Below are 68,740 nucleotides of genomic sequence, written 5' to 3' on the forward strand. Positions count from 1 at the left end.
CCCACCAGTCTCTACAAAGCTGTCCTTGCCAAGGGCAACACCTCTGTCATATTGGATGCCATCCCCTCCTGTCTTCTCCAGCAAATTGAATCCTCAACCCCCCCCCCCATTTCCATCATCAGCCTCCTCCTTTCAATTGGTGTAGCTATACATTGATAAATTTAATTAAAAGTCTCAATCCTCAATCTTTAGTAATCTGGCTTTCCACCTCAACTCATACTCTACTAGCTGAAGTTACTGTCAAATTTGATGACCTTTTCTCAGTCATAATCCTTCTCTTAATCCATCAATTGCCTTTGAATTGGTTAATCAACTTATGGAAACTCCATTTCCTTTTCTGTTTAACCTCCTTCCTGACTCTCCTTGGCTATTTCTTCATCCTAACAAATGTGCTATCCCACATCTCAAAGTGTGGATTTTCCCAAATTCTGTTGTGGGTCCTGAGGCAGCTGGTAGCATAGTGGCTAGAGCTCTGGGTCTAGAATCAGTAAGACCTGAGTTCACATTTGGCTTCAGACACTGACTAGCTATAAGACCAGGACAAGTGACTCGTTTGCTTCAATTTTGTAAAGTGGGGATAATAGCATCTACCTCCCAGGATCAGATGAGATCTTTGAAATGCATTCAGCACAGTGTCTGACACAGAGTTGACCCAATATGAATGCTTATCTCCTTCTCTCTTCTCTCAACTGGGGGTTCTTAACCTTTTTTTGTGACATGGACTCCTTTGTAAATATGTTGAAGATGATGGCTCCTCCTCAGAATCCCATAAGCCTTTCCTGAGCTTTGTGACAGCTAGTGCTCTCCCTTCTAAACCAGCTAGTGAAGTTCTTTGTACATGTATTTGACCTGTCTTTATTTTTATATGTACTTCTCTTTCCCAATAGAGTATAAGCTCCTACCCCATCAGAGCAGTGATTATTTCACACTTTGTGCTTGTTTTCCCAATACCTTGTGAAGTTTCTGAAATGTTGATTTTTAATAAAAACCTAATGATTGGGGTAGCTAGGTGGAGCAATGGATAGAGCACCAGCCCTGGAGTCAGGAGGACCTGAGTTCAAATTTGACCTCAGACACATAATAATTGCCTAGATGTGTGACCCTGGGCAGGTCACTTAACCCTATTGCCTTAAATAAACAAAAATTTAAAAAATAAAAAATAACCTGATGATTGAGTGAAAAAATGGAAAACAGTAAGAATAAGGAAAATGAACTAGAAAGCGAGAGAGGGAGGGAGGGATTGGAGGGAAGCAATTATTCCTACCTGGGCTATCAGAGAGAGTAGAACAAACCCTTTTTATTTTATTTATTCATTCATTCATTGAACATGTTCCAGATACTAAAGGGATGACCTTTAATGCTGGGATAGAGCAGTGCAAAGAAGACAATCCAAAGAGTGTTCATATGCACAAATAAACACAAAATCTCTGCAAAGCAGTCACAATGTAATTTCTGAGAGCGTGGGGCTGGGAGGACATGCAACTTCTCTTTTAGGTAGGAGGTAGTTCTTGAACTGACCTTTGAGGAAAGGGAAGAAACCTGAGCCAGATACAGGGAAAGAGGGTGTCCCACATTTTATGAACAGCCTGAACATGCCCGAAGGCAAGAGTAAGAAGCAGGACAGTTAGTTCACTTCGAGTTTGGCTGTCTTTTAGCATGGGTCTCATTTACATTGGGGTGGCTAGTTGCTACAGTAAACAGAGTACCTTAGACTAGAGTCAGGGAGACCCAAGTTCAAATCCAGTCTTGGATACTTTTGGATTATGTGACCCCAGGCAAGTAGCTTTATGCTGTTTGCTTCAGTTTCTTCATCTGTAAAATAAGCTGGAAAAGGATATGACAAACCACTCCTTCAAGAAAACACCAAATGGGGTCATAAAGAGTTGGATATGATAATATTTTCACTTAATGATTTGGATCTCCCCAAAACTCTGAGCTCACATAATCTGGGCTCAGGCTGGACTCTGACTCCAAAAGGGTTATTATTTCTCTTTGGTTCATTAATGACCTCTATGTACTTCAAGAAAATCATATGGTCCAGGAGAGTTTACGCCTCTAGAGTTAGGAAATGTGGTTGTTGGCTCCTGAGGAAACCTCAAAATAACATGGACCTCAGCTTTGGGATAGACTTTATTTCACCCCCATCAAAAATGCAGACCACTGGGGGTGGCTAGGTGGTGCAGTGGATAGAGCACCAGCCCTGGAGTCAGGAGTACCAGAGTTCAAATCTGGCCTCAGACACTTAATAATTGCCTAGCTGTGTGGCCTTGGGCAAACTACTTGACCCGATTGCCTTGCAAAAAAAAAAAGAAAAACCTTAAAAAAAATGCAGACCCCCTAAAGAATCTATAGACCTAGGGAACAAGCAAAGCAATCAGACCACCTGCCCACTCCTCTTGGATGGAAACCATTGGAGCAACTTTTGACCTTCATTCCCATAGAGGTTTACATAGAGTCCCAAAGGAAACATACTTTGGGGGCTTTTAAACAAGCAGTCCTCTTGCCATCAGACATGCCCAGCCCACATGATTCACAGTAATAGTGGGGAGTGGGTTATGGTGAGGTTCAGATCTCTTCTTCCAAATTATGGCCTTATTCCTTCCATTGTGGGAGGTATTTTGATGGTTCTGTCCCTTCTGCAGCTGAGATCCTGCTTGGCTTTTAAAGTCCTGGGTCACCAAGCCCCTTTTCCCTTTCCAGACTTCCTAACCTTCCACACATTCTTCATCTGACCGTCATCCTCCTACACAGCGCTCCCAACATCTCCCAACTGGCTGGCTGTCCCTTCTCAGTCTGCTTCCTGGATTCCTTCAAGCATCAGCTAAAATACCAACTTCTGACGTCCGAGAGGAAAGAGTGGATGCCATCAAGCCAGGCCAGAGCCACCGCTGTCGCCATGACCCACGGTAACCAGCCTGCCAGAAGAACATGAAGAAGCAGAGCGACTCGGGCAAGGGGAAGCGCCGGGATGACGGGCTTTCTGCCACTGCCTGAAAGCAGAGGGACTCAGAGATCATGCAACAGAAGCAGAAAAAGGCCAATGAGAAGAAAGAAGAGCCCAAGTAACTCTATGGCTCATGCCCGTCGACAGTGTGCCCGGAGCCAGTCCCATCACGCTCTCCCCTCCTCCTGTAGTGCTCACAGGTCCCAGAACTGATGGCATTCCCTTCGCCCTGTGTCTGCAGTGGCTTCCCTCTGTGCATCCTTCCCCCCTAGGCAGCCTTGCTCTCCTCCAGGGCATTCCTGGGGGTGAGGGGGCTACCCTCTCCCAGTGTTTTTTATTCCTATGGGGCTTACCCCAGAGTATTAAAAGTAGCTTTGTAATTCCAAAATAAAAAAAAAAACTTCTGCAAGTCTTTCTCAGTCCCTTGGCACTTACCTCCAATCTATCCCATCTATAGCTCATCTGTGCAGTTGCTTCCATGTTGTTTCTCCCAGTAGACGAAGCTCCTCGAGGGCAGAGGATGTCTTTTGTCTTTGTATCCCCAGAGCTAAGCACAGGCCCTTAAGTGCTTGTGGCTTGACTTGGCCTCTCCAAGGGGTATATGGTAAGGAAATCTCCCTCTAGTTAGGGGCTCTTTCCCTATAGACCCCACCCTCCTAGGGGTTTATGGATAGATTTCTGGTGGATTTTGTGAATTTGTGTTTCTAATATATTGATACCTGAATTTTAGTATAATTGGTTTCCTTTGTAATTCAAGGCATTTTGTTTCATTCACTCCTGTCATTCTGAGAGGGGTCAGTGGGTTTCATCAGACACTATCAAAAGTCCATAACAGAAAGAAAAGCCAAGAGCCCCAGTTCTGAAGCTCTGGTGGCTAATTTCTCAAACTTAGGACTTATTGAGTCTGGAAATCTCAAAGGTGGGGTACCTATGGCCCAAGCCCCAGGGCCAAGCAGGACCACTTGTCAATGCTTCTCCAAGAGATCTCTCAGAGACCTGGCTGTACTATCTCTAGAGCTGGGAAAGCATCCTTTCAGAATGCTTGGGCAAGAACATGCCAGTCTTCTGGGTTGAGGCCCCCACCTCAGTCATTTTCAGTTGGGAGGGGAAGGGAAATTCTGTCCCCTTTGCCTCCAGAATGTCAGCCCATTCAATTGATTACTATTGTGTCTTCTGAAACTGGTCTATCAGTTCACTTTTATAAACCAGAAAGGGGAGTCTTCACAAATCCCTGAAAGACAATTATCTTGGAGACAGTTCAGGTCTCTGAAACCCAATGAATGATTCTGAATGTTTTCTCAGCAAGCTATGCTGACATTCCATGGGAGGGACCCCTCAGACAGCACAGCTGCTGCTCCATCTTCTTTCTGACATAGACCCTTTGGACAGTCTAAGGAAGTCTATGGACCTCTTTTCAAAATGTTTTTAAATGCATAAAAATATATAGGATTACGGAGATCAATTATGATGAAATAAAATTATCAAAAAATTTTAAACCACATAAATTTATAGATTCCTACACTAAACACTTATCCTGTAATTTCATTGAATTAACTGGGAAAATTCAGCAGACTGAACATTGATTCCTCAGATAAATTCATATATATATATATATCAATGTGGTCATCCTCTTATTTATTTTTTGGCATCATTTCATATAAGTTTTCCTAGGTTTTTCTGAATCTATCACAATCATTATTTCTACTATGCAAAAAAAATTCCAGTATATCAAAATCCTATAACAAATAGTAAATGCAACATGGGGCCTTGCCCTTAATTGCCCTTGTGTACAATTCCCCAAATGATAGGCAGCTACTTTGTTTCTAGCTTTTTACTATCACAAAAAGAAAAAAATGTAAGGAATTTATAATCTACTGGAGGACTCACTGTGGACACAGGAAAGTCATCATGGGAACATTTGCAAAGGGGGAGAAAAATCAGGGTAGACTCCCCGAAGGAGGGACATCAAGTCTACACCTGGAGACAAAGATTCTGAAATGGATGGTGAGGGAGGTGTATGCATGTTTAGGAGATGGAGAGATGAATTCAGAGAAAAGCTAGATGAATCTGGATATGTAAACCTATAAAGGACAGAAACATGAAAAGATGAGACAGGGTCAACCTGGAGAGGGCCCTACACATCGCAATTGCCATTTCTGTTTTTCTTAGCAGCAATAGGGAGCCAGTGAATAATTTTGAGGGATAGAATGATAGTCATAAATATGTCTGAGGTGTTCATTCGGATGGTCGACAGTATTTCTGAAGCACTTAACCTATGTGGCAGCTAGGTGACGCCACAGTTGGGCCTGGAGTCTGGAAGACTTAAGACACTTTTCAGCTATATGACCCTGATCATTTTGAACTGAATTCAGCACTGTATGCAAATATTTTTCTGAGCCATTTCTGAGCAAAAATAACTTAACCAGTCTGCCTCAGTTTCCTCAGCTTTAAAATGGGGGTGATAATACTAGCACCTGCCTTACAGGGCTGTTGTAAGAATCAGATAATATACATAAAGTGTTTTACAAATCTTTTTTTTTGTTTGTTTTTGTTTTTTTTTTAGTTTTTTGCAAGGCAATGGGGCTTGCCCAAGGTCACACAGCTAGGCAATTATTAAATGTGAGGTCACATTTGAACTCAGGTACTCCTGACTCCAAGGACAGTGCTCTATCAACTGCGCCATCTAGCTGCCCCGTGTTTTACAAATCTTAAAAGTATATAAATTATTAGAACCAGGCCTGTGTGGGAGGCAGCTGCATGGAGGATAGAGGCCAAAAGAACTAATCTTTTTCTTGGTTCCTTTTTTCTTTTGGTTTGTAATGAGAATAATTTTTGCTGAATATTTTGTCTCTTCCCCTCCTGAGAACCATCCCCTACCTCTCTCATCCTCCAATCCATCTGTTGTCCAGCCAGGCTATGCTTCTTGGTTCCACCTCCACTCCACATCCAGGACTGGGCTGTGAAGAATCCACTTGTGGTGCCTGCCCTTCACTGTCTACAATTCATGGAGAAAAGAGTTTTTGCACAAAGCTAAAGATCTTTTCCCTCTTTTCATCCATTCATTGTCTTCCTCCCAGTTTTATCTCTATATAGCCTAGGAATGACTTTGCCCAGTTGAGTCTCTTGTTAAATTTTTGGTACCTTGTTTTCCTACTACTTTTGCTGTTTTAGGTAGTCAGACCATTGGAATTATGGTATAAATCGGAACAGCTCTTGGCCTTCACATTTCTCTGGCAACATGGCATTTGTTTACCAGGACGACATCTAGTTCTTTTGGTCCCTTTGATATGGCAGTTGTTTTCTATCAGTCAAAGGTCCATTTGGGCAAAGGACAGCCTTAATGCAGACATGAAAGAAGAAACAGACTTTCCCAAAGGATGCCCTGCAACAGGCCATATCATATGACAGACACAGAGAAAAGCTCCCATGATGCATAGTTTCTTAAATCTAAAAGAGGATTTGAATTGAGCCAGATGCTGCTTTCTTGATGCTTTACCCACAGTCTCCTGACATATGTCAAAACCCTTAAGAGTTGTAATGATAGGGATAATTTTGGTTGATGAACCTTCCAAATTTAGCATCAAGCAAAACAAGGCAGGGAGATGGGTCACACTTGCCAGAGGCATCGGCCACTGTCCTGGAGTGGGGAGCCAGTCAGCTGTTGGTCAGTCAACAAATAAACCCTTCCCACGCGTCAGGCCCAGCATCCCCTTGAGATGGCGAGGGATTCCAGACTTAGCTGTGTTCGAGAATAACACTGGGCGAATTGGGGGAAGGGGAAAGGAATGGAATAAGAATCTACCTATTGCCCACCATGTACCCAGGCTCTTCCTAAGAGCTTTTTACAAAATCGTCTCATTTCATTCCCCACAACAACCCTGCCGGGTAGGTACTGTTATTACTTCCATTTTACAGGTGAGGAAACTGAAACTGAGACAGACATTGGTTAATGGGAAGTTTCAAGGATTGGATTTAAATTCAGGTCAAGCCCTTTATCCACTGCACACCTGACTGCCTCAGTTGCATCAAGGAGAGTCTGGTTTAACTAATCATGTTGAAAAAGCTTAGAGGATGAAGAAATGCCTTTGTTTTTTGGATTTTTTTTTTGAATGCCCAGAATTTAGGGCAAAGTTTGCTACTTTGTCCAGACTATTATATGTAATCAGATGGGTAAGTCATGAAACTAGTGAGCACATGTAAATGAAAATATATAATATACATATTTATACAGTACACGTGTATATTCAGCTTTATAAATAGAGTAGACTCCCCGAAGGAGGGACATCAAGTCTATACTTGGAGACAAAGATTCTGAAATGGATGGTGAGATGTTTAGGAGATGGAGAGATGAATTCAGAGAAGAACTAGGAGATGAATCTGGATATGTAAGCCTATAAAGATCAGAAACATGAAAAGACAAGAAGGGGTCAATCTGGAGAGGACCCTAAACATTGGAATTGCCATTTCTGTTTTTCTTAGCAGCAATAAGGAGCCAGTGAATATTTTTGAGGGATAGAATGGTAAGTCATAAATATGTCTGAAGTGGTCATACCAGTAGTGAACAGTATTAAAGAGGTAAATGGCTACCCATGTAAATACAAACCTGTACACACACACACACACACACACACACCTGTATAGATAATGTTTAAATTTATATGCAAAACCAATCCTTTTTCCTCTCTGGACCCTGTGTCTTCCTCATATACCTGGTTGGTAAAGATTCTCTTGTTGAGTGTGATAACTGAAATTATAAGAACTAATGGGTGTATAGAGACAGTGTAGACAACAGAGGTTTCATATTTGTCCTTCATTCTGGATGGTGATCAGCAGGGTGATGCCATGTTATGCCTAGGAATTGCATTTGAGTGAGGGGGACTGTGCTAAGTCACCAGCTTCACTTTCTCCTCCCAAGTCACCTGGGTCCAGTGGCCAGATATGAATTAAGAAGCTTGGAGATGGCCCTGGAGTCGAAGCAGTCAGGGTTAGGTGACTGGCCCAGGGTCCCACACCTAGTGTCTAGGCTGGATTTGAACTCAGATCTTCCTGACTTCAGGATTGGCACTCCACTCACTGTGCCATCTAACTGCCCATAGCAGAAGACTTCATCCCCAGCAGGGTAAAGGGATGAGACTCAAAGGACCTTGGAGATCCCTTCCAGCTCCCGATCCCATGACTTGCCCGAGGTCATTCAGCTAGTAAACAATAGGGTTCTGACTTTTGAATGCCATTTCAATGCTTTTCAGCTAGTTGGCACAGAGGAGTCAGGAGAACAGGACTTTGAACGTGGCCTCAGACATCTGACTCCTACTAGCCATATATGACTTTTTACTCTCTGGACCCTGGGCCTCAAATCTGTGACCATCTCCAGTCATCCTGATTTGTATCTTTCCACTGGACCCAGATGGCACTGGAGGGGAAAGTGAGGCTGGTGACTTAGCATATACCCCCACCCCCCAACTCAAATCCAGTTTATGTGCTTGTCAGGGCATCACCTCCCTGATGTCAGGGTCTTCAAAAATGATGGATAAAATAAATAACAGCCCGGCTCTAGCCCTTCTCTCAGAGAGCATTTGCCTCTTTCATCCAGCCTTGCCATACAGAATTAACGATCTCGTCTTCTTTCTGCTACCCAGAAGCCAGGTCAACTTCACCTTTTTTTGGCAAGGCCATGGGGTTCAATGACTTGCCCAAGGTCACACAGCTGAGCCAGTATTAGGTGTTTGGGTGATTCCCGGGCTGGTGCTCTGCCCAGCTGGGCAGCACCACCCTCCCGACTCCCCAGGTGAGAGAGCTTGGGTCCAACATCTGACCCCTCTGGTTCCGTTCGCTGCGTCCTCTGGGCCACGGAGTTGGCTGTGTGCTTGCAGCCCTGGGTGGCAGAGCCGCGGCGGCGGCTGTGCTTGCCTCCCCCGGCGGGTGCCCGGGCCCCTCAGAAGCACCATCTTCTTTCGCACTCGGGCCCTGCCGGCTCCCCTGGGCAGCTTCCCGGGGTCCCCGGCCTTGCTGCGGCGCTCTTCCCGGGAAGCCACGGAGCCCAGCTCACAGACGCGGGGCGCCGGGATCCAGGGAGGGGAAAGGCCTTGCCCAAGGCCCCCCGACTGGAAACCTCGGCCCCAGCATCACAGCTCCGGGGCCGGAGGGGCCCCTCGAAGGCCGCCCCGAAGGCTCGCTTTGGAGGCGCAGGGCAGGCAGGGGTGGCCCGGGGCAGGCAGGGTGGCCAAGGGCCCGCCTGGCGCCCGGCTCTCCGCGGCTCCGGGCTGCAGCGGGGCCCCGGCCTCGGACCCCGAACGTCACCGGAAGGCCTCCCCCTGGCGCGGGCAGGGAGGGGTCGGGGGGCTCCTCCGCCCGGGGCCGAGCCCCTCGGAGGCCCGGGAGCACCAGGAGGGCCAAGCGGACCAGCGGCTGCGGGCCGAGCCTCCGGGCGCTGCCGAGGCCCACAACACCCAATCTCGCGATCTTTCACCCTCTTCCCATTCCGGCCGGGCATGGAATCCGTCCTCTTCCTTTGGCCTCCTGGGAAATGTAGTTCTCGTCTCGGTTTTCCCGGAAGAAACCGAGCGCCCCCCGCCGAAAGTCCGGAGAGGGAACGGCGCAGCTCCTTCCGGGCCCGCTGCATGCCGGGAAGGGCCCGTTTCCGTTGGTTGCCCCAGGATCCCGCGCGCGACGCGCTCCCCCACGTGAAGCCCCGCGCGCCCGGGCCTCCTCTGGCCCCCTCTCCCTCCCTGCTCGGACCGGAACCGCCCCCGGGAGAGGCGGAGAACCGGAAGTAGAGGCCGCGGCCGCGGAAGCCGAGCCCGGCGGGAAGGGAGCCCCAGCGCGGCGGCGGCGGCGCCATGTCGCTCATCTGCTCCAGTGAGTAGCGGCCCCGGGGGGCGGGGGCCGGGGGGCCCCGAGGAGCGCGGGGGGAGGGTCTGCCCAGGCGCCGCTGTCAGCGGGGCCCCGGGCCCTCCCCCTCGGGAAGGGGGAGCCCGGGGCACCCCCAGACACCAGAGCTGGGGAGCCCCCGGGGCGGGGGGTTTGGTTTTAACGGGGCCCTCGGGACCAAGTGACTTGGCCAAGGTCACGCGGCTGCCTCGACCTCGGGTCCGGGGTGTCAGGCCCAGCGGGCCCCGCAGCCGGGGCCCCTTCCCCCCAGACGCCCCTCAGCCCCGTCTCCCCACAGTCTCCAACGAGGTGCCGGAGCACCCCTGCGTGTCGCCCGTCTCCAACCACGTGTACGAGCGCAGACTGATCGAGAAGTACATCGCGGAGAACGGCACCGACCCCATCAACAACCAGCCCCTGTCTGAGGAGCAGCTCATTGACATCAAAGGTGCGTCCCGGGGTCCGGGGTCTGGGGGGCCCGGGCACGAGAGGGAGGGGCTCTGAGGAGGGAGAGGGAAACCCCAGGGGGAGGCCAGGAGGCTCCCCCGGACTCCTCAAAACCTCTGTCTGCCTCTCCGCTAGTTGCCCACCCCATCCGGCCCAAGCCTCCGTCTGCCACCAGCATCCCGGCTATCCTGAAAGCCTTGCAAGATGAATGGGTGAGAGCAGCAGGGGAAAACCTCCAGGGTAGTGGGTGCCAGTTGTGTGCGGGCCGGGGGCGCAAGGGGGCCCGGGGCGGCTGCTCTATCTGGAGGAGCCCGCTTTGTCCTTTTCCAAATGCATAGATGGGACCGGGAGAGAGGAGTTGGGTGTTAAAAGTCACCTCACCGGCTCGCTCCAGCTCCATCCCTTGGTACAGAGGGACTCTGTGGAAAAGTGGCTTCTTGGGTGCCCACCAACTGGCATGGGTGGGAGCATCTTATCCCTTTGAGGGAGATGAAGCAGCAGATGGGCTCCTCAAGGCCCGCGTGGCCGTGCTACGGGATCACCGATGGTGGACTTCCCCCTCTGACTGATCTCCCTGTTGGCTGGACCGTGCTCTGAAGGAGGGTTGTGGGAAGGACCCTGTAGGCCCATGAACTCGAGATTGTGCCCATGACTCTGTCAGCTTCCCTCCCGTCTCATTAGTCATCCTCGAGCTCTCTCCCGGTGCGGCGTTAGCCCCAGACCTGTCTCGGCCTGGCATCGGACCGCCTTCTGACCTCACGTGGGCCCTTTTTCCCCAAGGATGCGGTCATGCTCCATAGCTTTACCCTGCGCCAGCAACTGCAGACCACCCGCCAGGAGTTGTCCCACGCGTTGTACCAGCACGATGCCGCCTGCCGTGTCATTGCCCGTCTCACAAAGGAGGTCACTGCTGCCCGAGAAGCTCTGGCCACACTGAAGCCCCAGGCTGGTCTTATTGTCCCCCAGGCTGTGCCAAGCTCCCAGCCCAGTGTTGTGGTGAGTGCCCACAGTGGAGTCCCAGTGAACCTCCTGCCTATCCAGGCCATCCTTTGGGCCTCCTCTCAGCCTCCCTCTTCTTTCCTTTAGGGTGCTGGTGAGCCAATGGATCTGGGAGAGCTGGTTGGAATGACCCCTGAGATTATCCAGAAGGTAGATACCTTGATTCCCCATTTTAAACTTGGCAGAGTTCCTGAGTCTTCAGCCTTCATCTCCCTTCCCCCATCCCTCCTGGCTGCCTGGGTAAAGCCAGTATTGTGTCCTTCCCATGAAATTCAGACTGAGTCCCAGCTCCCATTATGGTCTCCTGGTCTGGAAAAGGAAGTGGGTGGTGACCTCGGTGCTGATGGCACCTGTGGCTTCTGCGTGGGGTCTCTAGCCTGGGCTTCATGGTCCTTTGCTCTCCTCTCCAGCTGCAAGACAAAGCGACAGTGCTCACCACGGAACGTAAAAAGGTGAGTCCTGCCCACTGGTGATGGGCACCTTGGAGAATTGGGGCAAGACCTTGAAGGGAGGGGCTTAGGAGGGATCTTGTTCTCCACTCACGAGGGTGACCCTGGAACTGTTCTTTTGTCAGAGGGGGAAGACAGTGCCGGAGGAGCTGGTGAAGCCAGAGGAGCTCAGCAAATACCGGCAGGTGGCATCCCATGTGGTGAGTGGCATGTCTTGAAGATGGATCCCAGGGCCCTATGGGGATATTTCTTGTGACCCCTGGAAACAGAATCTTCTCTCCGCTTCTGTCTTGACTCCAGTCCTCCAGAGGAAGGACCTCTTTCCTGTTCATCTCTCCTTTTGGGGAAATGGAATATCCCTGGTCCCTGGGCCTCCTGTTTGGGGGCATCGAGAGATCAGGGTGGGAGGAGGGATTGTCTTTCAGAAGCGTGGTTTGGACACCCCCCTTTCCCTATCCAATTGAGACCTCCTCTCCCACTTGGGGAGGGCCTTGCCAAGCAGAATGAGAAATTCCTTGCTTTTCATCATGGAGAGCATTTGGAGGGAGATAAGTGAGTGCTGGCTCTAGCTCCAGGGACTCCCTCAGTTAAAATCGGGGTGGTGAGCTGCACTTCTCTATGTAAAGGGGCTGCACAGTGCCAGTATTCCAGGAATCCTTGCCTTGGATCTCTGCCCCTCGGACACCAACAAGATTCTCACAGGTAAGTGGCAAGATAGGGTGTGACCTAGCTGGTAGGAGAGTCCTGCAGGGGTCTGGGGCCTCACCTTCATTTTCTTCCTGGGGCTCTGGAGGGTGGGCCCCCGGGCATTATCCAGTGGAGGGGGGGGCATCCTAGGGCCCTTCTTCCCAGCTCTTTAATGGGCATCCTTCTCAGGAGGGGCGGATAAAAACGTTGTCGTCTTTGACAAGAGTTCAGAGCAGATCCTGGCCACGCTCAAAGGTCACGCCAAGAAGGTCACCAGCGTGGTGTTCCACCCATCCCAGGTAAGGCTGTTGCATTTTGAACCTCTCTTGGGAGCAGTTTTGTAGGCCTGAGTCCTTGGGAATGACTTCCACAGGCCTCTGGTCCCCAGAACAGGACTCTGGCTTGTGCTTTGTTTGGTGTTGCTGGGAAAGTCAGGTCAAAGTGGTTGCTCTTGATGACCCTTCACTGGCCTGGGTTTTACTTGGAGAATTCCAGCTCTTGGACCTGGAGGGACCTTCAGAGGTCATTAATCCAGCTGTCTCATTTGACAAATGGGAAAACTGAGTCTGAGTTGGGAGGTTGGAATTCCCCATTCCCCATTGCCCCAGTGCTGGCTGCGTTCCCTCGGGACTCTTAAAGTCTAGGAAGCCAGGGTTACCGAGAAATGACCTTAACCTGTCCCATGTAATCTCAGCAAAAAATAGCAGTCCTGTTCTTTCTGCTGGGCTGCCTTTGTGACAATGGAGAAAGAGCCGGTGGTCATTCTAGGTGGCCTCAATGCTGCCTCTGTGGACGTGTGTGTGTGTGGGGGGGGAGAAAAGCAGCCAAATGCTAGGGAGCATCTGTTGTGGTCTGGTTTGGCTGCCCTCCTCTCTATCAGTGGCTGATTGGTGAACATTGGGTCAGGAGGTCTGCTCAGGAAGAGCTCTGGCTAGCTGGTCAAGGCCTGGGTTCAAATTCTACCTCTTCCTCTGGCTTCCTGGGTTAGTTTGGGCAAGTCATCCCCTCTTGGCTTTCATTTCCTCATAAGTAAAATTGAGGGGATTGGTTGAACTTTAGTTGGAGGATCCCATGGGCAGTGTCAAGATTGGGCTGGTGTGGAGGCTTGCCTCTAGTTCTTTGAGTTACCCAATGACTTGTCTCAGGTGACAAGCTGGTATGGGGATTTGAGCCCTTGAAGGTAGGAGCAGGGGTGGGGGGATGACTGAGTGGCCCCTCCCGGAGTTCTCATACCCATCACCAGGAAAGATCCTTAAGGACCTTTCCTCCCAGTGTTTCTTGGAAAACTTTGGGAAAGCCAGTTTCCTCTGTTCCCTACTTCTGCCGCTAGGTGGCAGTGCGGCATTGTCTGCCAGATGAGCCGCTGATTCCATTGTGGTCCACCACCACCCAACCTCGGGCTCTGGTTTTGGCTGCCTCTTGATGCGCAGAGGGCCAGGCCCGGGCCTGGGGGACAGGGAGGGCCAGCTCCAGCCTCACCGAGACAGTGCACACGAGGAGCCCAACCAAAAGACATGAGCTGGGGAGGGCTAGGAAATAGTGGGTGGCGGGCATCCCCTGCTGGGGTCTGAGTGGACAAGCGATAGGGTGAAGGCAGCTGCATGAAGACAAGAAAGGTTGCCCAGGGCCTCACTTCCAATCTGCGCAAAGACAAGGGCCTTACCCCCTCCCCTTAAAGTTATATATTTTGTTTCCCAGTTACATACAATGGTAGTTTTCTACCAGTCTTTGTGTGGTTTTGAGTTTCACAATTCTCCTCCCCCCTCCCCTCCCCCCAGCAGAAGACACTCTGATCCAGGCTTCACATTTGCATCCATGATAAGCATAGATCAGAATTGAATTGTGAGAGAAGAATCAGATCGGGAAGGAAGAAAGAAAGCATTAGGGATAACAAATGACATAATACATAAGGACAGCTTTCAAAATTGAAGATCTGGATACATGTGGGATTCTCCATCACAGATACCCCCAAATTGTCCCTGATTGTTGCACTGATGGAATGAGCAAGTCCACCAAGGTTGATCCTCACCCCCATGTTGCTGTTGTGTGCAATGTTCTGGTTCTGCTCGTCTTGCTCAGCATTAATTCATGCAAATCCCTCCAGGCTTCCCTGAATTCCCATCCCTCCTGGTTTCTAATAGAACAATAGAGTTCCATGACATACATAGACCACAGTTTGTTCATACATTCCCCAGTGGATGGACATTCCCTCAGTTTCCAGTTCTTTGCCACCACAAACGGGGCTGCTATGAATATCTTTGTACAAGTGATGTTTTTACCCTTTTTTCATCTCTTCATGGTATAGACCCAGTAGTGTGGGTCAAAGGGTATGCATGTTTTTGTTGCTCTTTGGGCATAATTCCAGATTGTTCTCCAGAAAGGTTAGAGTTCACAGCTCCACCAACAATGCATTAGTGTCCCAGATTTCCTTCATCCCTTCCAACACTGATCATTATCACAAGGGCCCTTTTTTAAGGGAGTGAGCCATTGGACAAAGTTAACCATGGTGAAGACAGCCTAGCTTTGTGGCCATCCTGGTGTCCATTCATAATAGTCTTATGTTCTCCCTGTCTTATTTGCTTCTAATTTCTTGTCTTTTTTTCTTCCTCCCCAGGATCTAGTGTTTTCTGCATCCCCAGATGCCACCATCCGCATTTGGTCGGTCCCCAATGCTTCTTGTGTGCAAGTTGTCCGGGCACATGAGAGCGCTGTCACTGGCCTCAGTCTTCATGCCACGGGTGATTACCTCCTGAGCTCTTCTGATGATCAGGTGAGTTCTTCTTCAGGGACTTCATTAGGGAGAGAACCCTGGGATCAGTAGCAGTGGTGAAAGCCCTGCCTTTTGGGGTGACGCTGAGTCTTCGAACCCCCTCTCCAAGGGTAGCTGTGTCTCTATACTCATCTCTGCTTTGTTGTCTCTGCTTGTCTATAGTACTGGGCCTTCTCGGACATCCAGACGGGAAGAGTGCTTACCAAGGTCACCGACGAGACTTCAGGCTGCGGTGAGTGGCCGAGGTGGCCATGGCTGCATGTTTCTCTCCTTTCTTCGTGGAGGTCAGGGACTCTGACTCAGCTTGTTTTCCTCTGCAGCTCTCACTTGTGCACAGTTCCATCCTGATGGGCTCATTTTTGGGACAGGGACCATGGACTCGCAGATCAAGATTTGGGACCTGAAGGTAGGTGGGAGGCCTGGAGTCGGCCATTTCATCAGCCTGCCAGCCGCTGCCGGGGGTTGATGGGGACAAGGTGGCAGTGATCCTTCTGCTCCAGAGGGGGTCCACCCTGTGTGGCCTCACTGTCTGTCCCTCGTCGCCTGTGGTCAGACCCCCGAGAGGTACCTCTGACTATCTTCTTTACTCTGACCACAGGAGCGCACCAATGTGGCCAATTTCCCTGGACACTCTGGGCCCATCACCAGCATCGCCTTCTCAGAGAATGGGTATTATTTGGCTACTGCAGCTGACGATTCATCTGTCAAACTCTGGGATCTTCGCAAACTCAAGAATTTCAAGACATTGCAGCTGGATAACAACTTTGAGGTGGGTGTTCATCCCCTTCTCAAACCAGACCCCTCCATCCTCCCTCTGTCCGTCTCCCAGCTCTGGCCCCAGTTCCCAGCCCCCCAAGCTTGATTGTCTCCCTAACTCTCGATGGCAGGTGAAGTCACTGATCTTTGACCAGAGTGGCACATACTTGGCTCTTGGGGGCACCGATGTTCAGATCTACATCTGCAAACAGTGGACAGAAATTCTCCACTTTACAGGTAGGAAGTTCCTCAGTGTGGAAGATGGGCTAGAGGGAGGGGACCCCCGTCTGTGAGAGGTGTCCCCTGAGGATGCAGAGCAGTGATGCAACCCTCAGGAGAGAGATAGATAGCCTGTCTCCTGAGGCTCGGTGACCATTTCCACCACCCCCCGACCTCCCAAAGCCTCCCCCACAAGCTACTGGGTTGTTCCCTGGAAGGGTGGGCTTCTGGATTCTGCCTCTGAGCCTGTGGGGGCGGAGGATCTCTGGGTCAGAGCACATTGAGATCATTCCAAAGTACTTTTCAGAAGTTAGGCCAACTCCTCCTAGTTGCCCCTCGTGAGCTCCCAGTGGGCAGGGTCTGGTTTTGCTTTTCTATGTATTCTCAGTGCTTATCATCTAATAAGTGTTGTGGACAGTTCTCAGCTCCACCAACAGTACAGGAGTGGGTCTGCCTCTCCCCACTTCCTCCATCCCAGACCACTTCTTCCATCTAAAGTCCCTGTGTGCTGGGGTGAGGCTGGGGTGAAGTGACAGCCCAGGGACGTTTGAGCTGCCACCTTCTCCCACCCCTCATCCACAGGGAACGGCTTTCCGTCTTAACTCTGTTGAGCTGGTTTCCTCAGGGCTTGGATAGCCCCATTATTGGGATCATTAGATGCAAAGACTTTTCTCCCTCAAACTGGTGGAGATCAGAGTTCACAGGGCACAGTGAGGTCATGGTGGCCTCCGCTATTGTGGAGTCTTCCAGAGCTGGAAGGGTGAACTCTGGGGTTGATTTTCCCCAAGGAGCCCCTTGAGGGGAAGACTGTCCATGTCAATTCTGTCAGTGCTAATTGGCCCCTTCTCTTCCCTCAGAGCACAGTGGTCTGACCACAGGGGTGGCCTTTGGGCACCACGCCAAGTTCATCGCTTCGACTGGCATGGACAGGAGCCTCAAGTTCTACAGCCTCTAGGCCCTATCCCCCCCAGAACAATTGAGGCCTTGTCTCGGTAGTGGGTAGTGTTAGGGGTGGGGGGGTGGGAAGGGGACAGAGACTGAGGGGAGGGGGGAGGAGTTTGGGAAGGGACACTCACATCATTTCATTCTGATCTGAATGGTGGCCTCAGCCAGTGTCCTAGAGCGTGGGTCCCAGAGGTGTGTCACTTTTCCCCGGCCTGCCACCTCTGTGCACCCAAGAGCCAGCGCCCTCGGTGACAGTGGATGGGGTTACTGAGCCATTGCACTGCAGAAGGGTTGGGGACCCAGAGCTCCCCTCTTAATTAGAAACGATTTGGGGCTCTCGGTCTGTCCCTGTCCAGGTTGCTTTGGCTTCTGGGGGCGGGGGAGGGCACAGGAACATATGCAGGTTTTTGTAAGCAGTGATCTAGTTTCATTAAAAAAAAATAAATGAATGTTTGTGTGTCTGTAGCTGAGAGCTAGGAGCAGCAGAAGGGCTGAGTTTGTCTGGGTCCTGGGAAGCAGGTCCTGGGGCAGCGAGGGGTGGCTTACAGACAGATACTAAACCTTGAGGGCAAGTCCCCCAGTCCTGGGCCTGCCTTTGGCCCCTGTGTGTTCAGAGAATCTGAGGCCTGGGTGGGTGGACCTCGCTGACCAGATCAGAGGGAGTCCACTGTAGCTTCATCTGAGAACTGTCCAACTCTGCATGAAGGCTTCCCAAGGAGAGAACACCTCCTTTCTCTTCTCTCCCCCCAACATGATAGTACGATATCTGAAGACAGCTCTTGAGTTTTCCCAAAGAGCCCAGGCCTGGCTTGTAGATGACCAAGCTAACTATCATGGGCAAGAACTACCTCCCCACTCTTAATGGCTGGCGCCTCAGGAGGACTTTGGTGGAAAGGAGACGCCTTTCCCAAGAGGACCTGAGACATCTGTCTTGGGGAGCTTTGAGAAGAAATCTCCCATTCAATCCTTGGTCCCATTCCTGGGAAATGGAATCTGGAATGACTTGGCTGGGCTCACACAGCTGGTCTGTTAGAGATGGCATTCAAAGGCGGGGGCCCTCCTGATGTGGTCCTGGCCTCTGCAGGCGCCTTCCTGACAATTCCTGGGACTGATGAAACAAGCCAGCTGGTGTGAGATCCAAGACCTGGATGTTTGTGCTTTGTGATCAAGCCATGATGGAGCCGCCCCCTCCGTCCCTGCACAGCCTGGGGATCTTCCCATACTGGGCCACCCAAAAAAGTAAACACATTTATCCAGTGCCTCCCAGGGCCCCCAAGAACCCCTGGAGACCTTGGTCCTATAATTAGCCCACTTGGCAGAGGAGGAAACAGTGACTCCTCCACTAAGGGCCAGTCTTCCTGACTCCCAGGCCAGCGCCCTCTCTGCTAAACCCCACGGATGTCTTACAACAGCCGCCATTTACGGCATGCTCGCCGGGATTTCAAACGTATTCTCGTTGGATCCTGAGGGGCAGGTGTGGTGATTCTCAGCTGAGACTGAGACAAAATGACTGGAGGGTGTCGGGCAGGATCTGAACTCGAGTCTTCTTGATCCCCTGCGTCTTATCCTCCACCCAGCTGCCCAGTGAATCACCACCACCAATCTCTCTGGCGGGACTTTGGGTCTTAGATCCTGACCATCCCTGTGTACTGACTGAGCTTTTGGGACATGTCAGGGTTTCACCTTGGCCCTTTGTACTGAAGGGGATGGATATCCCCAGACCCAAGAATCGGTGCTAGCTCTTGAGAGCCTTGGGTGGTTGAGGATGAAGCTTCATCATGGGACCATTGGCTCCTCCCCCTTCCAGGAGCTCATCCTTTGCTCCTTCTAGGGCCTGTATGGCTTCCTATTCTAAGCCAGGATGGAGGCCACAATACTAGGGGTTAGATCCCAAAATGTCCACAAGAGGGTGATAGGCATACACTGAAATGGAGCCGGGGCTGGTCCTCCACCCTAAGCCAGGATGGCTGACTGGTGCAGAGGAGTCGAGAAGACAGACAGGAGTTCGAATCCAGCCTCAGACACTTGACACTTGACACTAGCTGTGTGACTGCCTCGCATCCTGGGCCGTCTCCAGTCTTGATTCACATCCCCCGAACCCAGATGGCTCTGGAGGAGAAACTGAGACAGGTGACTTAGCATAGTCCCCCTCACTCAAATCCAATTCATGTGCTTGTCGTGGCATCACCTCCCTGATGTTGAAGTCTTCCTCAAGAAGGACAAACAGCAGCTGTACGTCCCTCAGTGGGATCTGCATCAGGGTTGATTCAAAGGCTGCCCCCAACAAAGCTTTGTTGGGGTTTTTTTCTTTTTTTTTTTTTGCAAGACAATGGATTAAGTGACTTGCCCAAGGTCACATAGCTGAATTAATATTCCTTGTCTGAGGCTGGATTTGAACTCTGATTTCAGGGCTAGTGCCCTGTCCACTAGCTGCCCCCCAGTGCATGTGGAACCCGGACCAGCCTTTCCCACCCCGACCCCTGGGGCCCAGAGCTGAAGGCAGTCACTGTCCTGCTTGCCACTTATCTGGTGCTGAGTGGGTCACTGCTTTCTGGGCGTCCCCTGTCACAGCAGGTACTTCTGAGGGCCTTTCCTGCCCTCATATCTAGGCTTCCCTGAGTTAAAGACCCCCACTCCATCTTTTCATCTTTGGACAGCATGGCCCTGGGCCCTTTGCTGTGGCCTCCGACACAGCCCAGTTTGCATAACATCCAAAAATGGACCTGAGTGATGGACTGTCCAGCAGGAGAGCCACTCCTCATCTCTCCCTAGGTGACGCAGTGGCCATAATGCCAAACCTGGAGTCAGGAAGATGTGCCTTCAAATCTGGCTTCAGATGGTTACTAGCTGTGTGACCCTGGGCAAGTCACTTAACCTTTTTATCATTGAAGCTATTGCCTCAGAAAAGTGTTTATTGACACTATTAAACTAGCCTTCAGGCACTAGGTGGCACAGTGGATGGGGCACCAGACCCAGAGTCTGGTTCATCTTCCCAGTTCCACTTCCTAGCTATATGACCCTGAGCAAGTCACTTAACCTTGGTTGCCTCAGTTTCCTCATCTGTAAAAGGGGCTGGAGAAGGAATGGTAAACCATTGCCAAAGAGACTGAGCAACAATTACTACTACGCAGCTTGCGTATTCCATCACCTGGTTGGCTCTGAACTTGCAGTCCACCGAATCCCACAGATTGTCTTTGGAGAAACTGTTCAAGAATCCTGTGTTCTTGGTGCGGGTCCCCCCAAAATCAACTTCCCCGGGGCAGGTTTTGTAAACATTTTACATTTTCCACAATGGAAGGTGAACTGAGGCCTTCAACTTGTTTCCCACCTATTGACTTAATGACACCTTTGTATCACTAAGTATCTCCTCTTTTTCTTCCCTTCCTGTGCCTGTTCCCCCCACCCACCCGTCCACCCACCCATCCACAGGCATCATTTCATTCCTGTTTGGCCAAAAAGAAATATTATTTGTAGCTTTATTATTCTATTTACTGATAGATTTAGAGCTGAGGGATCATTTCATCTAACTACATGTTACACACAAAACAGGCCGAGGGAGGTGACTTTGCAACAGGGTCCATAGTGAGAGGGAGGGGATAGTATTAAGGACCTACTAAAGGTCCTATTGCTTTACAAATAGGATCTCATTCCATCACATAAAGGAGAGGCGGGGACCTGAGTTCAAATCCCGTTTCTGATGCTTCCTCTCATGTCATCTTGGGTAAATCATGAGCTTCCTGGGCCTCAGTTTCCCCATCTGTAAAGTGATGGAGCTTATACAAAGAAAATTCCAGGGAACAAATAGCAGGGGTGGTGATGGGATAGCCCCTCCAAGACCATCCCCCTGCTACTCTCCCCAGAAGCATCTTTATAGGCTAAAGCTAGGACAGGCTCTTTTCCACCAGGGCATCCAAATAGAAGATGCCCTGACCTTGGTCTGGTATCTGTAAAAAGTGGGGTTTGCAGTACAGCAGAGGTGTGGGGAGCTGCCCCCCCCCGACAGGCCTTGTCCCACATAGGCCAGGACTGAGGTTGTTGGGAGGCTGGAGAAAAGGGAGGAGGGGGTTTCCTCCAGGTGCCCAAGAAAAGAGAGCAAAGGAAAGTGCTCAGCCCCGCCCCCCGTGGAGAGGCCCTTGTGTTTTTTTTCCCCCTTTATCTCGGCAAAGATTATCACCCCCATCTCCCCTGACTTGGCTGTTTTCTTTTTTCTGTGGTGACTGGTCACACAAGGTGTGGAGCAACGTAGCTGGGGGCAGGGACAGGATGCTTATGAACGCTACCCTCACTGTACCTAGGGCAGGGTGAACAGGCTGGTGCCCTAGGGCGCTGCCATTCTGAGGCACCCATGTGCTCTCCTGTGGCTGGTTCTTAGGGCCTCCCTCTTGGGTTCTAGTATGAGTACCAGCTCTTCTCAGAGTAGGCTACCTTGTTTCTTGACATCAGTGTATCTGTAGGATCACCCTCTGGCATGAGCCCCTGCTTCTGTCCCCCCTGTGTGTGTGTGTGTGTGTGTGTGTGTGTGTGTGTGTCCATTATCACAGTCCTGGCCCCAATGCCTTCCCTTATCAACTGGCTGTGCACATGAGGCTTCCCACCCCCAGGGGCAGTCCCAGACCTCTTAGAAGGGAGCAGCCAGATTACTCTTTCTCCCAGCTTCATTCATTCAAATTTCATTTATTTTGTACCTTACTGCATAGGCAGAAAGGAAATAATCCCAGAGAAGAAGACACTCCAATCTGTCCACCAAGCTATCTGGCAGAGACCACCAACCTCAGAGTCAGGACTCCTGCCTCCTACCACTACATTCTCAGTAAACTAACCCTCAAGGACTGACAAAGCATAATATCCAATTTAATCCTCAGAACAACTCGGGGGGGGGGGGGGGATGGGGAGGTACCACAATGATCCCCATTTTTCAGATGAGGAAACTGAGGCAGACAGAGGTGTAATGACTTGCTCGGAATCCCAGCCAGCAAGCATCTGAGGCCAGACTTGAACTCTCATCTTCCTGACTCCAGTCCCATTCCCTATGCCATCCACCTGCCCCTCGATGCTGTCCACTAATTAGTCAAAAGCTAGCAAGGTCAGGCTGTTTATCCTTACAAAGAATATAGGAAGTTTTCCAGGAAAGCTAGAGGAGGGGTTCACCCCATTACACACCCAGTTCCATAAACTGGGGCTCATTTCCTGAGTGTCCACACACCCCCAAACAGCCCTGGAAACTAGAAAATCCGGATAGAGTTTTGGTTTTATAGATAAGAAACCACAAGTCAGATGAAAGGATATACCAGCCATCTTGGCACTTCCAGAACAATGCTTCTACTAACTAATCAGTGAAAGTAACACAGCTTTGGTAAACTGAGGACTTGTGTCCTTAAACTGCATTTTTATTTGGAAAGATTAATTGGAGCACCTGCACCTGATCATACTTCCCATCAGCACAAAGTTTCAGGACAGTCTTTATGCTTCCAATGACCTGTAGGTTTGCTTGGGAACTAAGCTAGAGGATGATGGCCAGAGGAAAGTCACTTCTCCCAGATAGAGGTAGAGCAGGGTCTGCATGAAGCCCACATCCTGTACCCACCCAACAACTCTGCATAAAGGAGGATGGTGGAGTTAGAGGTGGTGGCTCACAATGGAGTCAGAAGACAGGTAGAGCCAGTTGCTCCCCCATGGTCTGTTCAGGGGATACCCCACTGGGATCATGAGCAAGGTGTAGCCTCATCCCTATTTCTGCCAACCCCATATGTGGCTGCAGCTCAGTTTTGGCTATAAGAAAAGCCTGCTGGGGGCAGCTAGGTGGCACAGGGGATAGAGCATCAGTCCCTAGAATCAGAGTTCAAATCCAACCTCAGACATTTAATAATTGCCTAGCTATATGACCTTGGGCAAGTCACTTAACCCCATTGCCTTGCAAAAACCAAACCACAAACACAAGAAAATTCTGCTTCTTTTTGGTTGGGGTGGGTGGGTCTCAATCATTGGCAGCCCCAGGGACCATTTCATTTTGCATTATGAGAGACTCAGCACATACATCTTTTGAGGTCTATGCTCTAGTGGTCTCAAGACTGGCCTTGGTTCAAGCAAACTCTTGGCCAGAACAACTCCAATCCTTGGGGTAGGGGTTGGAGAAGATAAACTTTAGGGGAAGTTAGAGGCAGTTTCTTTTTGAAAAACCCAAATTGACATTCAGGGAAAAACCACAACTATTTTAGTAAAGATAGAGAGGAAAGACTAGCAAGCAGCATGTCTCACAATAGAGAGGAGCACTAGACTGGAACTGAGGACCCTGAACAAATGTGATGCCTCGAAAGGCATCACAGGCCTAGAATTCCTCTAAGATCAGAAGCCTTGTGGGGTCTTGGCAAACTGTAGGTTTAAGAGCCCTACCCCAAATAAGAGGAGGACACTGTTAGTGCAAAACATCAACATTCTGATTTATTGACTTTGTTCACATTTCCTGCTCTGCTCTTGAAGCTTCTGGTTCCTTCCAAGGAGGGCGACCACCACCAGGAAGATGGTGATGACCCCCAGGGAGAGGCTCACCCACAACAAAGATTTTAGTGTCATGCTCCAGGAGGATCCTTTCCAAAGAAGGGGCTCTGAGATGTTGGGTCGTAAGACAGTAGATCCTTCCTCTGAGTCAGGGTCCGTGGGGGGTGAAGCTATAGCATTTACAAACAAGTCCCAGTGAAGATTCAACAGTCCTTAGATTTTACCCCAAGAACAACCTGGATAGGCCACAGTTGTCAAATGTAAACTAGGGTCATGGGCAAGTTGTAACCTCCTTACCTGAGGGGACTGCCAAGGTCACACTTGACACAAAGGGGATATCCATGTCTACATACCTACCCCCCACACCAACACACACCTTTATTCTGTAAGTCAATCTTCTTTTCAAATCCCACCGGTCCTGGAGAACCCACAATGTCCTGGGCTCCTTCCACATAATTGTGACCATCTACGAAGCGCCGCTGTTCTATTCGAAGAGAAGTCAGAGGTCAGTATGTTGTACCCTGCCCCTATATTGCTGAGATAATTGGGATAGCATTCTAGCTTGGCAGTCTTGCCAAGGAAGGGACACACATGCAAACTGGGTGATCTGGCACTCACGGCCAACTCCTCTCCCCACAAAACCCCAAATCTAAACTCACTTGTAGCTCCCAGGTGACACGCAGCCCTACAAGTCTCTTTCTCAGAGGGATAGCAAACAGAGGCACTACAGAAGAAGTAAACCTGGGACAAGGGAGAAATGGGTGGGTGTGGGACAAAAAAAAAAAAAACAACCAAGTGTCTTTTCAAGTTAGTATACCACGATTGGTAGTTACTAGTGGTATCAACATCCTTCAATCTCAGCAGAGTTGAGAGGTCCTGCAGGGGCCACTTCTATGTGAATTCTTGGATCATCTTCTAGAGGCCAATAGCCAAAGATGGCAGTCCAAGAAGGAGGTTTGATTCACCTCTTAGGGAAGCAACATGGTATCTGTTCCTGAACTCGTGCCCCTTATAGGACCCAGTTAGATCAACCCCTTCCCTTGAGTGCCCTGGCTCTGTGAAGCTACCACAAGTGAATCTTTTTACTGAAGTCTATTTGGAAGTCAACTCATAAGAGCAAAATTTGAAGTTTGAGGCAGACTACTAGAACAAATAGTCCCTGGAACTGTCATTGACATCACTGGGGAATGTTTGTTCTGGTGAAGAGTAGCAAGGGATTCGGTGGGCCCAAAGCTTCAGTAGAACCAGTCACCCATGGGGCTTCAGCAGAGCGAAGTGAGGTACACCAACACATCTTCTAGTTCTCAGGAACATGCTTTCAAGTCTTGTCCTTTTCTCTCTACAATCTCTCTTGCTGGTCTCCTTACTCATAAATCTGACACCCTAAAATGGGCCCTCACTGTCTTTTAACTATTGCCATGACCTCCTAATGGGTCTCCCTGTCTCACTATAGTCCATTCTCCATAAGACTGACAGAGGGGATTCCCAAAGTACAGGTCTGATCACATCACCCTATCCTGTTTGGTAGATTCTAGTGATTCCCAATACTTCTATAATACAGACTCCTGTTTGGCATTTAAAACCCTTCCCAGCCTACTTCTCTCTGCCTTTGCAGTCTTCATACACCTTTCCCTTCTTGCTCTCCACAATCCAGCCAAACTGAACATTCTGTCTCCTATCTCTGTCCCTTTGTTCCTGAAGGCAGTCTTTCCTCATCTCTGTTCAGAGCCCCTGTCATGGTCCTTACCGATCCGCCGAGAGCCCTCTTGGAGACAGAGTCAACAAAGGTAAAGGTGGCTACACTGAAACGCTGATAATGAGTTGGGAAAGGGGCCTCTGATGCACCCTCATTGGGTGCCAGCTGGGTCTTGTAGCCATCTCCAACAAATGGGCATCTAGGAAAGATATCAATGAGGTCTTAGCTGAGATTGGCTGAGAAGTTAGACCCTGCCAGGCTCCCATATACCACTCACCCATTATATAGAAGAGGCCATTGAGGTTCCTTGAAGGGGTTGGTGCTAGGGGTAGCCCAGCAGTGATGCAGAACCAGCACCAGGTTGGGGTCTGTCCTCCTGAGGAGTCGTACTTCTATATATAGGGGGTCCCGGAGCATCATGAAGAGAGGAAAGTCCTCCTTGTAGTAGTAGGAACTGTAGTCCTTATCTATAGTTGGAGACGGGGAGGTTCCATGAGCCTTCTGACAAACACTAGTTAAAAGGGTCTGGTGATGACAGTACAGAGTTCTCTTTACCTCTAGCAATTCGAAGCTCAAGATGCAAGGGGCCAGATCTGAGCACAGGAGCAGGTGGCGATGGAAAGAAGACCTCTTTCTGGAGTGGCAAGAAGTCACTGGCATTGTAGATACAGCGTACCTGGAGGCTGTAGCGGGGTGAGAAGATGGACACTTGGTTAGCTGACAGAAGACACAGCCTAGGGATGGTTGGACACCTTTTACAAGGCAAGGCTGAATCCAAATCATCCCAAGGAGCTGGGACATTGCCAATGGACCTGAACCATCTGGTTGAAAAATGGAAGGTAGGAAGCTAGATCTCACCAAGGAAGCAGCCAGTCCTTACCTAGTAGGGAAGCATACCTCCCTCTGAGGGGCGTAAGACTATGGGAGAGAATGAGGCACATCCCATGAGCAAGACCATGACTGATTGGATGTTCTTACAAGGGTGACTTTGGTAATCACATGCCTCAGAAAACAACAGTCCCTAAAGTCTACTTGGGGTAGACATGCAACTGGGTCCAGTGATAATCCCTTGTCTCTAAATTCTACCCCAACAACAGACTGGACCTAGAGTCAAGAAGACCCAAGTTCAATTCTGGTATCAGGCACTGAATGTGTGACTTTACTGGATGAGTCACTTAACTTTCTTGTTTGCCTCAGTTTCCTCACCTGTAATATTTTAGCCAAAGGGACCAAGAACAACCTGGATAGGCCACAGTTGTCAAGGTCTGATGTGAAAAGCAAATGAGATTTAATCTCTCCAGCTAACTAGAGGAGCTAGGGTGAATTAGAAGTGAATCAACTCATTGAACAGAGAGGAAAGAGAGGCTCAATGGGAAATGTGTTTGTCCAAGGTCTCATAGGCGGTAGCATCAGGGCTGGGATTCTGAGTTCTGATCAGACTTGGTGAACTACTTACCATGTGGTCTACCTAGTACTTCTAAGCAAGAAGAGAAGTCTTAGGGAGGCATCCACAGCCAAGGAGAAACTCTGAGTTTACTCCCCCAACCCAGAGGTCTACTGACATTTGTTCACCAAAGATCTCCACTGGATATCCTGAGTCTAGGATCCTCCCTTGTAGATTTAAGATAGAGAGAACCAATAGCTATTTTTCCCCCCATTACTTTCCATCCTTCCCAGAGAAGGCTTTGGGAAAGAAATCTGTTTCTTCTTTACTTTCAAGTAGATGTCCCCATTCCCTCCCCCCACACACACACTGTTCCTCCCCAGTTTCACTCCTCTGGAGGATGTTGCCTGGAGAATATTCCTATCTCCCTAAACCTAATTCCAATTAATTGGAGAGGAGAATATCCCACATTTAAATAGTACCTTAACATTTGACAGCCTTCCTTTCAATAGCTACCCTGTGAAGGAGGGACCATTATAATTGTTTTTATAGGGAAGGGGCAGAAGGACTCAGGCTTGGATGATGTAACTCTGTCTTTTTCTTATTTCTAGCTTTTATTCACTTAGTGTGATAGGGGCAGGAGGGACTATAATAATGGGACATGGACACAATAGCCTTCCTTAGTATTTGAGTAGTTGTTGCAAAGAAAAGGGATTAATGATAATTTTACAAATGTTAGCTCTTTAGATTCTCAAAAATTGAGGAAGGTACCATTGTTACTCCCCATTTTGCAGATGAGAGAAATGAAATAGAATTTATGTGACTTTGCCCAGGGTCACACAGCTAGTGACTGAGGCTGGATTTGAACCCAGGTCTTATTTGTTCTTGGCAGTAGAGGGTTCCAGAACAATGAGTTGAAGCCTGTTTCACATAGAGGAGGGAAGATACCAGAACTGTCAAAGAGCTAAGGAGTTCATTATCACAGGTTTGCTCTTCTATGACACACAAAACTTTATTGAAACTCTAAATGGGATCAGGGTTTAGGTATGAATGTTTCTAGTCTAATTTCTATAATACTGTCGCCAGCTTGGCCATAAGATATGAAATTGGAAGGTATCTTAAAAGACTATATAGTCAGGGCAGCTAGGTGGCGCAGCAGATAGAGCACTGGTCCTGGAGTCAGGAATACCTGGGTTCGAATCCAGCCTCAGACACTTATTTCCTAGCTGTGTGACCTTGGGCAAGTCACTTAACCCCATTGCCTTACCAAAAAAAAAAAAAAAGACTAGTCCATCTCCTTTACTTTATGAGGCACCAAGAAGTTAAGTGATTTCTCTAAAGTGGCAAGAGGAAAAGACAAAATTTGAATCTAGTTCCTTGGCCTCTAGAAATTTCCGAGTCTATCAGGCTGCTTCCCTCAATGTTTTAGTTTTCTATACCACCCCCTCCCAATCTCATCCCCTCAGCTAGATTATAAGCCCCTTGAAGGCCAGCCAAGTAGAGTAACTCTTGGAGAAAATAAAACCTAGGCATCATACCTAGTATCTCTATATAAGGATAGAGCTGGTTCCCATACTCCTCGGAGGTAGTGGGCTTCTTGTTGCCTTTGAGGACCTGGAATTTTGCACCATAGTGCAAAGAGACTAGCTACCTTCAAGAAGTGGGGGGTCTTCTATGGATGCAGGATCTGGCTGAGACATCAACTCTGAGCTTTGATCAAAGAGACTTCTGAGCTTTTCCCCACCACCCCCTGGAAGGTCTGGGGGTAGAATCTGTACCTTTGGCTTCCTGTGCCCTGAGGCCAGCTCAAAATGTTCTTTATCAATACTGAAACCTCAAGGCCATTTGCTACACAGAGCAAGTAAATACCTCTCTTTCAGATCAAGAAGACTTTTGCTTATTACTACAGTTTCTCAGTAATGAAATCTCCCGACCAAGACTTGCACAGCTTCAGCTGAGCAAACCCAGATATCTATCTCCATGCTGAAAGGAAACCGGCTTCCCCCCTGCCACTGTTCCCCATTACTCTCAGCTCCCCTGCATGGGTCTATGATGTAGCACAAAGGCCAGTGATGATGGCTGATGAAGGCCAAAATTCGTTTCCTGGCCCTTCTCTGTAACTTTGTAAAATTTCTTTAGGACTCAGGTCATTGAATATATATATAAAACTTCTTGTAATGCACAGATAAAGAAACCAAGCTCTAAGCAGCTATGAAGTCCCCAGATTGATGCCCATCTCCTCTACTCACAGGAAGGTACTGTCCCTAGTGATAGCACCTTCTGGTCCAGTCTGGATGTCAATGTCCGATACCAGTTGGTTCTCATAGATGAGCTGGTTGTCGACCAGCTGAGGAAGGGAAGCAAAGAGAAGATAAATTAATGCCTCCTAACCATGAGGCACAGTAGCCACATTGCCCCTGGAGAGCCTTCTCCGTCCTTACCTGGATGGTGGTACCACACTGGGTAACCAGAAAATTGAAGACCACAAAGTTTTCTGTTCTCTGGGTTGGGGTGCAGTCACCTGAGGCATAGGCTAGTTTGATGCTCTTGAGACTGACCTGCTTTTTAGAGGTGGTATTCTGGGAGACCACCAGGACAAAGTGGCCATCTTCAAAACACTGGACAGTGGCTGGGTCAGAGGGCCAGAGGACCAAGGCAAGTTAGTGTCAGAGGGATACCGAGAGGCAAAAGGCCTAGACTTGAAGTTGAACTCTAGTCCTTACTCTGCTAGTAAAGAGCTGTGAGACCTTGGCCCAAGGCAGCTAGCTTCTTTTCACCTCATTATCAGCAGGTTTTTAGAATGAAGAGTTCAAGAAATGGACATTCAGGTCGTCTTTCCCTAGAGCTCAATTTCTCCAAAGCCTGGTATAATGAGAAATTCTTGGGGCTGGTGGCTCTCCTAAATAATTTTTTTCCAATCTCTGAATATCCCTTTTCCTTCCTGATCCCCCCACCCCAACTACTAGAAGCTTCTCCAAATCTTATATTTGTTTGCATATTATTTTATATAACTTTATACTATAAATATTTTATATGTTATTTTTTATCTTGGTAAGCTCACTGGTTAGTAGAGAACTGTAGCATTCTTTGTCCCTATAGGGCAATGTTTAATAAAACATTGAAGGGTGTCTAATAAAAAATAGTGGATTGCTTAGGAATGTGAGTGTACCTGTGTTGCCATAGTAACATGGAAGCTTGGTATCTGTGTTGTCATAGCAGCAACCAGCTTGGAGACAGGCTTCAGAACTTGCCCCTTCTAGGCAGGGGATACGGCCAGAGATGACCTGGCATTCCTCCTGGCTTAGCAGGTCACCTGGGATGACAAGAAGTCAGTCTTGAACTAGCAAGAAGTAGTTAATCCAACCAAGTTGGATTCCTATTTTAGGATCAATCTAGCAGGTCCATCACTGGGAAGGAGTTGGAACTTGCCTCAGGTGAGAGGCTGGTCTGCTAAAAGGCAGGAATAAGCTAGGGAATGGAGGCAGACTCACCTGGGGGAGATGGTGAGACCTGATGTAACAAGGTAGTCATTCCAGGTGAAGACCGGGTGCGGTGGTCATGGGCAGATCGATGGCGGTGATCGGCAACAGATGGGCGAGACAGAAGTTTCAAGTCCGGGTGAAGGTGAGGAGGAAGATGGGGATGGGGAAGGTGAGGAGGAAGAGAAGGATGAGGAAGGGGCTGAGCAGGGGAAGGAGAAGGGTGGTCCAAGACCGGATGAGGAAGAGGAGTGCCTGGGTTCTTGGGATGCTCAGATTTAGGGCAGATCAAGGTCACATCTTGAGCTTCATCAACATGGGTACCCAATAACTCTTCAACAAACACTCGTAAATGATACTGACCATCCTGAGGTAGAGACAAAGGCAGGTCAGGGACTGGGACTGGACACTCACATTGAAAAGAACACTGGCTTTTGAATCAGAGGTAATGGGTTCAAATCCAACTCCAGATGGTAACTACTTGACCACCCCACACAATGGTTACCTTAACACTCCCCTTCCTCAGTTTCCTCCTCTGTAAAATGAGGAAGTTGGTTTCATGGTGTGTAAGATCCATCTAGCTCTAAATCTATGATATTATAAACCCCTCAGCCCCAGCTTCCTCCTGTATAAAATGAGAATATGACATTTCTAAGTTATATAACCGGTGTTGCAAACCTAGGTCCTAGCCCCAAGCTCAATTTTCTGTTCCAAAGTTGTAGTGAAGAATCAGCCTCATTATCCAACTGAATAGGCTCATGACTGATGTAGCCCCAGCCATATCCCAGCTCCATCAGCAGAACAGAAGACAGCCTACCTTCTTCATCACATGACATCCACGGTAACCTGCAGAGAAGATGGCGGGGCCCTGAGGCTCAGAGGTGATCCAGTGGAGACAGATGGAGCAATTGGTCACTTCAAAGTGGGTCCCAAATTCATCTGGGGAAGAGAGACACCCACACCTCCATCAACCTGAGCTATGGGAGACCATACTTGGCCTAGCCAATGAAAATAGCCTTACAGTTCTCACTAGGGGGCCAACGTCCTCAGGTGATATACCCTTGAAGAAACCAAAGACTTGATATGCACATATGTTCCAAGTGCTTAGGCAGCAAAGGCAGAAGTGAAACCTTTCCTGCCCTCAAGGAGCTTACACTTGGGTACGGGGTAGGGATAGGGAACAATAACACACATTCAGATATATGTGCCAAGTATACAAAGTAGGATTGGGGGGGAGTGCTTTTCTGAGGAGGGAGAGAATCCTCTGAACCAGCCCTTGACTGGTAGAGGCCTGCAATTGGGGTACTAGACATTTAGAAATGACAACTTTCCCATATCCAAGAAGGGACCTCCTTTTCAATGTGCCACATAGACACTGATACAGCCTCTGCTTGAACCCTCAGCTAGGGGAAAATCCCCTCCTTTCTAAGGCAAGGTTGGTTGCCTCCAATAAGCTCCTGGGTCCATCACACCAGCCCTGTCCTTCTCTTCCATCTTCTTCAGTCTCTGGTTGATAAACCACAGAGAAGAGAGGCCTAACTCCAATCCTGGGGGCCACCAATTTCCTTTTCCTTCCACAAAGGGAGCAATTGGCCCAGAAATTTTCAAGAATGGTAGAACTTGGAGGTCTAGTCAACCCCCCCCTTATTTTATATAAAGAGAAACTGAAGCCATGAGAGATTAAGTGATTTGCCCAAGGCCACCCTATCCAGCCAGGATTTAGTCTCAGATACTTTGATTCCAATCAATAAGCCTTTTTTAACTACCTAAGGAAACTAAGGATGCAAAATGAAGCTATTCCTGCCCTCAGGGAGCTGCCATTCTATCAAGTTGGAGACTGAAGCACTATCTCAAACAAGAGCTACCTACCCACCACCTTGAAGCGAATCGCCCGACCAGGCCTTGGGAAGACAAGCAGCTGCATACTGTAGGAGCCACATTCATGCCTGTGCTGCAAGCCCCAGGTTCCAGACCTCTGATCCAGGCAGAGTCCCAGAGCCAGGAGGAACAGAAACTCCAAACAGGTTCCCCAGCTCATTGTGAGACTGCCAGCCCCAAGCTTCGAGATAGGCCCCATACCTGCTTCTGCCCATTAGAAGGGAGTAGCAGACCAGGGCTTAAATGGACTGTTGGAAAGGCAGGTGTGCTCAGGAGGAGAAAGGAAGCACCTGGAGAAACCCCCACGTGCTGGGAGAAAGGGATTGGGTGGAAACTACCACCCTATTGGGAGGAGGAGTTGAGGCCTTCTTGCCTGGTCTCCTTCCCTTGGGGGGTCTTGGTCTGTCACCTGAAGCTGGTCTCTAACCTCTGGGGTCTTGGGTTTGTCCCCACCGGGAGGTGGAGGAAACCACTCATTGCTTTTGTATCTTGTTTCCTATGCAGAGCAGATGAGCTGTGAGGAGGAGGAAGTGCTCAGAAAACAGAGAACTGAGAGTGGAGGGTGGGTCTGTGCTGATCTATATAGCTCTGTCCTGGCCCCACACCCAGCCCTAATTCTGGCTGATGATCTTGGGCTTTGCCTGGCACAGCAGACCTGCGCTCAGATCCTCCCTCTCCTTGGGCAACCTCAGGAGAGTGACTTCTCTCTCCAGTTCTGTTTCTCATCTGCAAAATGGTAGGGTTGGCTGCCGAATGACTCCCTAACTCTAGGATCCTGTGATTCCCCGAAATTAGAAGGTCTGACCACTTTTAAGTGGGAATGATTCTTCTCAATGGGGCAGCCAAGTGGTACGATGGATAGAGCGCCAACTCTGGAGTCAGGGAGATCTGAGTTCAAATTTGGCCTCAGACTCTTACTAGCTGTGTGACCTTGGGGAAGTCACTTAACTCTGATTGTCCCATCTCCAGCCATCCTGATTTGTATCTGGCTACTGGACCCAAATGGCTTTGGAGGAGAAAGTAAGACTTAGCGTATGACTTAGAGCCCCTCCACTCAAGTCCAATTCAGGTACTTCTCCAAGTTCAATAAGAGAGTTTTGAGCATAAATCTTTTAGTAAGCTTTTGAGTTGCACATTTTTCTACTCTCTCCCCTCCACACATGCTGATGCCATGCTCATCTTCAAGAACAAAGGACAAACAACATTCTTCGTCATTAGAGTGTTATTTAAGTGTTAGGATTCTGAAATCATGTTTTAAGATTTAGGAAGTATTTTTCTCCAAACCAACAAACATTAACCACTTAACAAGCCAATTGCAGGAAAATAATGACCAAATGGAAACAGCCTGCCCCCAAGGAACTTTTGTTCTATGGACTCCTTACTGGGTGAGGATAACTTTATCATTTAAACTCTAAAGGGAATTTGAGAAAGGAGAGAACATCCCCTGATGGGAGATCAGGGAAGGCTTCCTATAGGAGGCATCTCCTGAGTGGAGCCTCTACTGAGGTTGTATCAGAACTATGTGAGGATGAAGTGCTCCCCATCCTTGTGGAGCATGGAGATAGCCTGCGCCTTTGCAGAGAGATGGGAAATGGAATTTTGAGTTTGGGAAGCTGCCAGTTCAGCTGAAATGCAAACATCATGGAGGGGAATGATTTGAAGTCAAATTGGACCAGATTATAGTGTAATAGTTCTTTTAGAGGTAACCCATGGCTGAGAGTATCTGAGCTCTTAGCAAGACCAGGTTTGATTTGGGGTACTGACCTCAAAAATCCTAGTCTTTTATTTTGGGTAATCTTTGAATATAGCTTGTGTCTGTTTCTACAAATATAAATAGCAGGGTCCTCAGTTTCCCTAAAAAGCAATCAAGGAAAAAAACAATCAAGGTGATACATGTTTGGGAAAAAGATAATATATTCCCCCTCAGAAGATACAAAAGATTAGGAGGATTATGAGGAACTCAGAAACCAACACATCTTTCTCACCAATGAGTCCTCTTTTTCTACCAGGGTCCTAAAGACCTTTGACCTTCTCTGATATGGACTCCCTCAGAATGAACCTGAACTTGGAATGGCAATCCCTCTGGTGGAAAATCCCCCTCTTCCACAGTTCTGCTCAGACTTGTTATACTAGCTACTCTATACGACTGTCCCTATTTTACTCACATGGGCCACAGAGAAGTGAATTACCTAGAATCCTACATCTTATAAATATTGAAACTGAAATGTGGGACCAGGTCTCTCATCTCTTTATCTTTTAACCATCCTTTAACTCTAAAGGGAATTTGAGAAAGGAGAGAACATTCCCTGATGGGAGATCAGGGAAGGCTTCCTATAGGAGGCATCTTTCAATAATCTTTCAACCATACCAGGTTGCCTCTACAAGCCCAGCTGGTGGCTGCAAGCACAGGAAAAGATCTTATAAAATTAAAAGTGCTGATGCTTTTTATCTTATCTCCAAAGACTCCTATACATTCCAGAACAATCCTCCTGGGTAATGAAGACCGCTACTAAATAAAACTATTGAAAGCATTCTGGAACCTACAGCAATGATCAAGAAAAGATTCAATGACCCACCACAAATTGGAGCCAGGAAAGAAATATTGAGGTCACTGTGGACTGTTCCCTGAAGGCCCTTGATCAATAAATATGCAACTGAGGCTAACAAAACTTCACTAGAAATGGACCAGTGAATGCCAGAGCTGGGAGTTATTGAATATTAAGTGTATGTTCTAAGTTTAGGGAATAGTGTGAACAAAGGAGCAAGTGGAATGATGGTAGAGAGTTTTGGCAGGGTCATCAGTTTTTCTATAGAAACAAAATAGGGAGGAAAGATTAGGATACCAGTCTGCCAAAGGTGATGAGTAGCAGATAAAGGAAAGTGAATTTGATTTGGCTGGCAAGATTAAGTCCCTGAAGATTAAGTTATATGGTGGATAATGAGTCTCCATCACTAAGGGAAAATTGTGTGGATGTGTGTGTGTATTCTGAGGACTCCTACACTTCTAGAGAACGTGGCACTCCAGGTCCCTGGTAGGCAAATTTTTAGAAGGTCCCAGAAAGTACAAAGGACTATTGCCTTGTTCCCAATGAAGGCCCCAAGGGAAGGAAAGCCAGCTGGAATTGGCTTAGGATCTAAGGGAACTCTTTACACATGTTGTTCTTAGTCTCAGAGAGATATTTGGAGCCTGCTCTGACAAAGCCCTGTGTTCTGACCCGTGGCTTCTCCATGCTCTACCCTGCTCGAATGGACCAATGGTGTGTGGTTTGGGTATACAAATATTCTAACCCTAATAAGGGAACTGGTTAGAGCAGGATGTTCAAAATAACGCAACAAAACAAAAACAACCCCAAACTTCTCCCTTTAATGCCTGGAAATTAGTTGTTATATTATTAGCATTTCGGGGTATTTTAAATTTCCTTTATTTTTTTCCAATTCATTATATTGCTATCTTTTGTGGCAGCCATTTACTACCCCATCTTCATATTGAATTTTGTGACCAAGAAAAAAAGAAAAATTAAGAAAAAATTTAAGCAAAATATCAAATACCCTATCTCTGCAGTAGAAATTTGTATATGCAGGATTATTTTTTCCAGACTCTTCACTGAGTTTTTTCCCCAGTTATTCTGAGTTCAACTTTCTTTTAGTAATATTTTCATTTACATTACTGCAATCTGTTTATCTCCTTCCGTATCAGGACAGCCAGATCCAAAGGAAAAAGAGCTGATCTCAGACCCAAAAGATCTGTGATCAAGACCTGCTTCTTATACATACTGACCATGTGATCTTTTTTTTCCTTTGGGGTTTTTGCAAGGCAATGGAGTTAAGTGGCTTACCCAAGGCCACAGAGCTAGGTAATTATTAAGTGTCTGAGGCCGGATTTGAACCCAGGTACTCCTGACTCCAAGGCCGGTGCTTTATCCATTATGCCGCTTAGCCGCCTCATATGAAAGCTATTATGAAAGGAAGATGCATCAAGCTTTGGAAGGGACTCTAGAATGTGGACTGTTTAATCTAGAAAGGACTTTAGAATATAGAAAAGCAGGTGTTCGAGTCAGGTGAGAACATAGGACAAAAGACTAAGAACAAAGGAAGAAAAGTGACTAGCCCAAGGTCATATACTGTTCACAGAAGAGGACTACCACTTTATTTTCAAAATCTGTTCTTGGCAGGTGAGCTGATCAAGGCCATGAGGAGCTGGGAGGGAAATCTCTGTCCACATCCCACTGAGTTCCTGAAAAAAATCAGGATTGGGCAGCCTGGAGAGATTGAGCTTTGCTACATGTCACCTGCCTTTCCCTGCCATCTCCCCTAGAAGATGGGTTGCTTGGCCTCTGGCAGAATTGAGGTATCTTCCACCTTTTATATTTCTATTGCCCCCCATCTTTCACCAGATTTCCAGGTTCTCCTGTGGCTCCAGAAGTCTTAGCAATGGAATGGAAAAAGGGAAGGAAGGGAGCAGAACTGGGAAGCAGAGCTGAAGGACTGTAGTAGATTGGAAAGAGCATTGACCTGGTAGTTCCATAGCCTAGGTTTGAGTCTCAGCTCAGTCACTTATTACCTGTGTGACCTTGAACCAGTCCCTCCAACCTTTAAGAGCCTTGTTCCCTCATCTGAAAATGAAGGCAATGACCTGGATGGCTTCAAAGGTCCCTTCAACCTTGTCTTTCAATTGCCTTCCCTGGAGAATTAAAAATGAGGGCAAAAACCAGTCCAGGGAATGAATGACTAAATTAATCTAGCATTCAATAATAGATTATTAAGCACCTATAGTGTTCTGATAAAATTCTGGGCATTGTGCTAAGGGCTAGAGATATAAAGACAAGAGGGAAATAATTTCTGTCTTCAAGGAGATTACAATGAAAGAGGAGAGACAACATATAAAGATAAATGATTGTATACAAAGCAAACCAAGGAGGAGAGGGAACTAGCAAGAGGGAGATTGGAAGTGGGGGGTGGGGGGAAGACCTCCTGCTTAAAGTGGTGGTGGAGCAGAGGCTGAAGAAAAACAGAAATATACTGAGAGGTCCAAGTGAGGGAGAATCAAAGACCTGGAAAGTGCAGATAGTGGTGGGGTAGGGGGGAATCACAAGGACCAGAAGCAATAATAAGAGGAGTCGACTCCATTTCTATCAAATTTTAATGACCATTCTGTGAAAGTAGATAGTGAAAGTACATTAAGCCCCATTTTGCAGATGAGGAAACTGAGGTCCAGAGTGGTTGTAGTCCATGAGAGGTCATCAGAGTAGTATGTATAGACAACTAACATTAGTCAGACAGCTAATATATCATCTTGGGTGGTGGTGAGGGATATTTGGGGAAAATGCAGGAGTGCCTCAAAAACAATGATGGCTAGTTTGTTTTAAGGTTTGCAGAGCACTTTCTAAATGCCTTCTTTCCCTCTCTGAACAACCCAAGGAGATCGGTGCTGTTATTTTACATTTGAAGAAACTGAGGTAGTTAAGGTAAGTGTCCAGGGCTGAATTTGAGCTCTCTCTACTACATTACCCAGCTGCCTGGCAGGACAGGCCTTCTTGGGGTTCCAGAAGTCACACTTTTGGGTCACTTCTCAGAAGGCTCGGTGTCTGAGCCAAGTGGGACAAAGGGGTTTCCCTCTTCCCCTCCCATGGCTTCTCTCTGGCTCCCACATTCCATATACCTGATGATGTCCAGAACCCAAAATTCCTGGACCCAGCACCCAGTCAATGGAATCAACACTGTGGTCCATTCAGGACTGACTTCTAATGCAGATAATATGAGTCAACAGCGAATCTTGGCAGGAGTAGTGGGAGTTGAAAACTAAGGTCACAGAGCAGCGATGGGATTTAAACCCAGGTCCCCCTGCATGCCTCACTGACTCAGGCAAATTGATTAAAAGTCCTGGGAATGTTTAGCCTAGAAAAGAGATGACAAGCTGGAATGTGATAGTTGCTCCTATTTCACAGTTGAAATAGGAAGAATGGGTGAAAGTTGCAAAGAAACATCACAGTTCATTGTTGAGAAAAATGAACATTTTGAGCTCTGAATGGATTGGAGCCATTTTGAATTGGTTCTGGGGAACTGATTAGTAAATTTTCAGCATAAATATTTATGCTTTGGAAATGGCAAATACTACAAATCAGGGTTTGATTTATCCTTTTATTTATGGTCTGGACTTAAAAAAGTGCCAGGGCAATGTTTACTAATGCAGACCAAACACACCAAAGTGTTCTGGGCCTTTCTTTCCCAGAGAACCAGTTGTTGAATGTTCGCCAGCAGATTCCTGATTCCAGCCATCCCGAAGTGAAGGGCCTGCCTGGCGGGGTGGGGGCATTCCTCTTTGTTGGGAGTTTTCACGCAGATTTTTCATGACCATCTGTTCTAGGTGGAATGGGGCTGGATTAGAAGGTGGCCGGCATCCCTTGCCATTCTATGATTCTGCAGACTTTGAGGTCCTGCCTAGACCTGAGATTCTGAGATCCTTTGAAGGCCGAGGATCTAAAGTTCACTTTTCTGCCTAGATTTTGAAAGATAACATGACTCATGCTAGCATCAAGAACCACATTTCAGGGGTAGCTAGGTGGCGCTGTATACAGGCCCTGGAATCAGGAGGACCTGAATTCAAATCCAACCTCAGACACTTAATAATTACCTGGCTAGATGACCTTGGATGAGTCACTTAACCCCATTACCTTGCAAGAACAAAGCAAAACCAACTCCCCCCCCAAACCCAAACAAACCAAGAGCCACATTTCACAGGAACAAAGTTTAGCTGAAGACTTTGTCATCAAACGATTTTCCACTCATACCCAATGTCTTGAACTGTTTTGTTTGTATTTACAGTAAAAAGTTGTTTGGGGACAAAATGTATATGATTTCTAAATAAATATCCACTAGCAATATCTCATTGTCATGAAGCTTTGCTGTCTCCGACTCTGACTCCCTCTTCCTCTTCTCATCTCCCCTCAGTCAGGATCATAGGAACATAGATTTGGAACCAGAAGGGACCTTAGAGATCCAGAGAGAGGAAGCAACTCCTCTATGGTAAGAGATGTCTCTCCCAGTTCTGACATTCCAACTTCTTATGAGTTTTATGAGCCCTACCCTCAGCCTCTGCTATCTGGGGAGCAGCCTTCCTTCCAGATCCCACGATATCCAACCAGACCATCCCCCAAGATGAGAACCACATCCTGATACTGCTTAATTCATATTTTTGAGAGGTCCAAATGGGAGTACGTGCTGGTGGGCCAGGAAGTCGGGGGTGGGGAACTTGAGGGGCCTGGGGAAAAATAAACAGGAACTTTATTTGGAGAGATGTCTTCCTTTAACATCCTCATTCCTACAACTTTCTCATGTGATACTTCTGGCAGGTGTGGAAAAAACCACGTCAACAATTTTGGGGCTGGGGATGAAGATGCCAGGGAAGCATTTCACCCAGGAAGGAGAAGGCAACCAAGCCCCCAAACTTTGGAGGGGTGGGGTAAACTGCTATGGGGAGGAGAGATTAGCTTTCACTGATGCCAGAATAGAGGATCATGGGCTTAAAGTGCAACAGGGAGACTTGAGATGAAGAAGTAGGAAGAAGTTAGATCTCTGAACCAAGGGTCAAGGGATCAAGGTTCTAGTCCTTGGCTCCACTACTTAGTTGTGTGACCTTGAGCAAGCCACTTCCCTGTTTAGGAACCTCAGTTTCCTCAACTATAAAAAAGGGGATACAAATAGAAAAAAATAAATGTTTTAATGTGGGAGATGACCCAGAAAAGAAGGGGCAGTTGCAGGGCAGATGACAAGGTCTGCTTCATCTCCATCTCTCCTTAAGGGACAGACTTAGGTGCTTTCATGTCATCTTAGCCAGGTGAGCAGTCAAACAGCTGAGGAGGATCAGGGATGGCCTCTAGTCCAGGGACAGGGACAGGTAGGGGATGGAATCCCCTCATAAGGTTAGAAAGGATCCTGAATATGGAGTCAGAGAAGATCCAAGCCCAGCTCTGCTCCTTATAGACAGTGTGACTTTGGCAAGTCACCTAGTCCCTCCAAAGAACAAAGAATGTCCTTCCCAACCCCATCTCAGTTGACTCATGTAGAAAATAAGGGTGTGCACTTAGCTTCTGAGGCTCCTGTCAGCTCTGGATCTATGACCCAGCAGGTCATCAGTTACATCTGGAGAAGCTGGTGCCCCACCAGGTGGGCTCACATATTCCAATCCACTCTTATTTGCCTTTGATGGGGAATTACCAAACATCCTGTTAGTCCTGGGGAGAACTGACCTCAGGATCCTGCACCTGTGGAATAATCAGGTAGCCAGTTCACTTCCTTCCAGGGAATGTTCGCTCCAGTTAGATCCAAGCCTCTGATCTCCCCCATCCATCAGGGATCCTTCTCCCAGGATCCACCATACCCTCCCTGCTCTGCAATTTAGTCTTTAGGGAGCTGCCTGGTCAGCTTTCTATCCAGTACTCTATATTGCCTCTCACTTTTACAGGGGTCTGAGAACCTGCGTTTTCTTCTTAAAAAACAATGTTGCTAAGTATATTTCAATGATTGGCTTGCTTCCTTTGTAATCCTATGGATTTCATTTTATGCACTGATTTTTATTCTGAGAAGGCTTCACCAGACAGACTGCCAAGGATCCAGGACACACACACACACACACACACACACACACACAAGATCTTTAAAGGATTATTATTTTGACACAATTTCTATACTTTGAGGACCTCTGAATGATTCCATGATCATGGTGACTCTATCTGTCGTTCACAACTTTTCATGTCATCAATCAGAGGTCCTCTAAGTATAGAAATAGCACTGAAACGATAATCCATTACAGACATTTTTGTGTGTGTCCTGGACCCTCAGTAGTCTGTCTTTTCACTTTGAGAATCCCTAGGGTTGAAAAATGCATCTCTGAAGCCAATTTGGTGATGAGTCCCTCTAGACTAGCCTGCTTGGTTCAATTACTTGCTGGCAGATATGTGGTTGTCAGTATACGCCATAGGCCGGTGTTCCTAAGTCTGAGGCTCACGTGAGCTAATCATGATTTTAGGGGATCCCCTGAAAGGCCATTTCCTCTTGGGCTATCTTCCAGCACTTAGCATTTACTCTAGGAAAATCACTAATTATAGTGTTCTTTTTGCATCCACCTCTTTGTACCCCATTTGAGATTTTCTTGGCAAAGGTGCTGGAGTGGTGGGTCATTTGACAGATGAAAAGACTGAGGCAAACAGGGTGCAGTCACTTGTTCAAGGTCACACAACTAGTACGTGGCTGATGCTCTATCCACTGCCCCACCTAGCTGCCATCAAGTGGAGTCTAGGTTTCCCTCAATGTGGGTAAGAGGGTCCTATAGAAACACTCAAGCTAAAACCAACACCAGCACATTTACTTGATGTAGGATTACCTTTATTTAACCACAGAACTTCATGTGGTGTTCATAACCAATGCACAAAACTGAAAGAGGATTTAACAAAATTCTGTAAATAATAGAATTCTTTTAGTTTTTGGGGTTTTTTTTAGGTTTTTGCAAGGTAAACAGGGTTAAGTGGCTTACCCAAGGCCACACAGCTAGGTAATGATTAAGTGTCTGAGACCGGATTTGAACCCAGGTCCTCCTGACTCCAGGGCCGGTGCTTTATCCACTGCGCCACCTCGTCGCCCCTCTTTTAGTTTTTCAGTAGATCCTACTATTTTATGACACCATAGTCAGGCGCCTGTCCACAGAGCAAATTGTTAAATTTTCAATGTGAGCTTCTACCCATCTGGTTCTAAAGAGAAAACAGGGAAGACAGATGTGCTCATCCACCTGGTCCAAGTAAGCATTCCTACATGGCGTTGTTCCTGAGCCCTAGCCCTCTCCTTAGCAGAGGGGAAGTTTTGTTGACTGTTTTGTTGACTGTCTAGACTTAAGAAAATGATAGGAGGGGTGGCTACGTGGCACAGTGGATAAAGCACCGGCCCTGGAGTCAGGAGGACCTGGGTTCAAATCCGGTCTCAGACACTTAATCATTACCTAGCTGTGTGGCCTTGGGCAAGCCACTTAACCCTGTTTACCTTGCAAAAACCTAAAAAAAAGGTAGGAAAATATTATAAATATAAATTAAATTTATGTCCTTCATCTATTTTTTCCTTTCCCTATCCCCCCTCCTCCCAAGAGCTGGTTGTTAAATGTTTTACATCCCTGTCTAGAGGCTTCCACATTCAGTCTCTGTGGTTTGGACTCCTTTCAGAAAGGAACTGAGCTTGAGGTCATCAGCAGGGCTATCTCTCCAACATTCTGGTGAGTTCCTTTTTCAGCAGGAATGAAAGTAGTTAGCCCATCTCAAGCCACTCCCTGTGGCCTGGCCTCAGCCTGGGACTCTAGAAAAGTGGCAAACTTTCCTATCTGGTCTACACAGACCAAATAACTCACTGTCATAGTAGAAAGCAAAGTCTACCTGAAAGTGCATTTGGGGAGACCTTTTTTCTCTTTCCAAGCTCAGGAAATAATTCTTTTGGTAGAAGTCCTGATACCCAAACCCTTGACCTTTGAGTTACTGGTGAGACAATTTTTGGTAGAACATTAGCCTCCAGGATTTTGCTGCTTTGGAAACTTCCCCCTCTGCTAACTAGAAGGCTAGGGTTCAGGAATAATGCCATGCAGGAATGCCCACTTGGACCATGTGGATGAGCTTATCTGTCTTCCTTGTTTTCTCTTTAGAATCATTAACAACTCTTAGGTGGAATGAAGGTATTGCTGTACTCTGACTCCCTCTAGAGAATAGAGATCATTTTTTTTTTGGTAAAGCAATTGGGGTTAAGTGACTTGACCAAGGTCATATAGCTCATATCAAGTGTCTGAGGCCAAATTTGAACTCAGGTCCTTCTGAGTCCGGAGTTGGTGCTCTATTCACTATACCATCTAGCTGCCCCTAGAATAGGGATTCTTAACCAAGGGATACTATAGCTAAATTTCAGGGAATCTATGAACTTTGATTTCAATATAATTACTTTGTTGTTGTTGAATTGTTTTTCAATCACATCTGATTCTTTGGATTTTTTTTTTTGCAAGGCAATGAGATCAAGTGACTTGCCCAAGATCACACAGTCGGGTAATTGTTAAGTGTCTGAGGTCAGATTTGAACCCAGGTTCTCCTGACTCCAGGCCCAGTGCACTATCCACTGCACCACATGGCTGCCCCATGTCCAATTCTTTGTAACCCTATTTGAGGTTTTCTTGCAAAGATACTGGAGAACTTTGCCATTTACCTCTTCTGCTCATTTTATAGTTGAAGAAACTATATCTATGTATCTATCTATCTATCTTCTATCATCTTTCTGTCTATCTATACTTTCATGTTCAGAGTTCCTTCCAAGTTCTGCTGTTTCATATTCTCAGGCACCTTCTAGAAAGTCAGGACATTCAATGGTTTTGTGTCTTCAGAACCTGTTTGGTCATCTTCACCATTGACTCCCCACCACTCTCTCCTCTCTACCCACCTCAGCTCTCTCTCTCTCTCCCTCTAACATTTGAGATTTGACTCTGGGGTTCATTTGGACCCTTTGGACTATAGAATGGCAAAAGAAACCAAGCATTTTATCTGGATGTCTCTAGGCTCTTCCTCCTCTGTCCCAATGACTACCCCCAATTAAAATTCCATTTTCTACAGAGAGCCTTCCCTAATACCTCTTAATTCCAATGCCTTTTCTCTGTTCATTATCCCAGGAACCAACTTGCTTTGTATTTGCATATTATCTCCTTTTTTAGATTGTAAACTCTTGAGGGCTGGGGCTGTCTTTTGTCTTTTTTTTTGTATTCCCCCCCCCAAGTCTTAGTACTGTGTCTACTTGTAGGAACTTAATAAATATTTATTAAAATAAAAACAAGTTAATATTACAAGATACACAGAAGGGAGGGATAGAGGAGAGTAGGGATAATGAGATGGGAGAGACAGACAACAAACAGACACAGACAAACAGTCAGAGACAGAGAGACTGAAAAGAGACAGAGAGAACATCAATGAATCATTTACAAGATACACAGAGAAGCCCTAAGTGAGGTTCAGAGAAAGAAGAATGTTGGTATTACCATGACAGATTTAATGACTATTAAAAGGAGCAAATTAGATGACAAATTAATATTTATTAAAATAAAAACAGGTTAAGAATTCCTGCGACCCAAACCTATTTTTTTACATTTTCATTGTTTCCAATTACGTACAAAGATAGTTTTCACCATTCATTTATCTACAAGTTTATGAGTTTCACATTTTCTTCCCGATCTTCCTCCCTCCCCCTCTCGCTATGGTGGAGCACGACCTACACATGGACAATTGTGCTAACCCTACTTGTTATCCTCACTTGACTTCTAGTTTTCTGCTGCTTCTGCAATCCTGACAAATTATCCCAGCCCGACCTCCTGCTCCTCCCTTCCCAATCTCCTATCCATAGTCAGGTTAAGTCGATTCTATCTTCATTTCTGGAATTCCTTGTCCTTTTTCCTCTTCACCCTAGTTTGGACCCACCATCCATCTACCTTCTTTCTTAACTCACACAATGTAGAATTGGTGCTGGAGGAAGTTACACAACCCTGTGGATTGAGTTGTTTTGGATTTATGTGATCTGATGTAAATGGGACCCTTTCTTTTACCCAGAAGTCTTTTGATTCTTCCCTAATTGACTCTATTGCATAAGCTGTTTGAGTCTTTTCTTCCTATCATTCCTAATTTTTTAAAATTTATTTATATTTATTTTTAATTTATTTTAGGCAATGGGGTTAAAGTGACTTGCCCAAGCAGGCAATTATTAAGTGTCTGAGGCGAATTTGAACTCAGGTCCTTCTGACTCCAGGGTCAGTGATCTATCCACTGTGCCACCTAGCCACCCCCCCCTTCCTTATCCATGTGCCTTGGGTAGCTGGGTAGTACAATGGAAAGAGCACGGGGTCTGGAATCAGTAAGACACACCTTCCTTAGTCCTAAACTGGCCTCAGAATTTCCTAGCTGTGGGACCCTGATTTGCTTTCCTTATCTGTAAAATGATCTGGAGAAGAAATGGGGAACCACTCCAAGGAAACTCCAGATGTCTGGAGAGTCTGAATGACTGAACAGATTGACTTCTTCCCTGCTGAATATATAAACATTCTCACTTCTCTCTCTAGTTCTTGGGTAGGGGGGGATTACAATGACTTAGCAAATCCTCAGTACATTTCCTACCCAAATATTTCCTACCCAAAGGTCAGAAAATGGGGGTTGGGCACGAAAATTGAATCTATAGCTCATCTAATTTGCTCCTTTTAATAGTCATTAAATCTGTCATGGTAATACCAACATTCTTCTTTCTCTGAACCTCACTTAGGGCTTCTCTGTGTATCTTGTAAATGGTTCATTGATGTTCTCTCTGTCTCTTTTCAGGCTCTCTGTCTCTGACTGTGTCTGTTTGTTGTCTGTCTCTGCCATCTCATTATCCTTACTCTCCTACTCTATCCCTCCCTTCCCAGATAAAAGCTTTTTATTTTTAATAAAAATCAAAGAAAACAAATATCTATCTATCATCTATCTATCTATAGCTATCTATCTATCTATCTATCTATCTATAGCTATCTATCTATCTATCTATCTATCTATATCTATCTATCTATTTGAGATGGCAGGCATACTTTCTCATTAGTTTTCTGGACTCACAATTGGTTATTGCATTAATCAATCTCCCCTTCTTAACAGAAACTCTCCCTTGATCATACCATTTCTTCAGGGTCTCTGCCCTCTCATGTATAGACAGATGCCTAGAAATCTCTGGTCTTGCCTGCAGGCCCCCATTTCCTCTACTCCCACTCGTTTCTCATCACCTTTTAATGTGGTCTCATATCTCACAACTCAAGCTGCTTTTTCTGGGGTCATATGGATCTCATAACTGCCCCCTCTGGAGGCGTTGGTTCAGTTCTCATCCTGTTGGATTTCAGCTGAAGACAAGTTAAAGAGCATTAATCAAGTGTTTGTTTGCCAAGCACTGTACTGGAGATACAAAGAGAGACAAGAGGCAGCCCTGGATCTCAAAGCGCTTACAGTCTAGTTGGGGAAACAGCACCTAGGCATGTTGCCCATTGTAGGGGCAAACAACACAGAACAAATTAGGGATCATCCATAGAAGGAAAGCACTGGTATTAAGGTGGGGGGCAGGAAAGACTTTCTGTAGGATTTTAGTTGGGATTTGAAAGGAAGCCGGGGGGGGGGGGGTTGCAAGTAGGTGGTGCAGTGGGCAGAGCACCAGCCCTGGAGTCAAGAGGACCTCAGTTCAAATCCAACCTCAGACACTTATTAGTTTTGTGACCTTACACAAGCGACTTAATTCCAATTGCCCCCCCCAAAAAAAACCAAATAGAAGAAAGGAAGTCAGATGAGGAGAAAAAGAATTTCAGTCATCAAAGTTAGTGAGAATATGTGAAATCTGGAGTTCTGAGTGAAAAACAGCCAGGAAGTCATAGTGGAGAGAACGGGAGCCCAGAGGTGAGAGGAAGTGGGGGTGAGCTGTAAGAAGACTGGACAGGTAGGAGGTGGTCAAGTCAAAAAAGGGCTTTGAGGGGAAGCGAGGTTGGACAGTGAATAGAGCACTAACTCTGGGTCAGGGAGACCAGAGTTCAAATGTGACCTCAGACATTTAATAATTGCCTAACTCTGTGACCTTGGGCAAGTCACTTAATCAAATTGTCTTAAATAAATAAAACTTAATTTAAAAAGGGATTTGAATAACTTATGGAGGATTTAATACTTAATGTGAAGTCTCCTTAATCTTAATGTCTTCCTCTTTTTTTTTGCAAGGCAATGAATGGTGTTAAGTGACTTGCCCAAGGCTACACAGCTAGGTCATTATTAAGTGTCTGAGTGCGGATTTGAACTCGGGTCCTCCTGACTCCAGGGCCGGTGCTCTATCCACTGGGCCACCTAGCCGCCCCTGTCTTCCTCTTCTTGACCATCTTTTGTCTGACTCCTCTTTCTTCACCCCTCTTCCTATCTGCAGTGTCCTCTAAGGCCCTCTGCTTTTCTCTCTCTGCCCCTTTCCTTTTGGCAATCACATTAATGCTCCAATTCTCAGACCTATGCCAATGACTTCTGGCTTTATATATAAACCAGTCCAAATCTCTCTTAAATATTTAGCAACACAACCTCAATGACCTGTTAAACACGGTTCCACAGCGGAACTCATCATCTTCCCCATCTTTGTCCACCCCCTCTAAATTTCTCTATTTGTCAGAGGTCATGGCCATGTTTTTAGTCACCCAGGCTCACAACCCTCAGTCATAAGACTTTCCCTCACCTCCCAGGTAGATGGATAAGGATATTGTTTTTTGTCCTTTGGACAATGCAAATGAATTGGTGGCACAGTAGATAGAACATTGGCCATGGAGTAGTTTCCTAGCTGTGGGACCCTGATTCTCTTTGTCACTCTTGTCTCACAAGAGGAGAGACCCAGACCTGGGTGATTTCCCCACATAGCCAGTATCTGCCTCTCATCCTGTAGCAGAGAAGGGCCATGACAGATCATTTCCCTTGTTCTGAGGGGTCAGATCTCTTCCTCAGTCTCTTTCCCTTCCCATATTCCTCTCTCCACCTTGGTCTCTGTCTTTACCTCTCCGTCTCTGTGTCTATGTCTGCCTATCTCTCTCATTTCTCTTTCTCTGATACAAGCTCTCTTCCCTACCACTTAGACTCTTTTCTTGCCTTCCTACCCCTTGCCTTTCACACTCTAGCTTATGAGTTTGGGCAACTGTTTATTATTCGATACTATTATTACAAACTCTCTCATACGTATTTTTCTTCTTCCTCATCCCCCATTCTCCCATCAACTCTTACTTCAATTGATAACTCACCTTTTGCTTTTCTATCACCTTCATTTCTCTACTTCCCCCTCCTTTTCAACTTCAGTTTCCTTTGTACAAAGAACAGCTTAAGAAAACTCACACTGACTGAATGGAGGTGATTTTTTATTCCCTAGTCCCTCAGCTCTGTGAAGAAAGGAGAGGGGGGCAACTTCCCATCTTGGGGGGGGCTGAGTTTGGATCTTGGAATTGCACGATCATTGTTCTGATAGCGGCACTGTTCTTTCCCCTGTTCTGCCCACCGGTCTTTGCACCCTCTCTTGTATTATTTGGGCCTTCCACACAGACACACTCCAAACTTCTCTCTGGCTGGCTGTTTCCTAATAAACAACCTACAGAAGGAGGGGTTGAGGGCTGCTTGGGGGCCGGCTGGCTGAGTTATCTCCCATCTACACTGAGATAAGGCTCCCAGAGAGAAACCTCCAAAAATTCACTCCCGCCAGAGGTTTCAGTCATTTCCTCCTCCCCCCAGGCTCACTTCTCTTCATCGCCACCAATCTCACATCTGCTCTTGTCCAGTCTCTGCAGAATTCAACCGCTGTGCAGTCTCCGGATGCAAGCTGGCAGTCTGGGAACTGGGGACCCCCTCCATCTGCACCTTCCACTTCTGCCCGGCACCCAGGTAAGCGGGGCAAGAAGCTCAGCAGGCTGGGGGGATGCCAGGCACCAGGGCCAGTTGGCTGCCCTGCCCCTTCCTCACCGGAGATCGGAACATGCCCTAGTAGGGACCGCTGCATTGCTGGTCGCGGGGAGGCAAAGGGAGCCCGACCGCAGGTTCTGGACAGCTCGGTTCCTAATCCTCGCCCTACGGAACTCTCCAAGGTGGACGGACGGACACCGGCAAAGAGCACTGCGGGAGGGAGGATAGTGGGCACATTCTCTTTATCTTTTTTTTACTTTCCTCCTCTGAAATGAAGTGGTTGGACTAGATGACCGCCCAGCTCTCTTCCAGCCCTCAATCGAAGATCCTTTCCCCACTCCCTAGCTGAGCCTCAGTTTCCTCTCCTGTAAAGTGAGGGATCGGTTTAGAAAGCCTCTGGTGATCCTAGGAACCACTTAAGCTTCCCTAAAGGCAATGTTCAGTCTTTCCTTTTCTTCCAGGTTGTTAGATTGGACCACATTGACAAAATTCCTGGGAAGAGTTCGTAATTATAATCCAATGAACTGGCCCACAGTCAGTGTGACCCCTTTACCCCGTGGTTTCATACAGTGAAAATAATTGCCAGCCTTCCCAGAGCACTTTAAAGTCGGAAAAATCATGGACAAATCTATCTTTTGTTCCTCAGGATAATGAGGAGAGGGAGGGGCTATTGTAATCTCCATTTTACAGATGAGGAAACTGGAGGCAGACAGGTTAAATGACTTGCCTAGGGTCACACAGTCAAAGGCTAAACAGTTAAAATAATCTGAGTGGTTTTAGTTAGTGTTGTAAGGATCAAATCAATTTTTAGCTCTTCTCTTGGATTTCTAGTATCTATAAATTGTCAAGACATTTTAAAATTATTTTAAATTTATTTTATTCCTGAGGAGGAAAGGAAAAAAAAAAGGGAAAGTTGCATAACTTTATTAAATATTTAAAAGCTTTACACACTAGATTTTGAGTTTCATCTGCAATCACCTTTTTTTTAAAAATTCTATTTTTATGGAAAGACTTGTTTTGTTTTATGAGTAAACAGTAAAATAAGTAAAAATGTAAAAACCCCACCAGGCAACGTCACAAGTGCACATTCACAATTTCCACTTGTTCTTCATGATAAGTATTCTGATCTCCATTTTACAGGGGAGGCTCAAAGAGGTTCAAAGTAACCTCAGAGGGTCCCTCAGTTTGAAGTTTATACCACAGGGCTTAGAGTTCTAGGTCTCATGTTCAGTGTCCCTAGGAGTGACAGCACTGGAGCAATTCCAGCCTTGAACAGTTGCCTCCAATTACTCTACTCTATTGTTGACAGGTCCTTCCTTATTACCCATGTCCATGGCCCCTACTTTGGAGCTGGTCTCTCCTTGCCTAGGGCACCTCTGGCTCTACCCATTTGGAGGTGATGTCTATGGTTGGAGACCAGACTATCTGGGGAGCACTGTAGGCTGGGAGCTAGACTCTTCAGCTGGTTTGACTGAAGAGATGGGGGATATTGGCCTGGTTGTTTTCCCAAATCTATCTCCCTCAGTTTCTCTACTAAAGGGAGAGCCTTCTGATTATTTCCAGGAAAACCAGATTAGGCAGCTTCTGGGATTCCACACCCAGTTGTACAGAGCAGGGCTGTTGGGAGCTGCCATCAGGGTCCTTGAAGCATAGGGTCTCGTCCTTTTCCAAGGGTCTTTTGGGGTCACCCTCTTTTCCTAGCCCTCAAGGTAGTGGGGACTTAGCCAAGGCTGGGAACAGATCTGGGAAGGTTCAAAGATTTAGGGTCAGCTGGCCCAACCTCCTTCTTTTACAGAGGGGTGACTCTAAGCCCTGAGGTGAGATGACTGGACCAGGGTCAAACAGCTAGTAAACTCTCAGCCTCAAAATGGGTGCAGTGGATCAGATGTCATTTAGAGCGGATGTCGAAAGACAAAATAGATAAACTACTGGGAAGTCCTTTCACCTTCCTGAGCTTCTCTTTCCCCATCTGTGAAATGGGGCCAAGTAGCCCCAACTCTACAAGGTCAGACCAGACAAGTTCAGGCATGCAGAGAGCTTTTTAAACCTGAGAACCCAAGATGAACTGAATCTTAGTTCTGCACTTTTGGGAGACCATTTTGGGTGGAGAATGGGATACCATTCCTATCCAGTGATCATTCGATTCACACTCCCACCCCACCCCGTTTTGTTACTCTGGGCAACTGAAATACCTTCTCCTGCCTCAGTTTCCTCATCAGTAAAATGAGAGGGTTGGACTAGATGTTTCCTAAGGGCCCTTCCAGCTCAAGGTCTTCCAATGTCTTTTTTTGCCTTCCTGAATTCCTTCTCCAATGTCTCTTCCCCCCCAAACTCGCCCCTCTCCCAAGCTAGAAGCAGTTATATGGTACACTGAAGTGGTGGACCTGGAAATCTGGAAGAACTGATTCAATCCTGCCTGGGATGCTTTATTAGCTATGGGACTTCAGTGCCTTAATCTCTTACTATTCAATGTTTCTCTGCCATAAAACAGTAATTTTGACACAGCCACAGCTTCCGTTTCTCCCTTCTCAGCATTGACTCATTCAGTCACCACACTGAATTACCTTACTCGTTGTTTTCTGTCGGTTTTCTCCCAGTGGGAAGTCCTTCAATTGCCAGGACTGTCTTCCTTAGGGACCTCCTAGCACTCAGCATGGGGCTGGGAAGCTCCATATCAAAGGAGGCACAGAGTTTCTTCAGTTTGACCAGCTAATGGTTTGGTCAAAGGCTCTTGGGCAGTCTAGCCCTTGGCCCTGTCTTCTGTAATTATAGAATTGTTTCTGCTGCCCTTGTCGCTGCTAACTACATCCAAGACTGCCCAAACTTGACCCATTTCCTCCCAAGATGGGGTAGCAGGCTCCACATCTGGGCAGCCCTTTTCCTTTTGTTACTCCTATCATGCTTCCCCTTGGCATATCAGGTGGGGTGACTGGCACTGCCAGTCTGTCACTACTGGGTCTGCAGTGGAGTATAGTATTATTGGAGAGCAGCATCTGAGCAGAGGGAAGTGTACTTGGGAGGGCTGGGCAAGATCCAAAGCCTTGAGCTTCCTGCCCTTCCCTTCCCTTCCCTTCCCATCCATCCATCCATCCATCCCCACAGCTGCTCTGCAGACATGCAAGGCTCAGGAATGGCCCTCTTCTGAGTCAGAAGCTGAACCCCACCCCCCCCATTCCCCAAACACACACCAGCTAGGGAACTAGGACCTAGAGCTGGTTTTCTGAATCTAGCAGAGGGACATGGGAAGGTACAGCGGCTAAGGGAAAGCTTTGCTTTGACACTGGGGTTGATGAACAAGAGGAAAGAAATGGAAGGGAAGGGCAGCTCATTAGGTAAGCCTTAGGTTTACCTGTGGGTAGATTCCGGAGTTTGTCAACTGCTTTTTTTTTTTAAGGTTTTTGCAAGGCAAATGGAGTTAAGTGGCTTGCCCAAGGCCACACAGCTAGGTAATTATTAAGTGTCTGAGGCCGAATTTGAACTCAGGTCCCCTGACTCCAGGGCCGGTGCTTTATCCACTACGCCACCTAGCCGCCCCTTGTCAACCACCTAGCCGCCCCTTGTCAACTGCTTTTTAAAAATGTTTTTATGGCTGTATTTCACTACAATTGGCTTCTGCTGGGACTCTTTGCATTTTGTGCATTAACATTACTGAGAAGGGGACTTGATTCCATCTTATCAAACTGCCCAAAGGGGACCACAACACAAAAACCAGTTAAGAGCTTTTATCTCAGAGGATGGGAGGTTATGGGATGAATGATAAAGTCATCATTGGAGATCAAGCTTAGCTCATCTCTGGAAACAGCATTGCAGGTCTACCTCTGTGATTTTGCTCAGACCTGGTCCCATGCCTAGAATGCTATTCCTCTTCCTCCTCCTCCTCCAACAGCCCCAGGACCACCTCCTGCTTAGGGAAGCTTCGCTGCCCCTTCAGGTACAGATGTTCTCACCATTAGAAACAATCCAAATGCCTTGCATAGATTTTGTATTGACTTTTCCGAATAGGTTGGGAGAGAACATGGGGAGACCCAAGCTTTGTGGGGGCAAAGCAGAACAGGATGGGATGGTTGAGGACAGCAGAGATTTAGAGGATGACTGAGCTACAGAGGAAAGGCAGGCATGGCCTTGTTGGATGATACTTGGGATGCTGCCCAAGATGGCAGGTGGGGCAATCTTGGTTCCCTCAGAAGTTAGAAGCAACGAAGGGGAGGTTCCTTTCAGTTCTAACACTATTCCACACTTACAGGTCTTGGGTAATTCTTGTTTTATTTAAGTTTGTCATGAAATTAATAAATTAATAATAATACTAAAAGAAAACCAAGACTGCAAGTAGTAAAGTGGAATTAGTTGAGCATGGGGAGAAGCCTGGCCTATCCAGGTTCTGGGGCAGAGGAGGGGACTTACGGACACTGCTCAGCTCTGCCTTTCCCACGCAGGACCCCAAGATGACATACAACCCCAACCTGTGCCCCATCTTGGAATATATGGCCAACTACTCGGACCACAAAAATTCCAGCTTTCGTTACATCGACTACATCTCTGTGACCCTGCACGGGCTGGTTTCTCTGCTGGGTATAGTGGAGAATGCCGTCATCCTCTTTGTGGTCAGCTGCCGCATGCGCCAGACAGTGGTCACCACCTGGGTGCTGCACCTGGCCCTGTCGGATCTGCTGGCCACTGCCAGCTTACCCTTCTTCACCTACTTCCTAGCTGTGGGCCACTCTTGGAAGCTGGGCAACACCTTTTGCAAGCTGCACTCATCTGTCTTCTTCCTGAACATGTTTGCCAGTGGCTTCCTGCTCAGTATCATCAGCCTGGACCGCTGCCTGCAGGTAGTAAAGCCCATCTGGGCCCAGAACCACCGCACAGTGGCTGCTGCCCAGAAGGTCTGCCTGATTGTTTGGGGTCTGGCCCTAGTCAACACCATCCCCTACTTCCTCTTTCGTGACACCATCAAACGGCAGGATAATCGGATCATGTGTTACTACAACCTTCTGCTCCACAGCTCTGGAACAGACAGGTTCAGTATCTGTGGTCAGCGCCAAATGGCCCTGGCAGTCAGCAAGTTCTTGCTGGCTTTTGTCCTACCCCTGGGCATCATCGGTGCCTGCTACCTGGCTGTGAGCATGCAGGTACACCACCGGTGCCGCCGCCACCCCAGCAGGTTCGTGCGCCTGGTGATGGCAGTCATCACTGCATTTGTCTTCTGTTGGCTGCCCTACCATATCTTCTCTCTGCTGGAGGTCCAGGCCCACTATGACCCCAGTCTGCGCCAACTAGTGCTGATGGCCCTGCCCTTTGTGACCAGCCTGGCTTTCATCAATAGCGTGATTAACCCCTTTATCTATGTGCTGACCTGCCCTGATGTGCTGCAGAAACTGCGTCACTCCCTGCGCTGTGTCCTTGAGAGTGTGCTGGTAGAGGATGCAGAGTTTGGTTATGGTAGCAGCCGCCGGCGCCGGAGCTCCCAGGCCTCCTTGTCCAGATCCTCCTCCACTGCCAGCTCCACAGGCTTCCGAAGCCGCTGGCTCACTTGGCTGGGGGCCAGGATGGTCAGTCAGTCGGAAAAGGCCCCAGGCCTGGAGGAGCTGAAAGAGGGTGCTCCCTTGAAATGAAGCAAGCCACCTCCTCCTCTACCATCCTCTAGGGTTGGGCACTCTGTGATGCCCAACTCTTGTAGCAAATAAACTCCTCTGTGATTGGTCACAACATCTAGCTCTGAAGGAGGCCTGGGAGGGCAGCTGAATCCACAACTACAGTTTAGAGACAACTCAGATAAACCCCTTTTTAGAGATGGAAAACTGAAGCCCAAGAAACGAGTCAGCATGCTAAAAGGGACGAGGCTCATGCAGAGGGTACGATATGAAGTCTTCTGCCCCCAAACCGTTAACACTTGAGAGGGAGTGAGTTTATTGGATGGGTTTCTCCAGGAGTGGGGACATCCTCAGGAACGGGGCCACCCGGTACAGCTCCTGTGCTCCCAGCAGCCCCTGTTCCTGCTCCCTAATCTTCCCAATAGACCACTAAAAGGGCCTTTCCATATTGCCCCCAATCTTATCTCAAATGGGGGGGGGGGGGGAAGGAACAGGGACCCTGATTTGTTGTATCTCCCTGAGCTGGCCCCATAGACTCTCAAATCTTGAGGGCAAAGGTGTCAAAAATGCAGTGAGGTCTCCTGCAGCTCCTGATCTCCAGGTTTGGTTTCCCAACACTGGGGAGCATGGAGTATAAGGCACAGACACTCCTGGCTGGCAGCCAGATGCCCTCTGGGTCCCTCTTCCCGGACATGAGCTTTCCCAGCAGCCATTTCTGTTTCCCCCAAGACCTGTGACATAATAAAATGAGGTGTATCCCTTGACCTTGTGTCCATGTTGTGAAAGGTTACTGCTCTCCTTACCCCATCCAGCTACCAGCCTCCCTACTGACCCTTCTGTCCAGATCCCAGGGTTCCAAGAAGTGAGACCCATCCCTGAGCCCCCCCACAGTACCCAGGGTTCAAGCCTCAACTCCATCTAGCACTGTCCTTGGGAATGACATCCATCCAGGTGGATGGTGGAGTGAGAAGCCAAGGGACAGCTTGGCCCCCTGCTCCTCCTCACTCCTTAACCACTGGACGCTGTGGGGGCTGCTTCTGCAGAAGCGCCAAGGTATCTCGCTTCTCGATGCGCCGAAGCTGCTTTTTCTTGGCCCGCTTGAGCTTGGTGGGGTTCCGGATCTAGTGGGGAGGAAAAGAGGGGGAAAAAGCCCTTGAGAACCCTTCTCCTGCCTCTCCCGACTCCAGAGACTCATGCATGGGTTCCCACCACTTGGGGGTCAATGTCCCCTGGTGCCCAAGACTGAGGTAGGACAACCTGGACACCTGACATCAAGCTACCCTTGGCTCAGAGACCTGGGCAGGGCCTGAGGCTGCAGGACACTCACCACTTGGACGATCTCAGCCTTCCGCTCATTCTCCAGGCGCCTCTTCAGGTTCTCCGCTCGCCGCTTTTTCTTCTCCTGGAGGGAACAGGGACAGATGTTGGAGAGCCTAGTCAGGGGAGGGGAACCCTGGGTGGGCCCAGTGGCAATGTCCATCTCTGGGCCCTTTCTGCTCTTCTGGAAGAGGAGCCCCCCCTTAGCAGCCCCTTGCAGCACTAACAACCTACTGCCACGGATTCTACAAAGAGCTTGAAGGGAACTCAGATCATTTAATCCCACATTTTCCTTTCTTTGTTAAGAGAAGTGACTTGCTCAAGGTCATACTGATGCTTGGCACTGGCTGCTGTGAAGCCCTGGAGAGTAGAGGTGGACACACCTGACTTGGCCACAGCCTATGGACAGCTAAGACATGGGGGCAGATCATATCTAGGTATTGAGATGTGAAGAGAAGCTGGACCTGAGTTCAAATCCAGTTTTGGACACTTCCCAGTTGGGACCCTGGGGCAAGTCATTTACTCTCTGGCTGCCTCAGTTTCCTCATCTATAAAATAAGAATAGTGCCTACTTCCCAAGGTTGCCATGAGGATCAAATGATCTGAGATTTATAGAGCGCTTTGCAAATCTAACAGTCCTCTCCAAATATCATTACTATTACATGACCATTTCTGACACCAAGATGACACCTCATGCCTGGGGTGGGGGGGCACCTGGTGATCAGAGGTGGCTGGGAGGCCTGGCCTCTTTAGGGAAGAAGCAGGGGCACCAAGTCAGAGGCAGGTCAAGGGAAGGTCAAAGCTAAGGTGCAGGGATGGGGGTGGAGCATGGGCCAGCAATCTGGGAGAAAGGGGGAACTAGGCTGAGATGCTTCTTCTTGCTCAAGACCAAGTGAGTAGCGTATTACCAGAGAGCGCTGATGCCCTGTGGTCTCCATGGGACTGACCGGCCAGGCGGCTCAGCTCAGATGGGATCCTAGAATGTCTGAGACAATTCGGAATTGTGGAACCAAGGCTAGAGGGGGAAGATGGGGCTGCGGCCACTGTATCCAGGACTTTCACCTTGACTACAATGGGCAGCAAGGGAGTGGTCAGGGCTCAGCTCTCTAACACACCTGAGCTCCCAGACCAGCTCTATCTTATGCATAAGGAGAGAGAACTCCAGGAGGGGAGACAGCTCAGCCAGGCTCCTACTGGGGACAAGTCCCAGCCTCAGTTCACATCAGCTAAAACCATGGTTGGGGGGAGGGGGGTCCACTTGTCCTAGATGCAGGTCTGAAACTTGGCCATCAAACATATCAAGCCTTGGTCTGAAGCCCCCAGGGACTCCTGGGCAGCTGCTGCCATGGCTGAGCTGCATTAGAAACACCCTAGCAAAAGTCTGTGTCATTTGTAGGGCAGTTGAAGGAGAGCTAGAAGGGAGCTTGGCCCCCTTGTTTCAATGACGCAGAGAAGCCACATGGTATAGGGGGTAGGGTACTGACTGGACTTGGGTCCTATTTTACTTCAAACACCTTTTAGTTGTGGGACCCTGGTGTAAAAACCCCTTTGATCTTTTCATCTGCCAGCTGTGTGATTGTGGTCAAACCACTTGCTACTGTCTGCTTCAGTTCCCTTAACTGCAAAGCAAGGATCACCCCCTTCTTCAGAGTTGTTTTCAGAATCCAGTAGGGTAGAAAAATTGGAGGCTTATTTGTTAGGTTCAGGGCAGAGCTGAGAACAAGAGTGGGAGGGAGCAGACAGGCCCATTTCAGTCTGAGGTAGCTGCCCCCAGAATAAGCCGTTCTTTCTCACTGGAGATCTCCATGGAAAGGCCGGCTTACCCTAGAAGGTGATGACCTCCTAGGGGGAACAAGGCTGGGACTCTCAATCTGGCCTTCGGCCTCTGACCCCCTTTGGAAGGTGAGCTCTGCATCACTTGCTTCAAAGGCCTGGTCCTGCTACCCACTGCCTCAGCTTCAGCCGGTCCTGCTCCATCCTCTCCCACATCCAATAAGCTGTCAGGTCCTCTGCCATATCTCTCCTGCCTATCTCGTCCCCAACCTCTGCCCAGGTCAGGCCCTGGTGACCACTGTCCCGGGAGAGCACAGTCTCCTAATTGGGCTGTCTGTCTGGTGGAGGGGACAGGAGGCTGGAGCTGGCATCGAGAGGGCTCACTGGGTGGCCCTGACTTCCTTACTTGGGCCAATACTGTCACCCATAAAATAAGGATGAGGCCTGTGGGGCTCAAATGAGAGAATCCTTGTAAAATACCCAGAAGCCGGAGACTTGGAGCCGGCATTTACGAATGAGAAAACCGCAGCCCGGGGGAGGGAGATGCCCAACCAGGGGGTCCCGTGGGGCAGCCCTTACTCTGCCACTGCAGAGAGCTCCAGAAGCAGCCGCTGCTGCCCACCCTCCGGGCCGCCCCTGTGCGGATGCTGCCTGAAAGACCCCCCCATCAAGTCTGGCCCTGCCCGGCCGCCCCACCTCTCTGCGCCTCTGCTTCTCCTCCTCCAGGTGCCGGGCAAAGTCCTGGGCCAGTTTCTTCTCCTGCCTCTCCTTCATCTTGCGCTGCCAGGACGTGCGCAGCGGCTTGTCCTGGACCATCTGGGAGAACCTGCGAGGGGGCATTGGAGGCCTCAGTCCCGCCCTCGGGGCGCAGGGGGGCCCGGGTCTGCCCATCTCACAGCAAGGGGCCCGGGGGGGGGCTCAGCGTCGGCCCCGTCCTCACCTCTTCTTCTTGGGGTCCTTCCACACCCGGCCGGACTTGGGCTTCCCCCTGGGTATCCCTGCGGCCTCGGGGCGCTCGGCCCTCTGGGGGGCCGGGGAGGGGGCGGCGGGGGGCGGCACTCCCGGCTCGGGGGTCACGGGCTGAGGCTGGCCCCGGGGCCCCGATCCCTGGCCCTGCGGACTCTGGGGGGCCGCGTTCTCGGGGGGCCCTTCCCGGGGCTCCCCTCCCTCCCCGGCGCCCCTGGCCTGCGGCCCCCTCGGGGAGACCCCCGGGCCCGGCCCCCGCCCCGCCCCCGCTTCCGGAACCGGCTCCAGGGCGCTTTCGGCCTTGGGCCCCAGGAGGCTGCGCCGGGCCCCGCGGGGCCTCCGGGTCGGGGAGGCCAGGGTGGCGGGGTCCTCGGCCTCCAGCCCCCCCAGGCGCCGGCTCCTCCTTCGGGGGGTCTCCATCTGCCGGCTCCGAGCGCGGCCCGGCCCCGCGGGAGGCGACGCACGTGCAGCTCGCGCTCTCGGCGCTCCCGGTGACGTCACAAAACGGCGACCGGCGCAGGGAGGGCCGCGAGGCGGCCCCCCGCCGAGCGGCGCCTCTGCGCTTGCGCAGATCCCACGGGGCCGCCTCTCTCAGGGACCACCCCCGAGGGGGCGGAGCCTCTCCCGGAGGAACCTTGACTGGTGGGTTCGAAGCCCTCGAGGGGAAGCCGAGGCTGGGTCCAGGGCGGGGCGGGGGCCCGCGACCGCGCAGCCAATCAGCCGGCAGCCTGCGGGAGGGCCCGCCTTCGGGAGCTGCCACTCTCTGTCCGGAAGTGGGGACTGGGGCGTGGCCAGTCCCGGCTTCGGAAGGAAGCCCGGGCAAAGGTCCGGAAGCGGGAGATGGGGCTTCAGGGAAGAGCCAGCTGGAGGAGGGGCGGAGGAGCTGAGCGCCCCCTTCTCCGCCCAGCCCCAGCATTCCCCATTTGCGTGACCCCGGGGGGACCATCCTTTATAATTATGGCTGTGGAGGAAGGAATTGAAAACACCTCCCCAAAGCATGCCTGCTGCACCCCGCCCCCGTGGCCCCACCTCCCTCCCAGCCACGTGTGGCCACCGATTTGACAGCGACTGCAAGAAGACACTGGGGTTAACTTTCGCGACTTCTACCTTTCGGGGTCAAAATTTCGATTTTGGTGGTGATGCTTTTTCTGTTTTTACAAGTAATTTAAACTTGTGATTCTGAGTTGACAAGCAGAACAGACACACGAAGATTTCCGGCGGGCGGTGAGCCGTCCTGCCTGCCTTCTCCAAGAGCGTCAAAACGACATCAGCCCTGGGCCACTGCCCCTCTGCCAGCTGGGTCCGGGCAGAGTCCCAAAGTTGTGCCCCTCGCCTTCCTCTCCTGCAGCAAGGCGTCTCCCTGCATGCCGAGGGCCCGATGCAGGCGCCTGTCTCCCCAGCTTGCAAGCAGTAACGGAGTTCTTCAGAGAAACCTCAGTCCTTTCTGACCTGCATGGGGCGCTTGGCCCTGGGGGGGGGGGGGGCTCCATAAAATAGGCATTTGGCGGGTGACAAATAGCAGAAGGCTTAGAAATGCGACTCAGGGAAGGGATCCCGGCGCCTGGGATCTTCCTTCAGGACCTTCCCAAGACCATTTAAACGGATCCAGTGTCCTGGCCTGCCGCAGGTAGACTGTCCGGGCCGCCTGGAAGCGGATCTAAGGCCTCTCGAATCCACACTGCTCCTCCGAGTGCTCAATGCCTGCCTCGACCTCATCCTCTAACACGCCCCCAAAGTTTACTGTAAGTGAGCTTATCCATAGCGATCGATATTCCTCCATTTACCCTACCTGATGGTTCAGTGCACGGTGTTGACTGGCGGAGGACCAGAGGGCTCCTGGTTAAATGTCCGGACACAATGAGCGCAAAGTATATGATAAATTCAGCATTTCGATTTGAGGCTGTCCTGTTCTGTGTCTCTTTGTGCACTCTTTTTTCTTCTCCTGTACTTAAAAAAAATGCCCTCCATTTTTGGAAAAGATCATGACGTCAGGGAGGTGATGCCATGACAAGCATGTGAATCGCATTTGAGTGGGGGGGGGGGTGGGCTGTGCCAAGTCACTGGCCTCACTTTCTCCTCCAGTGACCAGACAAGAATCAGGACAACTGGAGATGGGTCTGGATGCGAGACAACCCGGGTTAAGTGACTTACCCAATACCACACAGCTAGTGAGTGGCAAGTGTCTGAGGGTGGATTCGAATTCCAGTCCTGAATCCAAGGTCGGCCCTCTGTCCACTGTGCCACCTAGTTGCCCAACTTGGAGTCAGAAGGACAGGAGTTTGAATCCAACCTCAGACACTTACTAGCTGTGTGACCTTGGGCAAGTCACTTAACCCTGATGGCCTGGCATCCAGGGTCATATCCAGTCATCCTGATTCCTATCTGATCACTGGACCAGAAGGTTCTGGAGGAGAAAGTAAGACTGATGACTTAGCACAGTCCCCCACCCCCCACTCAAATCCAATTCACCTACTTGTCATGGCAGCACTGCCCTGATGTCATGATCTTTGAAAATGAAGGACAGGGAGGCTAGGTGGTGCAGTGGATAAAGCACCTTGCCTTGGAGGCAGGAGTACCTGGGTTCAAATCCAGTTAATAATTACCTAGCTGTGTGGCCTTGGGCAAGTCACTTAATCCCATTGCTAGCAAAAACCTAAAAAAAAAAATGAAGGACAAACATTATCCTTTTAAAAATAATCCTTCAGACTCGCTCATCCCATCAGTGCAACAATCAGGGACAATTTGGGGCTGTCTGCAATGCAGAATGCCATCTGTATCCAGAGAAAGAACTGTGGGGTTGGAACAAAGACCAGACTATTACCTTTAACTTAGGAAAAAACTACTATTTTACTATCTGATCTTGTTACCTCTTGGACTTAGTTTCTTCCTTAAGGATCTGATTTCTCTCTCATCACACTCAATTTGGATCAAGGTACAACATGGAAACAAAGTAAAGACTGACAGATTGCCTTTTGTGGGGGTGGGGGAAGGGAAATAAGATTGGGGGAAAATTGTAAAACTCAAATAATATCTTTACTAAAAATAAATAAAAAAATAAAAATAATCCTTCAATGACTGTTTTGCCTTTTGCCCATTTTTAGCATCATCATTACTACCCACCCATTCTTTGCTCATTGCATTGACTTCTTAAGTTTGTTAGTTTTATTTACAATGTTGTAGTCACAGTATAAATTGTTCTCCTCGTTCTCATCAGATGATTCTGCATCATTTCATTCAAATCTTTCTAGGTTTCAAAGAATCCAACCATTTCTTCATTTTTTAGGGTACAATAACATACCAATGCATTCATATCCTGCAACTGGTTCTACCACTCCCTGATGAGGAGAGGTCACAGTTCCCCTTTTGGAAATCTCAGTTTCCTGTTATTCACTACACCAAAAAGTACTGCTCAGGAATATTTCTCTGCCTCTGGACACATTTCCTCTTTTTGTGTTAATAGTGTTCAGCCCCAGGCCCACTTCCTTGGAGCCCCTCACAGGTCTTCAAACCTCTGTTTTCCTTATGGTTAAGAGGTGGCCAGTTTGGCTAGTCTGTTAAAGGGAGGCAATGTGGAATAGCTCTGGAAATGGAGGTTGGAATCAGATGGTGAAGGTCCTGGAGGCACTGAAGGGGCCATCAAGGCTTCTTGAGCAGGAGAGAGCTTGGGCAGAGCTGTGCCCTAGGGCTATCTGGCTGGCAGTTGTGGGGGCTAGGAGGATGGGCCTAGAAGGGGAAGATTTAGCAACAGAACTGGATTACAATCTAGGGCTCCTGGCCAAAGGGCTTGTGTTTTTCTTTCAGGTCAACTTTGTTAAATATTCTAAAGAATGTGTGGGTAGAACCTGGACTGAGATGGCAGTGTGAAATGAAAGGCTGGTGAGCGGGCACTGTGTGCTCAGTGTGTGTGATTTCTCATGTGGGAGTAGAATGGAAAGGCCTCATTTCATGACTTGGATCTGGAATAGACATTCTGAAAATGGTTCAGGTTCACCAAATACATGATGGCGTAGCCAGAATCAGAGTTCATTCACAAGGCCAATAACAGGCCTACCTGAATCATTCCAACCTAGCTACTTTTTTCTTTTTTAAAAAGCTGATTTTTATATATTTCATTAAAAATTTCCCAATTAAATTTAAAGTTTTTTAAACATTCAACTGAAAAAATTTTGAGTTTCAAATTCCCTCCTACCCCTCTTCCATCCCTTGAGAGGGCAGGTAATATGATATCATTTATACATGTGAAATCATGCAATACATAATTCCATTTAACTGGCTGTTGTTCTGGGGAGAGAGACAGTGCTGTCAGAGGAGAAGCCCCAGAACCTTCCATCAGAGGCCAGTGTGTTGCCTTTGACTCTAAAGTCTCTTGGCCTTTGATTTTTTTCTGTAGTGGAGGCAACAATGATCTTGTACATATTCATCACCATAAGTGTGCATATGCCCATACACACATGTTATTTTTTTAAGATTTTATTTATTTTGAATTTTACAATTTTCCCCCAATCTTGCTCCCCACTCCAAGGCAGTTTGTCAGTCTTTACATTGTTTCCATGGTATACATTGATCCAAACTGAATGTGATGAGAGAGAAATCTTATCCTTACGGAAGAAACATAAAATAAAAGAGATAGCAAGATCAGACAATAAGATATCAGGTATTTTTTTTTTTAATTAAAGGCAATAGTCCTTGGGCTTTTGCACTGATGGAATGAGCAAGTCCATCAAGGTTGACCATCACTTTCATGTTGCTGTTAGGGCATATACACACATTCTAATCCCTAAACTTTTCTTGTAAGGATAGATGTCACAAGATAAACTAACATTAAAAAGACATTTTTTCTACAATAGAAAAAGTTGGAAATGATCTTCAGCAGAATTTTGCTAGCAAGAATCCAATGAGGTATTTTTACAAATAACCTATTTCAGTATTCTTCCTAGTATGGCAACAAAACTGAGATGTTTCTTGACGTAAAATTTTATACTCAGCATTAGAATGCAATAGAGGAAGCTAACTCAGGATGAACTCAGTTCAAATCCAGCCTCAGACACTAACTAGCTATGTGACCTTGAAAAATTATTTGGTCTCTTTTTGCCTCAGTTTCTACATTTTTTAAGATGAGGAAAACAAGCACCTACTTCCTTAGGTCAGAATATATTTAAATATGTCAGGTATATTTATATATATATATCAGATATATTTATAAAGTACCTAAGATATTTACCTAGCATATGTTCAGTGCAATACTAATGTTTATTATTATTTATTTAAATAGCTTCAATCCCAATGGCATGCCTTATTGACTGTGTAATCATCTATCACTTCATTTAATTAGCCTGAGTTTTATAACAAGACCAACAATAACTAATATTTCTATAACCCTTTCTGTGATCCAGACATTGTGCTATGCTTTACAGTTACTGTCAAAATGTTTCTCAAAATAGTCTTGAAAGGTAGGTGCTATTACTGTTTTAATTTTGCAATTCTGAAACCTGATGCAAACAGAGGCAAAATGATCTTTCTAGGGTTACACAGCTGGAAAATGTCTGAGATGGGATTTGACCTCAGATCCCCTGATTGCAGGACCAGATCTCTATCTACTGCTCTGTAAAATTCGAGGTTGGATTAGAAAATGTTGAAATTCCTTTTTCCCATTCTAACATTATATAGTCAATATTTTAAGTTCATTTCCACATCTATACACTCTTCCCCCCACTTTTTGTCAGTAGAATGAAAAGAGGGACAGTCCCTATTAGTTGAAATCCTACATCCTACATCATGAAGTTATTTCTTTGTGGCTATAATGGAAAGAAAACCATCATGAAGGTATTTGGAAGAAGAGAATCCTAAGGTGGGGTGTTTTAGGGACCTGTTATGTTTTCTTTCTTGTCAGAGAGTACTTATATCTATGCATTTAAAGAATACCATGATGTAGTGATTATCTTCCAAGCTAGAAAGAACAATTGAAAAAAAATATAATTAAAAAAGCAAACAAATTAATAATGAGAGAAAAATGGAGAGAAAAAGAGGGGGGGAGAGAGAGAGAGAGAGAGAGAGAGAGAGAGAGAGAGAGAGATTGAGATTAAGCGTATAAATTAGGAAATTGGTTAAGAAAGAGGAATGGAAGGGCACCTAGGTGGCCCAGTGGATAGAACACAGGCCCTGGAGTCAGGAGGACCTGAGTTCAAATGTGACCTCAGATACTTAATTACCTAGTATGTGACCTTGGGCAAGTCACTTAACCCCATTGCTTTGCAAAAACCAAAAAGAAAAAAAAGAGGAATGGGAATTAGCAATTCAATTTGGATTTATCTTTTTTTAAAAGTCTAAAAGAAGAACATTCCACAATTCCATGGGTGTCCAGGAATAATGACAGAAAATGCTGCCAGAAAACTAAACATTCCCAAACTAGTAAATCCAAATATATAGCTTATTTCAGTGTAACTTTTTCCCCCAGGAATAACACTTCCATTTTCCAGTCTAGTCTCTACAACTTGAATATATTTCCATATGTGGCCTACAGCTCATCCATATGTTTTCTACTGCTCCTTCAGCAAATGTGCAGATTCCAGTTAGTTCCACTTATGCATTCTTTTCTCCCCTAAAATAGAGTTAATCCTCTAAAGATTTTCTTAATTGTCATATTTCAGTTATACTGCTGGGAACTGTGTCATATTTTATTTTTCAAATATTTTTATCATTTCCTGACTCTCTATATAGCAAACAAATATCTTCCCTAACTGTTAAAATCTATCTGTCCTTTTATTCTTTCAAATGGCTTTACCAAATTCTAATATATTTGATCTGTAAGGGTGTTATTATGAAAAGAATGATTTCTTTTTTTCCCCCCTGTTTACAACATACAATTAGAGAATTTCATGAAGATTTTAGTCCTTCTTGTAGTAACATTCCTGACCCTATTAGGGATTTTATTGCTAAGATACTAGAGTGGTTTGTTCTTTCTCCAGTTCATTTTGCTCGGGATTAAAGGAGACCAGAGGGTGAGACCTAACCTCATCCAATGACCAAGGTCTAGCCAATTCATCAGGCTACTCTGCTCCATTTGGAAGTGACCCATCCATGACCAGTACAAACTGTTTTAAGTATGAACTCACTCTTGCCAAGGGCTAGGATGCTATAGAGGAGAATGTGTCTCCCCGGGGGAGGGGGTTGTTTATAACTTCTCTTCTTTATTAGTAAACATCCCTTTATAAAAGCTAATTTCTGTTAATTGGTTAAATGAAACTTGATCATTATTGGCACTCAGTGATGGTGGAGAGTGAGAACCTACAGAATGGGAGCTTAAGCAGATAACCATAAAGAAATTACCACCCACTGTCTCATTCCAATCTTGTTAAAGGCTTGCTTTTCTTGTTTCTGGATACAACTGAGTGGTCCACGGAAAGAGGCTCTTTTGCAGCATAGTCCAAGCTGATGGTCTGCTCCGGGGTCAGAGGCTTCTTTGCTGAAAATATTTATTTCTTCCTGAATGGATTCATACCCCAGGGCCAGCCTGTTTGTGCACAAATGAAGGACCAGTGCTCTAGAGAGGCTGCCAGGCTGGGTTGGTGATGGATGCCAGCACTGGCAGGCAGGCCCTGGGAGGCTGGGATTAGAATGCTCCTTTGACACACCTTGAGCATGGCGCTTTTCCCACTGCCCAGAAGCACATGTGGGGCCTTTCTTAGAGGTAGAAGTGGGGGTCCAACAGATCCAAAAAAGACTCAACATTAGGTGACTGCTTCCTATGAGCTGGTTCTGTTCTGGTAGCTGAATATACAAAGAAAAAAAAAATTCTGTTCCTGTCCTCAAGGAGATTATTCTAAGCTTCTTGACTTCAGAGAACCAGTGATTGGATGATGCATTTCAAGGGACTTGAGGATAAAATCTCACTCTCCTCATCCCTGCAAATCATCAAAGACAGAAATTCTAGGCTCCTGATCTAGGGGAAGACCTATAGAGCACCTACCATGTGGGAGAAATGAGGGATCTTGTTGGCAGAAAGCAGCTAAGCCGGTGGCACACTGGTTTAACATGTTTAACACCTGGCTCTAAAAAAAAATGGAAATATGGACAATGCACTTTTAAAAATTTGCATTATTAGTATTTTGACCTTCACTTTCTCAAGTCTGGACAATCAACAAAGCAACAAATCAAGAGCTGATTTATAGCATTCTCTGATTTCTAAATTCCCACATTGACAATTTAGCCCTTGGCTTCGTAGGTCAATATGAACGAGTTCCAACAATAATATTAATAATAACAACAGCAGTAATAATAATAATTGTTCTTTTTGCTCAAAGACCATGACACAGGGAGGTGAGGCCATGACAAGCCCATGATGTGGGTTTGTGTGAGGCCGGATTGTGCTAAATCACCAGTCTCACTTTCTCTTCCACAGCCATTTGGGTCCAGTAGCCAGATAGGAAATCAGGATGCCTGGAGGTGGCCCTGAATGTGAGGTAGTCAGGGTTAAGTGGCTTACCCAAGGTCACACAGCTCCTTAGTGTCTGAGGTTGAATTCAAACTGCTCCTCCTGACTCCAAGGCCAGTGTAACACCTAGCTGCCAGCTAAACTCAAGACTCTTATATTTTTAGTATTCTTTTAAAATTCATTTGAGCACTTTCCCCACAATAGTCCTGCAGGGTGGACAGTTCAGAGATATAATACTAACTTGCGTTTAAATATCACTTTAAGGTTTGCTAAACATTTACAAATATGATCTCATTTGATTCTCATGGCTGCTCTATTATTATTCCCCATTTTATGGAGGAAGAAACTGAGGCAGATAGAAGTTAAATGTTTCATTCAGGATGACACAGCTATCAGGTTTTTTCTTTTTTTAGGATTTTGCAAGGCAATGGGGTGAAGTGGCTTGCCCAAGGCCACACAGCTAGGTAATTACTAAGTGTCTGAGGCCGGATTTGAACTCAGGTCCTCCTGACTCCAGGGCCGGTGCTCCATCCACTGCCCCACCTAGCCGCCCCTAGCTATCAAGTTTCTGAGGGTGTATCTGAACCCAGATCTTCTTAACTCCAAGTCCACACTGGGCCACCTGGTTACCTCCAGATTTAGAGCTGGAAGGAACCTCTGGGGTTCCCTGCCTCATCCAACCTTTCAGGTTTACAGGAGCCAAGAAGGAGGTTCAGTGTCTCCCCCCAAGGCCACACAGATATTCTTTGGTCAGGAAAATATTTCTGTGGTGAGTGAGTCTATTCTTGGGACTCATCCAGCTAAGCCTCTTGGGAGTCACCAGCTCCAAGCCCCTCAAACTGTGTAGAGGGTATTGCTCCTTAGGTAAGGGGGGTTCAAGCCCCTTCTCCAAGGGCTCTTCTGGTACCCTGGTCAGAGGCAGGTTGGGAACAACTTTTAACAAAGTTTAATTATTGTTAATAGTTAGATCAAGAGTGATGGGAAACAGTCAGCCTGGGTCAGGTTGAAAAGCTGCATAGAGAGAGCAGGGTGGGTTTGAGCAGGAGAGCCCCTTTTCCCTCCTCTCCCCTTTAACTGCCAGATAGTTAGGTCTTAGGAGCTTTAATCTGCAGCTTTCCCAGTGGACAGGGTTGGGGGGGTGAGCCAAGGGGTCAGGAGTTGCTGAGGAGACTGAAAGGGAGGAAGCCAGTCTCATTTAGGGATTAATTGGGAAAGGAGGGTATTTCAGGAACTCGGATCAAGAAAAGTCATCTTCATTTCTTCAGGGACAGATGGGAGGAATTCTCTCAGGCTTCCTTTTTTACATCAAAGGACCTTTCTCAGGCATAGCTTTAATACAGACTCATAGTTTACCTTATCACAAGACAACTGGGAAGGAAGGAATTTTCTCAAGCCTGTGTCTCTGCCATGGAAGGACAGAGAGGAATTTTCCCAAGTCTGTATATTTCTATCTCAAGGCCTCTTTTAGAAATAAATTCTGATACCAAATTGTAGTGTTTACCCCATCAGCTGGGAGGAGGGCATAGCCAGGGAGACCAGTGGGTTCTTTGAGGTCTCCAGCATCCCATCCCTGCCTGCCCATCAGGGCCCAAGTGCCCTCACTCCCACATAGAGAAGTCCAACCCCCCTCATAGTTTATGATTCTTCTTTTTCAAAGTAGGAAAGTGTATTTTTTTAAGTTCAATACTCTTCCTTCCCACTCTCTCTTAATGAGCAACACACTGTTTTTGTGTGTGTGTGTGTGTGTGTGTGTGTGTGTGTGTGTGTGTTCTCAAACCTTCACCCACAATCTTCCCTCCTTCCCACCAAAAGCTAGTTATACAAAAGAGCAATACAAAGAGTGAGAAAATCCATCCATTTAAATGGGTAACAAATGGAATTAAAGTAATTTCTCTTGTGGAAGGAAGCTTCCCCCCCCACCCCAATAGGAAAATGTCTTGAGAGAGGTGGTTCTTGAACTGAGTAGGAATTCTAAGAGGCAGAAGGGAGAAAAGAGGGTCTTACATTGAGTTTGGTCATCCTCCCTCATTTAACCTTCCATAAGATGGCAAGTTCCTTGTGTCAGGGCCTGGCATTTAAAAACCTGATCCCTATTGACTAATTGACTTTTGAAGGCCTGCCAAGCTTCCAGTCTCTCCCATTTATGATCTGGAGCCTCTAAATATGACCACATCTGCT

The 68,740-nt window shown here is 47.6% G+C and overlaps 5 protein-coding genes and 1 pseudogene across 9 annotated transcripts; 3 read left to right on the top strand and 3 right to left on the bottom strand.

Annotated features, from left to right (window-relative positions):
* Positions 1-1,277: 1,277 nt before the first annotated feature.
* On the bottom strand, positions 1,278-9,573 carry LOC141518954 (uncharacterized). Of its 2 annotated transcripts, none has more exons than XM_074231374.1 (2): positions 5,822-9,573; positions 1,278-5,025 (listed from the first exon to the last, which is right to left on the bottom strand). In XM_074231374.1, the coding sequence occupies exon 1, from the start codon at positions 9,561-9,563 to the stop codon at positions 8,877-8,879; it is 687 nt and encodes a 228-aa protein (XP_074087475.1). In that variant the 5' UTR covers positions 9,564-9,573; the 3' UTR covers positions 1,278-5,025; positions 5,822-8,876. The 2 variants fall into 2 exon arrangements, with proteins under 2 accessions (XP_074087475.1, XP_074087474.1); XM_074231373.1 differs by having other exon boundaries at positions 1,278-2,990; positions 3,380-9,573.
* Positions 2,583-3,338, top strand: LOC141518955 (small EDRK-rich factor 2-like; annotated as a pseudogene).
* Positions 9,574-9,575: 2 nt separating the features above from the next.
* Positions 9,576-17,152, top strand: PRPF19 (pre-mRNA processing factor 19). The gene is made up of 15 exons (XM_074231372.1): positions 9,576-9,799; positions 10,110-10,259; positions 10,394-10,470; positions 11,039-11,254; positions 11,345-11,407; positions 11,668-11,709; positions 11,832-11,906; positions 12,333-12,408; positions 12,583-12,692; positions 15,008-15,163; positions 15,326-15,395; positions 15,484-15,569; positions 15,762-15,932; positions 16,051-16,156; positions 16,996-17,152. The coding sequence occupies exons 1-15, from the start codon at positions 9,781-9,783 to the stop codon at positions 17,091-17,093; spliced, it is 1,515 nt and encodes a 504-aa protein (XP_074087473.1). The 5' UTR covers positions 9,576-9,780; the 3' UTR covers positions 17,094-17,152.
* A 6,369-nt stretch (positions 17,153-23,521) lies between these two features.
* Positions 23,522-32,195, bottom strand: ZP1 (zona pellucida glycoprotein 1). The gene is made up of 12 exons (XM_074231375.1): positions 32,007-32,195; positions 30,955-31,076; positions 30,150-30,504; positions 29,828-29,971; positions 29,100-29,287; positions 28,908-29,005; positions 25,830-25,957; positions 25,552-25,741; positions 25,326-25,473; positions 24,238-24,319; positions 23,955-24,062; positions 23,522-23,748 (listed from the first exon to the last, which is right to left on the bottom strand). The coding sequence occupies exons 1-12, from the start codon at positions 32,173-32,175 to the stop codon at positions 23,522-23,524; spliced, it is 1,959 nt and encodes a 652-aa protein (XP_074087476.1). The 5' UTR covers positions 32,176-32,195.
* On the top strand, positions 29,890-56,028 carry PTGDR2 (prostaglandin D2 receptor 2). 3 transcript variants are annotated; one of them, XM_074231376.1, is made up of 5 exons: positions 29,890-30,092; positions 30,195-30,282; positions 36,188-36,363; positions 48,364-48,466; positions 52,918-56,028. In XM_074231376.1, exons 4-5 carry the CDS (start codon positions 48,398-48,400, stop codon positions 54,094-54,096), a joined length of 1,248 nt encoding a protein of 415 aa, XP_074087477.1. In that variant the 5' UTR covers positions 29,890-30,092; positions 30,195-30,282; positions 36,188-36,363; positions 48,364-48,397; the 3' UTR covers positions 54,097-56,028. The 3 variants fall into 3 exon arrangements, with proteins under 3 accessions (XP_074087477.1, XP_074087478.1, XP_074087479.1); XM_074231377.1 differs by having other exon boundaries at positions 29,890-30,282; XM_074231378.1 differs by lacking the exons at positions 29,890-30,092; positions 30,195-30,282; positions 36,188-36,363 and adding an exon at positions 42,197-42,270.
* On the bottom strand, positions 52,193-58,653 carry CCDC86 (coiled-coil domain containing 86). 2 transcript variants are annotated; one of them, XR_012477322.1, is made up of 5 exons: positions 58,106-58,653; positions 57,862-57,991; positions 55,403-55,477; positions 53,838-55,196; positions 52,193-53,307 (listed from the first exon to the last, which is right to left on the bottom strand). XR_012477322.1 is itself a non-coding variant. In XM_074231379.1 (4 exons), exons 1-4 carry the CDS (start codon positions 58,549-58,551, stop codon positions 55,077-55,079), a joined length of 771 nt encoding a protein of 256 aa, XP_074087480.1. In that variant the 5' UTR covers positions 58,552-58,653; the 3' UTR covers positions 52,193-55,076. The 2 variants fall into 2 exon arrangements, 1 of the variants encoding a protein (XP_074087480.1); XM_074231379.1 differs by having other exon boundaries at positions 52,193-55,196.
* Between the last annotated feature and the right edge of the window lie 10,087 nt (positions 58,654-68,740).

This window comes from Macrotis lagotis, chromosome 3 (assembly GCF_037893015.1).
Source record: "Macrotis lagotis isolate mMagLag1 chromosome 3, bilby.v1.9.chrom.fasta, whole genome shotgun sequence".
Lineage (NCBI taxonomy): Eukaryota > Metazoa > Chordata > Mammalia > Peramelemorphia > Peramelidae > Macrotis > Macrotis lagotis.

Coding starts and splice junctions, on each gene's coding strand:
- ZP1 (XM_074231375.1), bottom strand. CDS start 32,175: ATGAGCTGGGGAACCTGTTTGGAGTTTCTGTTCCTCCTGGCTCTGGGA. Junction 29,006..29,099: donor AGTGTGGTACCACCATCCAG/GTAAGGACGGAG, acceptor TCCCTTCCTCAG/CTGGTCGACAACCAGCTCAT. Junction 25,742..25,829: donor TGAGCTTCGAATTGCTAGAG/GTAAAGAGAACT, acceptor CTCCAACTATAG/ATAAGGACTACAGTTCCTAC.
- PTGDR2 (XM_074231377.1), top strand. CDS start 48,398: ATGCAAGCTGGCAGTCTGGGAACTGGGGACCCCCTCCATCTGCACCTT. Junction 48,467..52,917: donor CACTTCTGCCCGGCACCCAG/GTAAGCGGGGCA, acceptor TTTCCCACGCAG/GACCCCAAGATGACATACAA.
- CCDC86 (XM_074231379.1), bottom strand. CDS start 58,551: ATGGAGACCCCCCGAAGGAGGAGCCGGCGCCTGGGGGGGCTGGAGGCC. Junction 57,992..58,105: donor AAGGACCCCAAGAAGAAGAG/GTGAGGACGGGG, acceptor GCCCCCTCGCAG/GTTCTCCCAGATGGTCCAGG. Junction 55,478..57,861: donor AGAAGCAGAGGCGCAGAGAG/GTGGGGCGGCCG, acceptor TGTTCCCTCCAG/GAGAAGAAAAAGCGGCGAGC.
- PRPF19 (XM_074231372.1), top strand. Junction 10,471..11,038: donor AAGCCTTGCAAGATGAATGG/GTGAGAGCAGCA, acceptor TTTTTCCCCAAG/GATGCGGTCATGCTCCATAG. Junction 15,570..15,761: donor TCAAGATTTGGGACCTGAAG/GTAGGTGGGAGG, acceptor CTCTGACCACAG/GAGCGCACCAATGTGGCCAA.
- LOC141518954 (XM_074231374.1), bottom strand. CDS start 9,563: ATGCAGCGGGCCCGGAAGGAGCTGCGCCGTTCCCTCTCCGGACTTTCG.